Source organism: Eschrichtius robustus, chromosome 3, assembly GCF_028021215.1.
Source record: "Eschrichtius robustus isolate mEscRob2 chromosome 3, mEscRob2.pri, whole genome shotgun sequence".
Taxonomy (NCBI): Eukaryota; Metazoa; Chordata; class Mammalia; order Artiodactyla; family Eschrichtiidae; genus Eschrichtius; species Eschrichtius robustus.
In genome coordinates this window covers 145,900,367-145,972,455 of record NC_090826.1, presented here as the reverse complement: position 1 = coordinate 145,972,455, position 72,089 = coordinate 145,900,367, and the positions used below count along the sequence as shown (strand labels likewise).

Here is a 72,089-nt window from a genome sequence, read left to right as displayed (position 1 = left end):
GGAACTACAGAGATACATTAAGTAGAATTTCTGCTATTCAATAGCTTCCATCTAGTGGGAGAGATAACACGAGCATATGTTCCTCAGGTACAGTGACTTGTTTAGCTAATGAAGTAAAAAAGGGGATGGAAGAGCTAACTCTCCTTGGATGCTTCATTGTAGAGCACATATATTTTTCTTGTTGATTAATCGTGGTTCTAACGTAGCCTTCAATTTTGCAGGTTTAGAAAGTTGAGAGCATCCTAAGGATGGTTACATCTCTCAAGTCAGAAGTAGATGAATAGAAAGTTGGTTTTTAAGTCTGGTATAGAATTAGAATATAAATTTATTAATTCATAATTTTATTATTTATTACATATTATATTATTAGTATATTATTATAATTTCAACATATTAATTTATAATTATTTATGGGATATGGATTGTTTGTGCCCATTTGATCATTAAGAACTTTTTGGGCCAAATCTTCTTCTACCTCTACACCTTACTTCTATCAACCCTACCAATGTTTAACCTCTGAATATCCATTTTGTAATGTGGATAAATTCATCTGCTGATTGAATCTTTATTTAGAAGCACTGATCAGGTTGTAACTGAACCTTACAGTTATTGGAGCTCTTCTATCTTTTTAATGTGACTTTGCACATCTCTGCCAATTAATATGAGGTAATCTTACTGTTTAAGTGTCAGTCTGCAAATTTAATATCACTTATATTGTGAGAGAACATATTGAAATGAATAATTTATGTGCCTTAATTATCTGGTTAAGCCAGTAACTCCAAATAATGGACTTAATAGACTGGATAAGTGAAATGAATAATAATGACCCATGAATAAACCAGAAAACTATTTTCTTATCTATCAGATATGTCTTAAATATTGCATTTAAATTTGGGTTTCTCTAATGTTGCAGAGTTTCACAAAAATCAAAGGAATCAAGATAATTTAACCAAATTCAACATTTAGTTTAAAATGTTAAAAGCAATGGATTCTATGCCCATAATTACAACATTTAAGTCAAGGAAAGAAAGAATGAAATCACAAGGTAGTTGCAATTATCCCATGGGTACAAGGAATTAGGATAATAGGCTTACAGATTATTGACCCTCCAACCCAAAGTCCAACTAGTGGCCTAAAGCTACACAGCATGCCACTATAAAGCATCCTGTCAGGTCTGACCAGATGGACAATTTCCCATTGATACTACAAACAGCCAGTAATCTGACCTAATAATTTGGAGACAACACAGCATAAACTATTTTGACTTTGATTCAACTCAAGAACCCTTGCCTCTCAAGGGCACCAGTCATCAGCTACAGCCTGGCCAGAACTCTAGGAGAAGGAGCCTGGCTAACAAACAACACGCTTATAATTTTTTCTTATCTCTGCTTCTCCCCTATCCTTTAACTCTTTCTTTGACACCTCTCCATCTCTGTCTTGTCCAGTCTCAGTTTACTGTTTACCCTAGTGTGCTTCATTAATATCTAAGCACAAGGGGCAAGGTCACCCAGAACCATCATCTCCTGGAAGGTGGAGGCTGCACAGTTAGATTTTCTCTTGAAGCTTCTGAATAGTCAATCATGTTACAGTATAATATTCTATCCAATGTGACCATCAACGCAGATTAGTTCTCCATCTCATGATAGAGGTCAAAAATATCTGACTCACTTTGAATTCCGTGTATCCACTATTCCCTACTAAATATAGTGGAAAATTTATATTTATAATTTAGAGACACATTTAGCAGAGGAAACAGGATGCCCACATAGGTCAACTCAAATCACTGAATACTGACATCACAGTATGATTGTAACTACACTTAAAATTAATTGAAAGGACACAATAAGATAAAATAATTTATTACAGAATAAAATAAATCCACTTTGAATCATAATATATTATGTGCTAGATTAAATCTTAATTCAACCAGGTTTTCAGGTACCGAAAACTTTCAGCACTGCTTATTTGCAAATCCTTCTTTTCTTGACTATGTCTATTCACTGTCACAAAACTGTCATTGTTTCTATCATTTCAGTTTAAAATTCAATAAATAACTTAAGAAAATCTGTCAAACCAGTTTTATTCTGTGATATACACAATCAGAAAATGGATTAAATGATTTCATTTTTCTTAGGTGTTACATTTCCTTCCTCTGTCTTCTTCTTTTTTTCTTTCTTTAATGCCTGTTTTGAGATGTTGGGATACTTCAAGTTTTCATCTGTCATCCTCTTATATTCTCATTAAATTTTTTTTTCCACAGTGCTTAGCTCTTTCCAGACACAGCCTGTCGAATTAAAAATTTTTTTCTGTCTTTATGTCTTTTTTGTCCACCAGACCAAGGATCATTTGAAGGCAAGAAGGATGTCTTCTTTATGTTTATATCCCCAGAGTCTATCACGATATCTAGAATTTATCAGGGACTCATTTTTTCTAGGTACAGATTTTGAAGTATTGCAATTAATATGACAAATGTGAATATAGTTTCAATTTCATGACTATCTTCTTGCTTGGCCTGGAACATTAAACACCCAATGTCTGAAAAAGAGTTCCTCTGATTTCTCATACTTTGGTTTACATTAAACTACATTAACCTACAAAAGACATTCAAGATACATTAACCTACAAAAGACATTCAAGATAAGTCTTTTTATACATTACTATGAAAATTATCATAGATTTTTTTAAACTATATTATTTTAATCCATTACAGAGCAAGCATAGAAAATTTAATATTAGAAAGATATAAGCTTTAATTATAATAAACATATGTTACTGGTAATGTATAAAAAGAAAATTAGCCTAAAGATCAGCAGAGATGGTGTAAACAGTAATTGGTTACATACAAAAATGCTGTTTTACTAAAGAAGTTAGCCAATAAAAATTCTTTATGGAGAAATGTCTAATGTTATTAGCCTCAATTCCAATGCTGGCATATGGATATATATAGCATATAATTTTCCTTTGTCTTCATTTTAATAACATTGCTCCAGCTGCCTTCCATAAATTATATTAAATGTGAATATATTATTCATGAATATAATAAACCACAATCACATTTCTACATATTAGTATTAAGCTTACTCTATTGCGTTACAGATATGATGGCTAATTTTTAGAGCTCATTCTTACTCATGTTATAATTAGGATAAGCTTCTACTTATTTGTAGTGATATAGTCTTATTTATAGTTCACATATCATTAATCATCTAATTTTTATTGATCTCCCTTTAGTTTAATAAATTAACATTCTATGCTATTTTCAATACAGAGTAATTAAGAAAAGTAATTTTTTGATTAGAAGAACTCAATATGCAAGGTAAAGCATTTGCCATTTTTCATTTATTCAATTGCACATCTCAAAAATGATATTAAATTTCAATTACAAGAACAAGTCCATTTAATTTTCAACGAATATTAAATCAGACATACCTTTTAAATGTCTGGTGTTTAGACTGTTTTAATGATGAAATTATGTAGATATTTTCCTTTAACAGACATTAAATTTATGCTCAGAACTATCCTGTTGTAACTTCAGAGAGAAGTTACACCCATGTTCATTGCAGCATTATTCACAGTAGCTAAAATAAGAGGTGGAAGTAATATAAATATCTACTGATGGATGAATGGATAAAGAAAATGTGGTATGTACTTCCAATAACATATCATTCAACCTTAAAAATAAGGAAATCCTCTTGTATGCTACAACTTGGATGAAGCTAGAGGACACTGTGCTAACTGAAATAAGTCAATCACAAAGAGACCAACGATTCCATGATTCCACTTATATGAGGTACCTAAAGTAGTCAAACTGTTAGAAACAAAAATTAGAATAGTGGCTTCCAGGGAAAAGGAGCAGGAAAAGTGGAGTTGTTGCACAATGGGTATAGAGTTTCAGTTCTGCAAGATAAAAAAGTTCTAGAGATCTGCTGTAGAATATTGTGATTATAGTTAACACTGTTGAACTGGATATTTAAAAATGGTTAAGATGGTAAATTTTATGTTATGTGTTTATTTTATCACAATGTTTAAAAAAAACCCAAACTAAGAACCCTGATTAATACAATTTTTTAAAGTTAAAAAAAAAAAACCAAAAACTATCCTGTTGTAGACTCCTAGAACTTAAAGAATGTTCTTAACTAACTAGGGATAGATGAGCTCTCTTAGAGTGGGATATTTCTCCTTGGACATCCTGTAAACTTCAGTGCCTTTGTGTGGAAGAGGAGTCTTTCCTATAAGCTCGCTTAGTTTTCCCTCTGTAGGTTAGTGTCTCCCAGGCACCTGTCTTTTTAGAACCTAGTTGAGCTGCCTGAAGGAATCAGAACAGCGCCCCCAACTCTTCAGTATCAGAAGCCTCAATCTCAGAGATCTAGTTGCCTTCTGGGGCCGGTCTTAGATCAATTTTAAGCACTTCTCTTTGTTTCTTCTGTTGGTTACCTCCAGGTTTTTAATAAAATGCTTTCATTACTATTTCTTGTTTACTTAATTTCTGATTATCTCTTAACTCCCTATCTTAAAAGATAAGATTTAGGCTACTTAAAATCCTCCCCCATACATATGTCAGAATTATACACTTTATCCCTTAATTATTTTTTGCTCCATTAGTCATATCCCTTACAGAATCATAGCATTTTCCATAAGAAATTATTTTAGCCATTTTCTTATACAAGCCTTTCATTCAGTATACTGAGACTCAGAGTGATTCAAATTAATTGAGAATTACAATAGGGAAGAAGTTTGAAACTTAGAGTTTGTGTCAAGGCCTGTGTAACTGTAAAGAGGGAGTTGTGAAGAGTGAATCTTACTTCTTTCATCACTTGGGTAAGAAGACTTTGGTACATAGATATGCATGAGTTTTCTTCTTTCCATACCCTCTGTTAACCTCATAGTCTAGTCCATTAATATCTTTTACTGGGAAAACTACACAGAGTTGCTAGTGTTAATTACCCCCAAACACAAATCCGATTATATCATTTTCTTACCTAAATGTTTCAGTAAAACTTAGCATGGCTTACAAGCTATTGCATTTTTCATTTTACAGAGGAGAAAACTAAGAACAAGATGCTAATAACTTTCCTAAAAAGAAATGACTAATAAAAGGCCAGAACCAGATTCAAACTTAGCTTTGTCAGTATTGACATGTTGAGGGCTAGTGAAATGATCTGAGACAGCTGAAAGAAAAAACTGGAACTTTCAAGTTTTTATTTGGTACCTGCCACATGACAGGCACTTTGTTAATTTCTGATGCTACAAAAATAAATATTAGTCCCAGTGCAACATAAGGAAGGAGTAAAGGAAAGTATTAGCCTTTATGTCATTTAATTTTCTTTCCTGTTAATCAAGGAGACTATACCATGAGTAATTTATTAAGTTTCCTATGATATGACTGTGGACTCTAGCCCAGCTCCATATAGTGTGGTTGTGGAGAATAAAAGTGATAATTCATGCAAAATTATTAGTCCAGTCCTGGTAAATAATACGTTTTCAGTCCATAGCAGCTATCGTTAAATGAGTTTTTACTTATCTGTCTTCCTCCTGAACAGTAGGGTTCAGAAAGGGACTGTATCTTTAATATCAGAATTTTTAGTGTCTGACAATGCATAGACTATATATAGTACCAATTCAATAAATATTACTTGGACAAATGGCATGAATTATGGCACATAATTCTTTGCATGTACAAAAACAAAGGCTCCCGAGAGGGTAAAACTGTTTCAAGTAGGTTAGTATGGATGGAGGCAGTGGAAGAAGCATGGGCTATAAAGGTAGGCAGATATACCTTGAACAGCTTTATAAGCCACATAAAGTAGACTGAGCTTCATTCTGAACAGAGGAACATGTAAAGCATTTTATGCTTAAACAGCACAATGAAATTTCAAAATTTTAAGCACAAACACTTTGACTGCTAAATGAAGGCATTATTGGAGAGGAGGCTGATGGGAAGCATGGAGAACAGTTAAGAGGACACTGATGTAATTCAGGTAAGAATGTAAGGAAAGCCTTATGCAAGGCAGTGGCAATACCGGCATCCTTGTGAACTACTTGAAGGAAAAAATTCATAGAACTCTTTTGTGAATTAATGGGGTGCTAAAAAATAGGAAGAAGTCTATACAGTAATTCTTGAATACCAGTGTTTAGACTTGCAAAATCAAAATCACTCTGAGGAGCTTTTTAAGAAGGCAGTTTCCTGGGCTCATCCACAGAGACTTAATTCAGTATATCAAAGGTAGTCCTAAATTACAGCTTTTATGCATGGTTTAAACTTGAATTGCACAATGTTCTAGGTTTTATTTTATTGCCGAAATACATGAATGGCAAAATTATCAATTTCATGCAGCCACTGGCTAGCTCTGTTCTAGGTGAAGTGGTGCATACAAGAGAAATGAAGACAATTCTTAATTCAAGTACTTTGCAATTTGATTGAGAGGACAAAGATAACATACATTATACAACCAGAGAACAACTAACTGCTAAACCATAAACCACTGGTGATGGACGGTATAAATGTTTTAGAGATACGAGATCATCATGGGAATTGGAGCAGATGTAAATTGAATGGACCCATAACAGGGAGAGTATTAGAAAATTAAAGGAGGAAACATGACAGCCCAACTACAACATGACCAGCACAAATTGAGCCACTCGTGGAGAAGAATGAGAAGAAAGCCATGAATGGAGTGAAGGGAGAGTCAGGGAGTAAATGGAAATCAGTATGATTTGATAGGCTGGGTAAGATAATGGAAAACTTCAAGGAAATAATATTCTAGGAAAATTGAATGGAAGAATGGAGAAACTGGGAGGAGGCAGACTAGCCTGGGGTGGGGGTGGGTATGTTTCAATAACTTCAAGCATGAGGTGATGAAAGCTTAGGTCTAAGTTAAATATATAAATTGAAAGGAAAGTGTGATCATTAATTTTATGTGTTAACTTGGCAAACCTGTGGTATGCAATTGTTTGGTCAAACAGCAGTCTAGGTGTTGCATTAAGAAATTTTTAGATATGATTAACATTTAAAACATTAACATTGTCAGGCTTTGAGTAAAGCAGATCACTCTCCAGAACGTGGATAAGCCTCATCCAAACAGCTGAAGGCCTTAAGAGCAAAGACTGAGCTTTCTCAAAGAAGAAGGAATTCTCCTCAAGAATGCAACAAAGAAACCCTGCCTCAGTCTCAAGGCTGGTGCCCTGTGGAATTCAGACTCAAGACTATAACATCAACTCTGACTTGAATTTCCAGCCTGCTGGTCGGCCCTACAGACTTTGGAGTTGCCAGTCCCCACCATCGCATGAGCCAATTTCTTAAAATCTCTTTCTCTATGTATATATTCTATTAATTCTGTTTCTCTAGAGAACCCTACTAAACAGAAAGAATGAATACCAGAGATATTATGAAGGGAAAAAAACTGAGAATAAAAAGAACATTAAAAAAAATCAAAGGTAACTTCAAAGTTTCTAGAAGACTGAAAACAGCTGCAGCTTCAGGAGCTGCCTACAATCTATTGCCTTCATGTGCTTCCCTCAAAGGAGTTTTGCTCCCCTGAGTGTTTAATGATGCTGGTAGATGTGCTGTACTATATCACTGTGCTGTCAGCAATCCCATTAACCTTTTAATAATCTGGTTTCTTTTATTGTCAGTACTACACAATTTGGAATTTTCGTCTAAATTTTTGATGTTTTCTAATTTTAGCATGCTTCAAATATCCCGTTCAACTTAAATATAAGCTTAATTGCCTTGGAATTTAAGTTTTGAGTTCCCCTTTACAAATACTTAAAAGAACTAGCAGAAGCTATTCCCCCTGGATTACAGAACAGGGAAGTAGACCCAGAAGGCAATATAATATCTCTGCTTTGATGTCAATGAGAGGGTGAACACAAATGTAATGCTGGAGTAACCAATTATTCTTACTTGAAATTATGATTCAGTTCTTGTATAATACCATTCTGCCTCAGATCCATCAAGTATATTTTTCAATTCTCTCCTGTTCATACTGACCTCTGATGAATGTTTCCTATAATGGAAAGCCAAGGGGGAAAAAAATCTCAAAAGCCTTGTGTGGTGCTGTAATTTTCCTTACATATGGCACTATATGCCAATAAAGTACTCTGTTGAGTGCTTGTTTAATTTACCACTCCTGCCAATTGCAGCTAAACATCTAGTCTCATTATGCACCTTATAATTCCCAATTTGCTTAGAGAATTCAACAAAAGTTTTTGAATTAATCAACTATAATTTTTAATAATACCATCAACAAAATTATATCTTAGTCACCTGCGATAGATGTAATAACTGTGGTTCTTTTCAGCTTAGGAGATGAGTGCAGCAGAGTACTCTTTTTGTTAATCTACATGCAAACACATATTTCATAAATTGCTTACTGTGTAAGCACATGTAGCAGACACCACTTCCCTTGAAAACCAATCCACCCCTTTTTTGGAAACCCCAATTTTACTTAGGTATCTAGTCTCAGCTATTTGCTTCAGGGAAGGCTGGTAAGTCTAAAACACTTCTGCCCAATAGAACATTCTGTAATGATGAAAGTATTCTATATCCGTGCTGTCCAATATGGTACCCTCATGTCACATGTGACTATTGAGCATTTGAAATGTGGCTAATGCAACTGAAGAACTAAATAGCCACATGTGGAGGGTGGTTATCATATTGGACAGCATAAGAAAGCAATGATGGTATTCTTTTAATAATCTTGCAAGTGCTGGGTTTAAATACACATGGTTATAAGACAATGCTGACCAATAATGTGAAATGGAAAGTCTGAAGGGGAATTTATGAGAAAATTTTAGCATATATACTAGAAATACAAGTCAACTAATACTAACTGAGCAAGAATGTGGATCACCTAGAATTCTCATGTAGAATTTTCACAGGAGATTAAATAAATACAACCACTTTGGAGGAAATAAGTTAGTTTTATCTTGTAAAAGTTGTACTTCTTTATACCTAATGATCAAGCAATACTTTAGGTTTATACTTTAGAGAAATGTTTGTGCATATTCATGAGAAACAAAAAGAATAATCAAAGCAGCATTGTTTGCAATTGCAAAAATTAGAAACAGCCATATCAATTAAAGAATTAAAGAAAGGCATCGAAGAATACTATGTATCAGTGAAAATGAGTAAAGAACAACCGACTATGTCAACAGAGATAAACTTTAGAATCATAATTTTTTACCTGAGAAAAAAGATAGTTACAGATGACAATATAAATCATGACAGCATTTTTATAAAGTAAAAACAAAACAAAATTAAAAGGTATACATTTTATGGATGCATATATATATATGGCAAAACTAAAGAAAATCAAGGAAATCTTTTATTTAATTGAAGATACCTGAGGGGTTAGGGGTGAATAGGGTTAGAATCTGGGTGAAGTAAACATACAAGTTCTGCAGGGTTGTAAATATTCTGTTTAAGTTGTTACTGTGCTTCATAAATTCCATGTATATTACATACATTGTTTTGAATGTATGAAATCTTTCTTGCTTAAAAGAAAAAGGGAGACAAACAAGAGACCTACATTTTACTGCATCAAAAATCAACAAGGGAAAACATCCAGAATCAAGATGATACAATCAATACATTGCCTAAAATTTCTAAGTTTTAGTAAAAAATTTATGAGAGAAGCAAAGAAATGGGAAAGTGTGACCAATACTGAGGGGGAAAAGCAGTGAATAGAAATTTACTCCAAGTTGTTCCAGATCTTGGATGTAGCAAAGACATCAAAGCAGCTGTTATAAATTTATTCAAATAATTCAACTATATGAAGAATTAAAGGAAACTATGATGACAATAACTCATCTCATCTCATTACATTAAGGTAATCTCAGAAAAAGAAATACAAACTATTAAAAGTTGAAAATTACAATAACTGAGCTCAACAGTAGATTTGAACTGAAAAATGAATCAGCGAGCTTGAAGATAGATCATAAAAATTATCAATTAGAGGAACACAAAGAGAAAGATTGAAAAACAAAAAGAACTCAGTCTCAGATACTTATGGGACAATAATCAGGTGTATCACCATACATGTAATGGAAGTTTCAGAGCAGAGGAGATAGAGAAAATGGCATACACACAAAAAAATTAAAGAAATAATGGCCAAAAACTTCCTAAATGTTATGAAAAAACATTACATCTTGAACATTTAGATCCAAGGAAGTCAGTGACATCCAAGTAGGAGGAACACCAAGAGATTCACTCCTAAACACATCATGGTCAAACTTTTGAAAGTCAAAAACAAAGAGAAGATCTTGAAAACACAGAGAAAAGCAACTGACAACTACTTCGTATCAGAAATAACAGAAGTCAGAAGCAGTGGAATCATATATTCAAAGTGCTGAGACGACACACTTCTGGACACACTTCTAGTTTGTAGTTTCTCAAAAAGCTAAGCATAAAGTTATCATATGACCCAGCATTCCACTCCCAGGTATATACCCAGGAAAAATGAAAGCATAAGTCTACACAAAAACTTTTGTATGAATATTCATGCCAGCATTATTCATATTATTCAAAAGTCAGAAACAACCAAAATTTCCATCAGCTGATAGATAAACATGTGTTACACTCAAACAATGGAATATTATTCAGCTATGAGAAAGCAATGAAATTCTTATATATGCCACAAGATGAATAAAACTTGAAAACATTATGGTAAGTGAAAGAACCCAGTCACAAAAGGCCATACGTTGTACTTTTACATTTACTGAAATATCCAGAATAGGAAAACCTATAGAAAAAGAAAGAAGATTAGTGGTTTCTAGGTTCTAAATAGAACCAAACAGAACCTGGGTAACTTATGAAAACAAGTTCAAAGACTTTTTTTGGTATGATAGAATGTTATAAAATTGGATTGTGATGATGAATGCACAACTCTATAAATTTACTAAATGTCATTGAACTGTATACTTATACAATGGGTAATTTAGAGTTTGCAAATTATACTCCAAAAAAGCTGTTAAAACACATATGCAAAAATATTCATCCAAATTCAGTATTTCTTCCATTTCAGTTTTAACTGTAAATTATCAATTGAAAAGTTATCTGTTTCAGCAAACTGCTAAGGGAGTTCAATCATAAATAAATAAGCTGCCTGAAAAACCTAAAGTTAATTAACTAATTATTCATTTTTAACTCAGGTTTTGAATTGACAAAAATACTCTTTGAAAGCACTGAAATTGAAACTGTGATTAAAAATGTTCCAAAAAACAAAAGCCCAGGACCAGATGGCTTCACAGGCGAATTCTATCAAACATTTAGAGAAGAGCTAACGCCTATCCTTCTCAAACTCTTCCAAAATATAGCAGAGGGAGGATCACTCCCAAACTCATTCTACGAGGCCACCATCACCCTGATACCAAAACCAGAAAAAGATGTCACAAAGAAAGAAAACTACAGGCCAATATCACTGATGAACATAGACGTAAAAATCCTCAACAAAATACTAGCAAACAGAAGCCAACAGCACATTAAAAGGATCAAACACCATGATCAAGTGGGGTTTAACCCAGGAATGCAAGGATTCTTCAATATATGCAAATCAATCAATGTGATACACCGTATTAACAAATTGAAGGAGAAAAACCATATGATCATCTTAACACATGCAGAGAAAGCTTTCGACAAAATTCAACACCCATTTACGATAAAAACCCTCCAGAAAGTAGGCATAGAGGGAACTTTCCTCAACATAATAAAGGCCATATAAGACAAACCCACAGCCGACATAGTCCTCAATGGTGAAAAACTGAAACCATTTCCACTAAGATCAGGAAAAAGGCAAGGCTGCTCACTCTCACCACTATTATTCAACATAGTTTTGGAAGTTTTAGCCACAGCAATCAGAGAAGAAAAAGAAATAAAAGGAATCCAAATCGGAAAAGAAGAAGTAAAGCTGTCACTGTTTGCAGATGACATGATACTATACATACTATATATACGTACTATACATACTATACATAGAGAATCCTAAAGATGCTACCAGAAAACTACTAGAGCTAATCAATGAATTTGGTAAAGTAGCAGGATGCAAAATTAATGCACAGAAATCTCTAGCATTCCTGCTAATGATGGAAAATCTGAAAGTGAAATTAAGAAAACACTCCTATTTACCATTGCAACAAAAAGAATAAAATATCTAGGAATAGACCTACCTAAGGAGACAAAAGACCTGTATGCAGAAAATTATAAGACACTGACGAAAGAAATTAAAGATGATACAATCAGATGGAGAGATATACCATGTTCTTGGATTGGAAGAATCAACATTGTGAAAATGACTCTACTACCCAAAGCAATCTACAGATTCAATGCAATCCCTATCAAACTACCACTGGCATTTTTCACAGAACTAGAACAAAAAATTTCACAATTTGTATCAAAACACAAAAGACCCCAAATAGCCAAAGCAATCTTGAGAAAGCAAAACGGAGCTGGAGGAATCAGGCTCCCTGACTTCAGACTATACCACAAAGCTACAGTAATCAAGACAGTTTGGTACTGGCACAAAAACAGAAAGATAGATCAATGGAACAGGATAGAAAGCCCAGAGATAAACCCAGGCACATATGGTCACCTTATCTTTGATAAAGGAGGCAAGAATATACAGTGGAGAAAAGACAGCCTCTTCAATAAGTGGTTCTGGGAAAACTGGACAGGTACATGTAAAAGTATGAAATTAGAACATTCCCTAACACCATACACAAAAATAAACTCAAGATGGATTAAAGACCTAAATGTAAGGCCAGACACTATCAAACTCTTAGAGGAAAACATAGGCAGAACACTCTATGACATAAATCACAGCAAGATCCTTTTTGACCCACCTCCTAGAGAAATGGAAATAAAAACAAAAATAAACAAATGGGACCTAATGAAACTTAAAAGCTTTTGCACAGCAAAGGAAACCATAAACAAAATGAAAGACCTACAGAATGGGAGAAAATATTTGCAAATGAAGCAACTGACAAAGGATTAATCTCTAAAATTTACAAGCAGCTCATGCAACTCAATTTCAAAAAACAAACCCAATCCAAAAATGCGCAGAAGACCTAAATAGACATTTCTCCCAAGAAGACATACAGATTGCCAACAAACACATGAACGGATGCTCAACATCATTAATCATTAGAGAAATGCAAATCAAAACTACAATGAGATATCATCTCACACCAGTCAGAATGGCCATCATCAAAAAATCTACAAACAATAAATGCTGGAGAGGGTGTGGAGAAAAGGGAACCCTCTTGCACTGCTGGTGGGAATGTAAATTGATACAGCCACTGTGGAGAACAGTATGGAGGTTCCTTAAAAAACTAAATATAGAACTAACATATGACCCAGCAATCCCACTACTGGGCATATACCCTGAGAAACCCATAATTCAAAAACAGTCATGTACCACAATGTTCACTGCAGCTCTATTTACCATAGCCAGGACATGGAAGCAACCTAAGTGTTCATCAACAGATGAATGGATAAAGAAGATGTGGCACATATATACAATGGAATATTACTCAGCCATAAAAAGAAATGAAATTGAGTTATTTGTAGTGAGGTGGATGGACCTAGAGTCTTTCATACAGAGTGAAGTAAGTCAGAAAGAGAAAAACAAATACAGTATGCTAACACATATATATGGAATCTAAGAAAAAAAAAAAAAAAGGTCATGAAGAACCTAGGGGCAAGACGGGAATAAAGACACAGACCTACTAGAGAATGGACATGAGGACATGGGGAGGCGGAAGGGTAAGCTGTGACAAAGTGAGAGAGTGGCATGGACGTATATACACTACCAAACGTAAAATAGATAGCTAGTGGGAAATAGCCACATAGCACAGGGAGATCAGCTCCGTGCTTTGCGACCACCTAGAGGGGTGGGATAGGGAGGGTTGGAGGGAGGGAGACGCAAGAGGGAAGAGATATGGGAACATATGTATATGTATAACTGATTCACTTTGTTATAAAGCAGAAACTAACACACCATTGTAAAGCAATTATACTCCAATAAAGATGTTAAAAAAAAAAAAACTCTTTGAAAGATCCATCATTATTGACAAATTGATTTAATGTGAAATTGCCTAATTATGATTTCTTTCTGCATTGTACATGTACAATATATAGTTGTCCTAGGTATGTATTCAAATTCTATGCAAGAATAATAACACGAAATCACGTTGTAATTTACAAAATAAAATATAGTTAAAAATAGATATTATCTAGCTATCTTTTTGAATGGCTTCAATTAACTCCCTACTTTTATACAGCCTATCTGTGTTATCTGCAGGAAATTTAACCTTAAATCCTTTTCTAAAATGAACTTTCCACATTAATAAATTCTAATTGTTCATTGCTCCAACATCAGATCAGCATTACTGACTTTTAAAGATAATTATATGTTAATATAATCAGAAGTTTACTACTTAAATACCTTGATCCTATCTAGAATTTGGAACTGGAAAGGGTATATAAGGATATGTAGTGTGGAACGGCTTACTGGCAAATATTTAACAACTGGATCTTCAGAGAAAAAATTCTGATTTATAGGATTTCCCAATTTTCACAAATAATATCACCAAAGCCAATTTCAAGCTGGTGATGTCAACGAACTTGCGAAATTCCTGCAAAATTCCTGCACATTTAATAATTGTCTCTTACAAGCTAGTACAAATAAATTCCACCATTCCACTTCCAGAATGTCTCTTTTTGCTTTACTAAAATGGGAACTGTCTTGATTTGCACTTATTTTCAGAATCTTTGATTCATGATGCTGTATTATGCTTCCCCAGTAGAAGGGTAAGTCCATTGAGGGCAGGAATTCACATAGAACTCTTCACAGAGAGCATTTTTTTTTCTGACCATTTGCATTCCTGAAGGGTATATTTAAGGATGTAGAGATAGTTGATATGATCGTCAGAACCCTGATTGAATTCCCTCTGTTAGAATTCTTGTCCCAGCTCCCAGGTATGATTAGATTCTGAAGCTGGAAGCCTTCTATGAAGAGAGGTCTAAAGACCCTGATACATCTCCAAAGGAAAAGTTGAACCTCTTACCAAGGTCATACAAGAGACTGTTAACAGTGGCACCTCCACTTCTAGCCAATTCTTATACCTATATTGCCCAGAATCACCTCCCTTGAGTGGTTCAAGATTAACGTTTACCAATGACAGAAATTCGTGTAAGATTAAAATGTAGAAGGGAAGTGAAAGCCATTAGTATTAGGAGACTGTGGTGGTCTCTCATGATGACATCAGACAGGGAAGTACAGACTGATGTGGTAGCTTTATAGACCTCCCTACTGCCCACATCTCTAACGCCTACATTATGGTCCCACTTTGGTGACCAAATACTATGACTTCTCAGACCGCCCCCACATATTCCGGCTTTTACACCTGCTCCAGTACTTCAGGATGTAGCAATTAATGATTTGTATCATCCTCTAACACCCCCTTCCAAATCTTCAATTCCACAATTCCTCTCACATTTATGTTAAGTCCTAATTCTTTTTTTTTTTTTTTTTAAAGAAATTCACGTTCTTTTATTTATTTAATTATGACTGCGTTGGGTCTTCGTTTCGTGCGAGGGCTTTCTCTAGTTGTGGCAAGTGGGGACCACTCTTCATCGCGGCCTCTCTTGTTGCGGAGCACAGGCTCCAGACGCGCAGGCTCAGTAATTGTGGCTCACGGGCCCAGTTGCTCTGCGGCATGTGGGATCTTCTCAGACCAGGGCTCGAACCCGTGTCCCCTGCATTGGCAGGCGGATTCTCAACCACTGCACCACCAGGGAAGCCCTAAGTCCTAATTCTTAATTAAACCCCTCATTCTTGTAAGACGTGTGTTATTTTTGTTAATTATTGCTATTATTACTGTTCCTTGGCTGAATCTAGACTGATACTGTCTTTAGTGCCAGTAGCAGTCCTAGGAGAACAAAATTTAAAAGATGGGAATCTAGGGCTTCCCTGGTGGTGCAGTGGTTGAGAATCCGCCTGCCAATGCAGGGGACACGGGTTCGAGCCCTGGTCTGGGAAGATCCCACATGCCGCAGAGCAACTGGGCCCGTGAGCCACAATTACTGAGCCTGCGCATCTGGAGCCCGTGCTCCGCAACAAGAGAGGCCGCGATAGTGAGAGGTCCGCGCACCGCGATGAAGAGTGGCCCCCGCTCGCCGCAACTAGAGAAAGCCCTGGCACAGAAACGAAGACCCAACACAGCCAAAAATAAATAAATAAATTAAAAAAAAAAAAAAAGATGGGAATCTAGAATTAGTTATCTGCTATGATCAGATTTAAAGGCATCATCATTGGTAATGATAAATGGGACATGGATTGTTCATTAATTGAAGTGGCAAATCAGTTACTTAAATTATGACCCTTAATCACTTTAGAAAAAAGAATATAAAGTTGTGGGATGTGATAGCTATTAACTGTGATGGAGAGCTTAGAGAAAGAAAAGGATGAGCTCATGTTTTTTCAGGACTTCTATGTATGCCCAGAAACAGTCCCGTATATTTTGTATCTGCAGACTGAGATTTCTGAAAACCAAACCAAAGTCGAATCCTGCAATTGGTTGAATTATAATACAAGTTAAATTCAAATCCTTGAAGAGTCTCTTATGTTAAAGTTTTGGTATTGATTAAGAATGAGAGGGACCCTTAAAATTGAAACGGAGACGTTTGGGTAGATTCCAACTTTGTTGAAGACTTTTAGCCCCCAGATTCTACTGAGCCTCCCTTGCTAGTAGAAACAACTTTTCCCTTTCTAAGGATACCCATTTTCCTGGGGGGGGGGGGGAACAATTGTAATTACCTATCCTGAGAGAAATGCCTTATAGAGTGTCTACCTATACTATCTGCCATTGCTTCTAGGCCTATAACTAGATTCAAATCCCAGCAGCCCCAGAAGAATAGTTACAAAGTCTGACCTGGAAGGAAATGCAAAATTGCAAAATTTTACCAATTTCTATCAACAAAAACGGAGAGAATTTGTATGGCATTCAGTCAAGGTAGAATGAACATAATATTGGATGAAGCCAACTTTATTGACATGAATACTACTAGTAAAAGATTCTAGATTTAATGTATTGGTTCAAGCAGCTGGGAGTAGGTTTTAGAGGTTAGTTTTGTTGGTTGATTAAAACCTGCACTTAATGATGGCTTACATTAAATCAATTTTATATATCAGAACTTCTTGGTTGTACTGTAAAAGAACAGTATTCAGAATAATTTGACATCTGGCAGTGACTAACTGACAATAGTGCTCCCAAGACTGAAATGAATGGCCTATTCAAGTCTTACTTGATGTATATAAGCAAAAACAAACAAACAAATTCTATGAATGAAGAATCGAACTCCAAATAAAGAGAGGCATACTTCTCACCCAGCGCCCAGACTTGAGGTAGTTCACAGACCCAGAGACCACTGAAAAAAGGGAAGGAAGGATCCTATTGAAGAAGTACCCTGTTACATTGCCAAATATTTACACTATAAATATGGCATTCTACCTTCTCCAAAGAAACTTGCTGCCACTTACCAGGGTGACCGTGTTTTTGGGAAAAAAAAAACAAAAAATGGATATATCCAGAATTTCCAGGGATCCTTGGGCACTGGCTCTCAGCTGACTTAATCACTGAGGACCCCAAAGCACTGTGATATACAATCATAGGCCAGGTTATTAATGGAATTTAGGTTCATTTCCATCTCATAGTGGGCACAATGTGTCCTCAGCCAAACTTCTGATTATTTACTTAGTTCTAGAATGCATAGTTGCAACAGACTCACTCAGCAGTTGGCAGGATCCTCACATTGGTTCTGTTAGCTATGGAATGAGAGTTTTTACAGTAGAAAAGGTCACATGAAAAACCTTAAACTACTCTTTCTGTCAAAAGAGTAAACAAGCAATATTGCATCCTTTAAGGGCTTTCAGATATTAGTACCTCCAGCAGAAACTTGAGGAATGCAGAGGTTGTAGTCCCTATTATATGCCCGTTCAACTAACTAATGTATTTTGCCTGTGAGAACATAGAATTACTGTCACTGGAGAATGATAGTAAATTATCATAATCTTAATCTGTTGTGATTCGAATTACAGCTGCTGTTCCAAATGTGATTTCTGTACTCGAGCATGTTAACACAGGCCATGGTACCTGGTATATATCTATTGATCTAACAGATGACATTTTCCCTCTCTTTGTTATAAAGACCACTAGAAACAGTTTTCATTTACTTAGCAAGGCCAGCAATACACTTTCATTACCAGGCCTTAGGTCTAAATCAATTCTCTAGTTCTCTGCAATAATCTAGTGTGCCTTTGTCAGCATTTTGGGTCTTTGTTAGTATTGCCAAAACTTGGTGGCAGTTTAGTATCTCTCATTATTCTGTGGGGTGACTGGGCTCAACTGGGAAGTTCTCAGTTGTTGTCTTTCATATGGAAGCATCTTACGAAAAGCAAATAAAAGCTTTAAGATTTCTATTACCTAGCCTCAAAAGTCCTAAAATGTCATTTCTGTCAATCAAGATAGTCACTAATGCCAGCTTAGTTAGTGGAATTGAATTCACTACAATTGAAGTGGAATTCAATTCAACTGAAGTGGAATTGGTATCTACCTCTTGATGTGAAGAGCAGCATTTCATCAGGAGAGAAAGAACTGATGGTGCCATTTTGAAGACTATCTACCACACCGTTCATGGAACATTACGGTTATCCAATATACTGATAACATGCTGATAGGACCTGGTAAGCAGAATATGGATAGTATCTTTAAATGTTTAGTAAAATCCACCTGTGAAATCATATGGTCCTGGACTTTTATTTGGGGGGCTTTTGGTTACAGATTTAATCACCTTCCTCATTATTGATCTGCTCAGATTTTCTACTACTTCATGACTCAGCCTTGGCAAGTTCTGTGTTTCTAGGAATTTATTCATGTCTTTTATTTATTTATTTTTTATATTTATTGGAGTATAGTTGCTTTACAATGTTGTGTTAGTTTCTGCTACACGACGAAGTGAATCAGCGATAGGTAATATATTCTCATATCCCCTCCCACTTGAGCCTCCCTCCCACCCTTCCTATCCCACTTCTCTAGGTCGTCACACAGCATCGAGCTGATCTCCCTATGCTATGCAGCAGCTTCCCACTAGCCATCTTTCACATTTGGCCGTGTATATATGTCAATGCTACTCTCTCACTTCGTTCCAGCTTCCCCTTCCCCACTCAGTGTCCTCCAGTCCGTTCTCTACGTCTGCATCTTTATTCCTGCCTTGTCACTAGGTTCATCAGTACCATTTTGTTAGATTCCACATATGTGCGTTAGCATCCGGTATTTGTTTTTCTCTTTCTGACTTACTTCACTCTGTATGACAGACTCTAGGTCCATCCACCTCCACCTCACTACAAATAACTGAATTTTGTTCCTTTTTATGGCCGGGTAATACTCCATTGTATATATGTGCCACATCTTCTTTATCCATCCATCTGTTGATGGGCATTTAGGTTGCTTCCATGCCCTGGCTATTGTAAATAGAGCTGCAGTGAACACTGGAGTATATGTATCTTTTTGAATTATGGTTTTCTCAGGGTATATGCCCATAGTGGGACTGATGGGTCATATGGTAGTTCTATCTTTAGTGTTTTAAGGAACCTCCATACTGTTCTCCATAGTGGCTGTATCAATTTACATTCCCACAAACAGTGCAAGAGGGTCCCTTTTCTCCACACCCTCTCCAGCATTTATTGTTTGTAGATTTTTTGAGGATGGTCATTCTGACTGGTGTGAGGTGATACCTCATTGTGGTTTTGATTTGTGTTTCTCTAATGATTAGTGATGCTCAGCATCCGTTCATGTGTTTGTTGGCAATCTGTATGTCTTCTTGGGAGAAATGTCTATTTAGGTCTTCTGCCCATTTTTGGATTGGATTGTTTGTTTTTTTGATATTGAGCTGCATGAGCTGCTTGTGGATTTTGGAGATTAATCCTTTGCCAGTTGCTTCATTTGGAAATATTTTCTCCCATTCTGAGAGTTCTCTTTTCATCTTGTTTATGTCTTCCTTTGCTGTGCAAAAGCTTTTAAGTTTCATTAGGTCCCATTTGTTTATTTTTGTTTTTATTTCCATTACTCTAGGAGGTGGGTCAAAAAAGATCTTGCTGTGATTTATATCAAAGAGTTTTCTTCCTATGTTTTCCTCTAAGAGTTTGATAGTGTCCGGTTTCACATTTAGGTCTTTAATCCATTTTGAGTTTCTTTTTTTTTGTATGGTGTTAGGAAGTGTTCTAATTTCATTCTTTTACATGTAGCTGTCCAGTTTTCCCAGCTCCACTTACTGAAGAGGCTGTCTTTTCTCCTTTGTGTATTCTTGCCTCCTTTGTCAAAGATAAGGTGACCATATGTGCATGGGTTTATCTCTGGGCTTTCTATCCTGTTCCACTGATCTATATTTCTGTTTTTGTGCCAGTACCATACTGTCTTGATTACTGTAGCTTTGTAGTATAGTCTGAAGTCAGGGAGCCTGATTCCTCCAGCTCCGTTTTTCATTCTCAAGATTGCTTTGACTATTCATGGTCTTTTGTGTTTCCATACAAATTGTAAAATTTTTTGTTCTAGTTCTGTGGAAAACGTCAGTTGTAATTTGATAGGAATTGCATTGAATCTGTAGATTGCTTTGGGTAGTATAGTCATTTTCACAATGTTGATTCTTCCAATGCAAGAATATTCACTTCATTTAAAATGTCTAATTTGTTGGCATGTAATTGTTCATAATAGTCTCTTATGATCCTCTGTATTTCTGAGGTTTCAGGTGCAACGTCTTCTCTTTCATTTATAATTTTATTAATTTGAGTCATATCTCTCTTTTTTTTTAGTCTAGCAAAGGTTTTTCAATATTATTTATCTTTAAACAAATCTTAGTTTCATTGACCTTTTCTATTGCTTTCTAGTCTCTATTTCATTATTTTTGCTCTAATCTTTGTTATTTCCTTCCTTCTGCTAACTTTGGGTTTAGTTAGTTCTTCCTTTTCTAGTTCCCTGAGGTGTAAGTATGGCTTGTTTGAGATCTTTCTTTTTCCTTAATGTAGGTATTTATTGCTATAAAGTTCTCTCTCGGAAGTGCTTTTGCTGATTCCCATCAGTTTTGGAATGTTGTATTTCCATTTTCATTTGTCTCATGATATTTTTTGATTTTTTGATCTCTTCTTTGATCCATTTATTGTTCAAAAGTGTGGTGTTTAATTTCCACATATTTGTGAATTTCCCAACTTTCTTATTGTTACTTATTTTTAATTTTATACCATTGTGGTCAAAAAAGTTACTCAATATAATTTCAATCTTTTTGAATTTGTTAAGACCTGTTTTGTGACCCAACACATGATCTATCTTGGAGAATGTTCTGTGTGGACTTGATAAGAATGTGTATCCTTCTGCTGTTGGAGGGAATGTTCTATATATGTCTGTTAGGTCAATTTGGTCTAAAATGATTCAAGTCCAGCATTTCCTGGTTGATTTTCTCTCTGGATGATCTATCTATTGTTGAAAATGGGGTGTTGAAACCCCCTACTACTGTTGCATTGCTGTGTATTTTTGCCTTCAGATTCGTTCGTAATTCTTTAATATTTTTAGGTGCTCCTGTATTTGTTGTGTATATGTTTACAATTGTTACATCCTCTCAGTGAACTGACACCTACATTATCACAGAACGACTTGATCTCTTGTTTCAGTTTTCGATTGAAAATTTATTTTGTCTGATGTAAGTATGGCTACCCCTGCTCTCTTTTGGTTTCCACTTGCATGGAATATCTTTATTCATCCTGATACTTTCAGCTAACTGTGGTTGCTGTTGAAGCTCTCTATTGCATTTTTATTTCATTTGTTGTATTCTTCAGCTCCAGAATATCTGTTTGATTCTTTTAAATAATTTCTATCTATTTATTGAATTCTTTCCCAAGTAACTCAGAGATCTCTATTTCTTTGATGTCAGTTACTGGAAAATTACTTGGTAGTACCGTGTTTCCTTGCCTTTTCATGTTTTTCATGGCTTTGCATTTATGTCTGCACATTTGAGGGCACAGTCACCTCTTCCTGGGAAGGCACAGCAGTGTAGTCTCTGTGTATCTCCAGCAGCTGAGGTCACTTGGCACAGACTACAGGGGTCTTCTGTGGTCAAGAATGTGTTGGGTTGTGGATGGCAGTAGTGGCTAGCACTATTGGGATCTTCAAAGGTGCTGCTGGGATCTTCCTGTTCTCCTTTTTTTGCCCATGGGAGGAAGTTCTAGCCAAGGAGATTCCTCTTGGCACCTGGTCTGGTGTGCTGTCACTTGGACTAGTAGCAAAGCCAGGGGCCTGGGGTCAGGTACACATAAAATTAACACAGCACCTTGGTCCTGGAGCACAGGTGTACTTGCTGCAGCAGTGGCACTGGTGTCTAAGGTGTAAGCATGTGCAGATCATCAGTAGAACCAGGGTCTGAGTCTCTGCGGGTCAGAGATTCCAGCTGGGGTGGATGCAACTGCAGCGTGGGCCCTGGGATGACAAGGTGCACCAGTGACTTGGACCTAGTGGGGGGCAGGTGGCAGTATTCACACAGCGTGGGGGTGGTGGGTCAAAGTCCCAACTCTGACTCTAGGTGGCAGTCGCACGACAGAAGCATCATGTCCACAGTGGTGGCCTATTAAAGCCACATGTCAGGAACCAGGGAGTAGAGCTCAGAGTAGCAGCAGTATAGCTGAGTAATGACAGGTCAGAGCCATAACCTGGGATGGAGGGGGCAGAGCTCAGGGCGGTGGCAGTTCTGGTTTCATAGATGATAAGGTATTGCGGCTACCCAATCCCGGAGAGCAGGGCACAGCAGCCACTGGGACCCCTGGGAGCAGATTTGCCCACATTGATAGCTCCAGCCCCAGGGAGAGGAAGCAGTGAGAAGACTCTGGGTAGCTCCATCAGCTGGAATCAGGTTGGTGTAGACTGTGGGAGACCTCAGCAGCAGACTGTAAACTGTCACAGTGGTGAGGCTTGCTTGGGTTCTTGTGCTCTCTTTTTCTTCATGGGGTGAACATTCTCTGAGGGGATCCCTCCTGGCACCAAGTTGCTCTGGATTGTGGGGTCGGGGTGATACAGATAAAATGCTTCCTGTACTTTTTATGTACTTTTATGTACTTGTTATGTAGCCTCAGTTTTTGAGCTGTGCTGGATTTTTGCTGCTTCTTCGTTGTAGTCCAGAGCTCTCTCTGAGCTATTAACATGGGTGTGCAGTTGTTTATGTATTGTTTCTGTGGGGGAGACGAATGTTGGGACTTCCTAGCCCTCCACCTTGCTGACGTGACCTCTTAACCGCATTTTAAATCTTTTCTGTGACTTGTACGGTCATCATTTTTATACATTTTCAATTATTTTACTAACTTTTTATTGATTTTTAAGAACTCTAAGTCTTGAAGATATTAACAATTTTATTTGTTGCAAGTAATTTTTTCCCATGTCACTGAATATTAGCTATTGGTAATATTGCTCAAACCTTTCTTTTTTCCTTTGATGCAAATGGCTGGCTGCATAGAATACTTACCTTGAGATTAATCACTTACCTGAATCCTGGCATAGTTTTCACCATTTACATGCTGAGTAGGACAGTAAGCAAGCAAATTAACTTCTCTAATTTTCTTTCCTCATTTGTAAAATTAAATGTTTAATAGAGAACGCTAAGATACCTTCCAACTCTAAAATCCTAAGGCCTTTTATGAAATGTAGTGGATAGCTGCCATGCGTTGAATTTCCTAGGCACTTTGGAAAGCCCTCCCCATAACCTTCAAATAATTAATAATGAATTTTCTTCTCTCTATAAGAAGCTCTGATATGTTAATTGTATTCTAATAACCATAATTGCATTATACAACTCTCTGCACTTCTCTGAAGCACTTTAAAGCATCACAGCTTTTCAAAGCTGTAAGAATCTTAAAAATCATATCCCCTAACTATCTCATTTCACAAACAAGAGAATGTTGGCTCAAAAAGATTAAGCAGATTGCCTAGGGCTTCCCAGCTGTGATATCAGATTAGAACCTGCATTTTACGATTCTGAATCCAGTGTTGTTTTCACTATTTTTCATTGCCTCTGCTTTGGAGCTTTACCATTCTTTTGATTATTATAGTTGCCTTTAATATTTTAATCTTCATATCATTATATACAAAAATATTATTAAAAAATATTTCATGGCTATTTCTACATAAGGGTTTCTAAAGTACTGGGCAGTGTCAGTTTTACAGACCTGACACATATCTTCAAGGAGCTTATATTTTGAAAGGAACTTTCAAAATTTTCCATTCTTTGCTTACTTATTGACTTTTAAGCTTACTTTTCATGATTCTGACTTGATTTTTTGGGAAACCCCAAGTCAATCTTATCTGCCTTTTCCACACCTATGTGACTGGATGCTGCTCTTTCCAATTACCTTCAAACTTACTTCAATTCATACCCATTCTGTCTGTTACATTAGTACAAATATCTATCATCCTATCTAAAGTTCATCTTCCTATTCTCTGGACCCTAGCCTTACCTGCTTATTCAGGACAAATCACCATCAGTCATTTCTTTGCATTCCTTGGATTTCCTCACATTTCAATCTCTAGCTCTCTCCCTTTCTGTCAGAAAAAAACTTCTCAACTCCGTATTTTTTCTTGGATTTCCAAACTATATGTTTCTTCCCTAACAATTACACTTTTGAAAGAGTTTTTTATACTTTCTGTCTTCACTCCCTTATCTTCAATTCAGCCATTACAATCTGACTTGTCTTTACACCATTCTACAAAATCCAAACTCAACCAGTTCTCCTAGGAGAACCTCTTTATTGCTAAATTTAATGGACACATTTTATTATTTAATATCTCAGCATCTTTTTTTGTTGCTGTTCACTTGTCTGAAACACTTCCCCCCTGCTTACCTGCAGGATGTCACCACTGCATAATTTTCTATTTTATAAAAGCTTCCTATTAATTCCTCATTTGGGTCTCTCTACCTTTGCCTGCTCTTAAGAGCTTACCTCAATCCATCCCTCTTTCACTCTATGACTTTCTTTGAGTGGCTCATCTACACCCATGATTTCTGACAACTTACATGTGATGTTATCCACAATTCCTGATCTCTCCCCTCAGCTAGAACCACATGTCCAACTTTCCATTGGGTACCTCTACTTGGCAGTTTCATAGATGCTTCAAATTTCAACATGCTATATGTGAACACATCATGTTCTACCAGGATTTTCTGTTTCTGGTATCCTCTGTCCTCATAAATAGTACCACTATTAGTTGTACAGTTACCTATACAAGAAAGATTTTATGCCTCACTGCCTACATCCATCTCATTATCAAATCTAGTTAATTCTACATCCTAAATATTCTCAAATCCATTCACTGCCCCGTAACCATTTACACTACCATAACTCAAGTCATATTCTTGACTCTTCTGTATTACTCCAACAGGCTCATATCTGAACTTCTCATTCTAGTCTTGGACCCCTTCAATCCATTTTCCACATAGTAACAAGAGTACATTTCCCAAAAGTCAAAACTGATCATATCACTTATCTGCTTAAAACAATTCAATGGCTCCTGATTACCCTTTGGCTAAAATTTCAATTCTTAAATATACTGTTTAAGATTCTTCATACTATTTGACTACTGATTATCCTTACAGGATTATTCAAGTCACTATGCCTTATGATCAATACTTCAGCCAACAATAACTCTTTTTATTTTCTCAAATTCAACAACCTTTCTCTCATCTCCAAGTCATTGTACATGTTATTTTCTCAGCCAGGAAAACTCTCCCTCTTGCCTCTTCATCTGACTGTGTGAAAATCATTCTTTAGGTACCAGCTTAATGACACTTTTACAGAAAGCCTTTACGGATTCTATCAAAAGTGGCTTAGATGCTCTTCCTATGGCTTCAGGACACCTCACAAGTACATTTATCATATTTTTCTCACAAACGCATTTATCATAGTCTAATTGTTTGTTTATATATCCAGCATATTCCACTAGTTTCTAAGCTTCTTGAAACTAAAAAGATTGTGAATCTTGTTCACCACTATCCTAACAGCTAGTATAGCTGTTGGTACCTAGTAGTTGAGTAAACAGATGAACATATACATAAACTTTAAAAACTCTCCTATTACATTCTAGAATTGCAGAGGCCCATTGGGTGATAGCTGCACCTATGATAGCACCATTGTACTTCCTGTTTAGGTTGTAGTAATCAATGCTATAGAAGAAAGTCATAAATAATAAATGTCAGCAAGGACCAGGTAGGAAGCATACATGAATATAACCAGCTGGATGGGAATATAGTAAGCAAAAGAGTGGATTCTCTGAATAAAGGGAGAAGTCACTTATTAGCCATAGTTGATTGCCATGTGTAAATTAGAACTCAGTGTTGCTAGAGCTTCTGTTTTTTAAAATAATCAAGAAATCAAACTTATGTTAAATCCTCATTTTTGTGGCAGTGATTGGAAAATGTGCAGGTCAAATAAGACATGTCTGTAGTATAGATTCAATTCTTGAGACTCAGTTTATGACCATTCTAAAACAGTGTCATAAAAAGAGTGAGGTACTCACCAAACTAAGAAGCTCCTGTACAGCAAAATCCATCAACAAAATGAAAAGGCAATTATGGAATAGGAGAAAATACATGCAAAACATATATCTGATACGGGGTTAATATCCAAAATATATAAAGAACTCATACAACTCAATAGGAAAAAAACAAACAATCCAATTTAAAAATGGGCAAAAGATTTAAGTAGACATTTTTCCAAATGAGACAAATGGTCAACAGGTACATGAAAAAGTACTCAACATCATTAATGAACAGGGAAATGCATATCAAAACCACAATGAGATATCATCTCACACCTGTTAGAATGGTTATTATCAAAAAGACAAAGAATAATGAGTGTTGGTAAGGATATGGAGAAAAGGGAGCCCTTGTGCATTGTTGGTGGGAATGTAAATTGATGTAGCCACTATGGAAAACAGTATGGAGGTCCTTCAAAAAATTAAAAATAGAACTATCACATGTCCAGCAACTCTACTTCTGGGTATTTATCTGAAGAAAATAAAGTTAATATCTCAAAAAGATATCTGTACCTTCATATTCATTGCAGCCTAATTTACAATAGCTAAGAAATGGAAATAACCTAAGTGTCCACTGATGAATAAATACATACAGAAAATGATACACACACACACACACACACACACTGAAATATTACTCAGCCACAGAAAGAAGAAAATCTTGTTATTTGCGACAACATGGATGGATCTTGAGAACATTATGCTAAGTGAAATTAATTCAGACAGAGAATAACAAATACTGTATGATCTCACTTATATCTGGAATCTATAAAACAAAACAAAATTGTTTATAAAAACGTAACTCATAAATAGAGAACAAACTGGTGGTTGCCAGAGGTGGGGGTTTGGGGGTAGGTGAAATGAGTGATGGTGGTAAAACTACAAACTTCTGGTTATAAATAAGTCCTGGTGATGTAATGTACAGTACAGTTATTACAGTTTATTATTATTATACAGTACATTGTACAGTATTATACAGTATATTGTACAGTATTATCATTACAGATTATTACAGTTAACTGTTGTATGTTTGAAAACCGCTACAAGAGTAATCTTAAAAGTTCTTATCACAAAACAAAAAATTATAACTATGTATGGTGATGGATGTTTAAACTTATCGTGGTAATCATTTTGCAATATATACATATATCAAATCATTATGTTGTACGCCTAAAACTAATACAAAGTTATATGTCAATCATATCTCAATTATAAAAAAGAAAGAAGAAAGACACTAAAAATTTACCTTTTCTAGGTTTCTCTTTCATGTAGAGATGGATATCGAAGATGATAAGATGCAAACATGATTCAACATTTTTACTTTGCCTCAACTCTTTCACAATGGAATAAGGAATATGTTTTCATCTATGTGCACAGGTATACTCATTTGAATATTAATATATGACAGGGAAAATAATTATGAAGATACTGCTATGCACATACTGCTTTTGAAAACTTTCTCCTTCTGATTGTCTTTGCCTAGTCTGTTCCCTTCTATTATACGATATTGTTGATTCCTAAGGATTTTACTATCATCTCCCTATTTATAGTATTCATCTGTCCCTTTCTAACCTTCTTGCTAGTTCTCTTTGTATAACATGACAGCAAGCAGTTAAGAATTTTGGTAGAATTTGTGTGTGTGAGTGCACAAGGATGTGTACATGCATACATAGGCATGTAAACATGACTGGACAGACAAGCCAGAGAGCCTGTAATAGCAAGTAGAAGTGTTGCTGGAATCTTCTAAAATTGAGAAACACTCCACTATAGCACTATTTTTCTAGAGCACTACTTTTCTTTCACCCCACTACTCAGATGTCATTATACTAGAATACAATTCTGAATGAAAAACTCTCCTCATTTTGGATGTCAGACCTGATCTCATTTTCTCTCTCTGACTTCTTTATAAATTAAGTTCACCTGGGCTTCCAGAATAACATTTGGTCCAGTTATTTCTGATATGTCCAGACTTGCGCTACTATAAGGCATAAAATGATAGGTAATTTAAGCAAAGTAATTTATATCATTTTTAAAGGATCTGTAGAATATTTTTGAAAAATGGAAAGAAAAGCAACCTCAGAGCCATAGAGAATTGACATAAATTAAGTTTTTACACAGTTGGGCAAAAAATGCTCAGTGCTAAATTTTTACACTTAATTGGCTCACACAGGGCTGAGAATAGTTCATATTCCCACCAGTCAGAAAGGAAAAACCGAATAATACATGGGTCATCAGTATGACCCATGACTTTCTGAGTCATCAGTATGACTCAGAAAGTATCTCTTTAGAAGTGGGCATTAAATCATCCCTGGATTAAATGAGGGTCTGGACCCAACTAATAAAGTTTAAAAGTCTCAGCAAACTAGGATTAAAGGTGAATTTTTTCAACCTGATACAGGGGATCTATGTAAAACCTAGTTATCATCATACTTATGGTGAAAGACTAAATGCTATCTCATTCAGGTTGGAAACAAAGTGAAGATATTCTCTGTCACCACTCCTATTAAAAATTGTACTAGCCAGTGCTATAACACAAGAAAAAGAAATAATATGCATAAGATTAGGAAAGAACAAATAAATTGTCTTTATTCACAGGATGACATGATCATTTATGCAAAAAAAAAGTAAGAAATCGTCCAAAAAAAAAGGCTAGAACTAATAAGTGAAAGTAGTAAATCTGCAAGATGCAGGATCAATATACAAAAATCTATTTTATTTCTATATGCAAACAATGAGCAGTTGGAAATTGAAATTAAAGTACCATTTACAATAGCATCAAATTATGAAATTGAAATAAATTTGCCAAAATAAGAAAAAGACCAATACAAAAACTTTACTACTATGATAAATTAAAGAAGAGTGAACTAAAAGGAGAGTTATATTATGTTTATGGATTAGAAATTCAATATTGATAAAAATCAATTCTTCCTAAACTGATCTATAGATTTAATGCCATCTCAATTAAAATCTCACAGGCATTTTTGTAGAAACTGACAAAGCTGATTGCTTAAAATAAAATTTAAAAAAACACACTTGTTGACTTTTATTTCAGTTGAAATTTGAAGACTTTTAGAAATCATTTTATTTTATTCCTGAGATATGGCATCATTGAGTAGAAAGACCAGAAGATGAAGCCAAAAAATATTCTCTATTGTTGACTAATTATTTGACCTTAGATAGTTTAATTAACCCCTTGGTCTTCAATTTCCTTATCTATTGAAAACCAATACTTTATACCTCATACGTATTTGTAGTGATAAAATGAGAACAAACTTTGATCTTGAAAATCAAATATTTTGAACTCAAATTCTTGCAGGTGCTGAGAAAATATCATAAATGGAAAAGGCAGGCAGAATATAAAGTGTAGAGAACTGACATACTATCTAAGTGGGGGAAAAGATGGCAGTTATTGCTCAGCTTTGACCAATCATTGTCATGAAACCATCCCCATAGTGAAAACGAGATCCCTCCTTTGCCAGATCATCCAAATTCTCAAGAAAAGTAGAAATATGGATTTTAATATAACACACCCCATTCAAAAATGTTGGCAATCAATTAAAATGATTATACGTAGTATGGGCCAACAAAACATGTCTGTAGGCTGTGTTCAGTGAGTGAGAACCAATTTGTTTCTGCAATCATGAACTGTTGTACAAATGTTAGGTATTATTAATATAATGATAACAATATTCATAATGAAAGCTGTGCCAAACACATAAGTGGCTCTAAGCAATAGCAGAATATAACTGATAAAACATATGAATATTCACGGGGCGATCAATATCAAATGAGAGATTCACATTTGAGCCTGGAACAATGGATAATATTTTAAAGAAAATTAGACTGATTTTTAATTGCCAGGACATTTCCTGGTTGGACCTACAAGTTGTTGACTCTGATTTTCAATTAGTAAAGCAAATTCTAAAGAAAGCAACTATCATGGGACAGAAGGTGAGGGTGGTCTACCCTTGCTTAAGTAAACTACTCTACCAAAATAATCACATGTACATCCAGGCAGCTAACTTACATTGTCGAGGATTCAGAAAATCACTGACATCACCCAATTTCAACTCTTCTCTTTTTGTTTAAGTCCAGATAGCTCAGTATATAGTATCTCAATCACTGCATGAATATAATTTCTTTTCCATTAATTTTCAGTGCTCTTTCTATAATGGTGTCTAATTGATGGTTATATGTAAATTTTCTTCTCTCTCTTATGTTATTATAATCATTCAGTGGGATGATTCCCTCCTCATATTCTAGCCGCCAGAATTTTTTTGCATAATTCTTTTTTATAAGTGCAATGTGAGTACTGAATATATAAATTTGATCAATCTAGAATCCATCACTAAATTGAAGAAAATTAGTTAAATAAGTAAAATCTATTAATCCATTAATTCAGATAACCATTTAATAAGTAAAAAATGAGACTTTGCTTGTATAAAATAGTTGATTAACCCTTTTCTTCCTACAACTTCCTCATGAAGTAAAAAGAGGAGGAGAGTGAGAGAAAGGAGGGATAGGCAGAATGAAATTCAAATTTTTTCCAGCTTTCAAAAAATGAAACTGAAAAATAGCTCTTCAGTGAGCTGTATTTTACAGCAAGTAACTGGAATAGTTGAGGCTAGAACATAACCAAGCATACAGATTCAAAACGGAAGCTATAATCTCTTCCCGTATTTATCAGACTTATTACTGCATTGAAATGAAAATAGAATCACCAAAAGAAGATCATTGAACACAGTAAGAAACAACAGCTTTCTACTTCCACCAACTTGCAGGAAAGAGTCCTAGATTAAATCTGAACAACTTCAGGACTGAATTTCGACTCAAGAGCAGTAAGTAATCAGATAGCTACTGTTTTCTTACAAGAAAAAAAATCTGTCAAAAGATCCTTTTTACTGTAGTTGAGTATCATGTGCTAAGTCTCACCCATAAAGGAACATAGCACTAGCACTACTTGGGATCTCTCCTGGGAGACTGGATTGTGAATCCAAAAAGTTACAGAGAGAGAGAAAAAAAGATTATACTACTTGGAATTTCTACATGTGCCATTTCCCTAAGCCTCCCATCTGTAGATACGCAGTAAGCACCCTTACTCCTTGTTGTGTTTCCCTCTTCCCTTTGACCACTGGGGATTTATGAAGGCCAAAGTGGGGGGAATATAAATGAAAGAAATAAAGCAGAAGATGCCAAGAAATTTTGCTATCAAAGTTAAAATGAAAACTCTTCGGATATCAGAGGACCAAGAAGCAAGAGCAAGAGACTGGAAAAAAATAAAAGAGAACTCCAAAGATGCCCTGGTCATTGTACTCCAGTCAGTATGTATTGAGTGTTTGTTGATTATAGGATCTAATTCCATGAAAGAAGTGTCTTATCACTCAAATCCTTAAAAATATGTATAAAGCAGTGCAGACACAAAATAAGGAACCATTGTAATTGGTCTAGAAATGTTAAACTTTGGAAAGAATCATTTGAAGTCACATTATCTGGGCTCCTCATTTTTCAGGTGTGAAAACTGAGACTGCCTTGAAATAAAATGAATTACCTAAGGTAACACAGGTAATTAGCAGCTGAGCCAGGACTAAAAGCCTCATCTTCCGATGCCTGGACATATGTTCTGCTCCAGTGCTACTGCAACTGCAATGATTAGTGACTGTTTAGTAGCTGGGAGATAATACCAATAAAAATTTTAAAAATCAGATAAAGTAAAAATTAGCTTGAAGAAGAATATTGTTACTGAGGAATCAATTAACTAATGTTCTTGCTTCTTTAAAAACATTATATTTCAAATTCCAATAAAATCATGTATTTAGAAATACATGTGCCACAATTCTAATTAACGATAGGGCCTCTTAACATTTTGCTGCTTTCAGAGAAACACATTTTCCTCTGCTTCTCACAATGCAGAAGCTGCCTAGTCATTGTTTATATTTCTGGAGATAAAAAAGGAACCCAGTTGGCTAAGGTTGCCTTCTTTATTCTGCCTCTAGCTTTTCATCATTAACTTTCCCTCACATTGATCAATAACCCTTGAGTAATAAACAATCAAAAGTGTATCTTCTGGGGCTTCCCTGGTGGCGTAGTGGTTGAGAATCTGCCTGCCAATGCAGGGGACACGGGTTCGAGCCCTGGTATGGGAAGATCCCACATGCCGCGGAGCAACTAGGCCCGTGAGCCACAACTACTGAGCTTGCGCGTCTGGAGCCTGTGCTCCGCAACAAGAGAGGCCGCGATAGTGAGAGGCCCGCGCACCGCCATGAAGAGTGGCCCCCGCTCGCCTGGAGAAAGCCCTCGTACAGAAACGAAAACCCAACACAGCCAAAATAAAAATAAATAAATAAACAAATGTGCGGTTAAAAAAAAAAAAGAAAAAAACCCAAAGCCAAAAAAACTATATTAAGATGTATTAAAAAAAAAAAAAGTGTATCTTCTGTAAATGAGTTACTCAAGAAAGCTAAGGTTTTGATTAAATGGTTTTACATATAATACTTCATGAGGACTTGGCTCCAACTAGTCTTTATTGAGGGTGTAACAGATGCCAGGCACTGTGTTAGCTGCTTTTATATCTATTAGCTCATTTTCCTTTCTGAGCTTCTGAGCACACTCTGCACATATATTTTGGTGGACTATAAACCATAATTATGAGTTCTTCCTCTTAATATACTTTACTGGTCTCTTTCAATCCCTTTCTATCTCAAGTTCCCCAGTATAATGGATCTGTAGTTCCCTTAATTCTTCATTTTGTTTGGCAAATAGTTTGTTTGAAAAGGTATAAAATGCAGAGAGGCATATATAAACAAATGGTATAAACAGAAAAAGATAGAAGTTTGAGACTCAGCCTTATGTTTTACCAGTTATGGGGCCTTGGGAGAACCACTTCACATCTTTAGGGCTTAGTTTTCTTATCTATAAAATTGACCTAACAACTTCTCTTCCTGTATTATAGGCAGATTGTGAAGCACTAATGTGATGATGATAATGACCCATTATTCAAAGGCAAAATATAAAATTTTCTCACTAAGAAGAAGACATGAATTTAATTACCATCAAGAGTTTTTTTTTAAGTTCAGAAAACTCAATATACGTTTTATATCAGACATCATGATTTGATCAATTTTGGGCCCTTACTGTTGAAATTGAATCTTATCACTAAATTTCACTTCTTTGTCATGAACAATCCTGAAACTTAATTCTGTTGTGCAAAACAGTTTTGCAATGACCTAATTTTTAAAGTAAATACTGTTCAGAATTACCAGGAAAGCATGCTGTCCTACAAAACACTTTATGGGGCAAAGAAGCACACTCAGAGCTGGACCATCACCTTCCACTTTTTTCCATGACCTTAAAAAAATTACACACTTGAAAACTAATAATCACATTCTTCTTGCTCATAGGAGAACGTGTCCAGCTGAATACAAGCTCAGGCATGTTGAATTGGGTTCTTTGAGAACACATTACAACATTCTCATACTTAAATGTAAATTCTGTATTTTATATATATAGACTATTTAACCATCATTTTACCATCATTGACCTGTACTATACCTCAAAAAAAGTGTGATAAAACCTGAGGAAAGACTTCAACAGGGAATCAATAAAGATAAATTATTTTTCCTGGTTGCAATGATTTCTTCTCATAGACTAAGTCATAGCCTTTAGCTTTTCCTTATATGAAATATTCACTTCTACTCTGTATTAATTAGGGTAGCCTATTTGCTATAATAAATAGACTCCAAAATGTGTAATGACTCAAATACAATAGAGGTTTTTAAAAAACTTATGCTCACATAAAAGAACCTGCCTGGTAAACACCTCGGTGGGATTGTCCTTTTTCACACAGCTATTGGGTTAACCAGACTGACAAGCCTCTGCTATCATCAACACATGGTTTTCAAGGCCATGCTGGGATCATCTCCATATCAGCTAGGTGGAGAGAGGAAAGAATATGAGTGAACACATATAGAAGGTTTTTACGGACCAAGCCTGGGAGTTGAACCTATCACTTCTACTTACATTTTATTGACTAGAACTCAGTCATATAGCCACATATAATTGCAAGGGAGCCTAGGAAATACATGCTAGCTGTGTTCCCAGGAAGAAGAAAACATGAATTTAATGAGCATACAGCACACAGTCACATCTCCTGAATACTTAAATGGACGTTATCTTGATTTTTGATAAATAGGTTAAAGCCATTTTACACTCCAGTGCTATATGTCATTCAATAAATATTTATTAAACATCCACTGTATATCTTTTCTATATAGGTAATGATTTTGTGTGTAGATGCGTACTCTAGACTCAATGGAGAAGAATCAAGCCCAACAAGCCAAACTTAGAGAACTCAGAGCAACAAAAATTGATGTTTCCACACTGATTTTATGTTTTTTGACCAAAAGTACTTCTCAAAACTCCAGGCTATAAATAATGAGAATGTTTTCTATGGGGTGTTTATTCTATCAAAACTTGCATGATCTCTTATAATGAAATCTTCATATTCTTGATTATGAGCTCAGCCAGGACAGTTTGAAGGAGCAAAGTGCTTTCATGTGATGGAGAAGAGAGAGAAAATGAGGTCATCATACTTGGTTGATGCAGGAATTCTTTCTTCAGTTTGGAATAAAGCAGCATATTTCAAATGAACACAGTAAGGGTTATATGTGTTCCAAAGAAGTAAAAGTTTCAAGAAATATCCTTATCATTTGTGAATCACTGATACTTTCTATTCTACTCATTAAATTAAAAAAACAAAAACAAAAAAAAAAAACACCAGCCACAATTTTACAACCAATGAGTCACAACTAAAGATTAAAAAAACCATGGTGGAAAGAATAGAGCAAGGGCTTTGGATCTGTATGGAGTTAAACTCTTATCCCTGGGGCAAGTTAATGCGTTTTTAGCTTTAGATTTTTTTCATTTATATGATGATCCTACTCTTTATTGGGTGATATTATGAATTAAATGACCACTAATTTGTAATGTGATTGGCACATGTAACATATTCATTAAGTGTTTGTCTCCCAATAAATTTTAGACTCTTCTTATTCTCCCCCTCTTCAAATTTTCCCTCTGTTTCCATACTTTCTTACTGTGTTAATAACATGGTAAACTAGAATTGGAAAAAAAGGGTTATCACTGAGATCTAAAAACTAGATACTACAATTGGGCTTGTCAGGATAATTGTGGCAATTCCTATCTCAACTGTCTTGGTAGTTTTTTTCCTTTGAACTTCAAGTGTTTTTTTTGTTTTTTTTTTTACTGAGCACTGAAAATCTTAAGTGAAATAGAGAATATGTTCAGTATCATAGTAGTCATTGGTACTGTTCACTTATATTTCAGGTTGTCTTCCATCCAGGTATACGGTAGGGGTTACACTCCCTCCCCACCCTCCTTGAAGCGGAATATGAGTAGAGGCGACATGTGCTACTTCCCAGTGGAAGTCTTTGAAACCAAAAACAATTTTCCCTTTCCTTCACATTATCACAGTGATCAGCAGTGTTCCACATGTGGAGACTCCAGCTCCTCTCTGAGAACAACTAGGAGGAGAGCCCCCTACTGACTGTAAATGGGCATACAACATGAGCTAGAAACAAATTTTTTCTAAGACACTGAGAATTGGAGGTTATTACCAAAGCATAGCCTCGTGTATTTTGACTGATTAAAACAATTTTCCCTTATTTATATAAGTAATTATATTAATTTTCTTGGGTTGCCATAAGAAAGTACCATAGGCTGGGTGGCACAAACAACAGAATTTTATTTTCTCACAGACCTGGAGACTAGAAGTCCAAGATCAAGGTGTTGGCAAGGTTGGTTTCTTCTGAGATCTCTCTCCTTGGCTTGTAAAGGGCCATCTTTTCCCTGTGTCTTCACATGGTCTTCCCTTTGTACTTGTATGCCTTCTAATCTCTTATAAGGACACCAGTCATTTTGGATAGGGATTGACCTATCCTATTGACCTCATTTTAATTAAATTGCCTTATATCTAAATACAGTTACATTCTGAGGTACTAGGGGTTAGGATTTCAACATATGAATTTTGAGGGAAACATCAATGACCATAACGGTAATATTTATTCACCTAGCCTAAGGTGCATTATTTTATATCACTTACCTTAAGGCTAAGCAGAAATGTAAACTTTCATTGTAACCTCGATTTTGACCAGAGGCTAGAAATTAACTTGAGATGATACCCCATGAATATCTAAACCAATTTAACTTACTATCAGTTTTGGGTCACAAAGACATAAGCATTTATTTCTACTTTTCATAGACCATCAATATCTAATAGTTGCATTCATATAGATCCAAAACAACCATAAAAATATGAATAATTGATCAAATAAAGAATTTTTTTTCATTTCATTTAATAGAATGTAACCTCTAGGAAAGTAAGGACTTCATATGTTATTTTAAATTTATAATTAAATAATAATATAATTAATAATTATAATAATTATTATAATAATTATCAATTATCAATTGAATAATATCAATTGATAATTGAATTATAATTATTATTAATTATTCCTATTCAATCATATGTTTCATCTCATTAGCAAAGCAAACCTAAAATTTAACGTCCTTGACGGAATGGCATTTTGACTGGGCACTCTTTATTTTAGTAGCTTATGATTTTTCACTTTTAGTAGCAGAGGAAAGAATCAATTTGTCAAGGATAAAATGTTAAAACTGAAAACACTACAGTTGTTACAGAGGAGCAAGCCAGCAGCTGATTTAGCCATCATCTAAAAAGCAGCAACATCCTGGCCATGGAATTCAGATCATCTAGTGAGAAAGTCCTGACTTGTCCTGGAAATCAGTGGTGAGTGTGATGAATGTTGTGACTTTGCCTAAATAGGAAACCCTGTGAAGAGGGAAGGATAGAGTAGGCCTGGGGGACACTGTGGATTTAGAGTCACAAATAAATTGACAACAGTACTTTGATCTTTTTATTCCTTGGCCAGTACAGAGAAAGGTCTAGGTAAAAGGTCAAAGCTAGGTAAATCAGGAACAGATACTTCTCTTCTTAAATTTGAAATCCCGTGGATAGGGGGAAAGCAGCTAACTGGAGTGAAATGCACACTAGAGCATCAGAATATGAATTTGACAATGTGACTTCACTAAGCCTTATACCATTTTTAAACTTTCTTATTAAAAAAGAATATTTTAATTCATGCAAATGGCTTCAACTGTATCTTATATCTGTGTCTTTTATATTGGTGATAAAGAGGGCCTGGTCTTTTATTAAGGGTTGAACATGGAGTATCTCATTTAACTCTCATAACTACTTTCTGGTGTAAAACTATTATTAGCCCCACTGTGTCAATAAGGCACAGAGATGATAAGTAATTTATCCAATTTTACTTTGGATAAATTTTTTAGAGTAAATTTATATTATAAGTAAAATTTATTTGGAGTAAATAAATTAGACTCCAAAGTCAACACTTTGCTGCTTTCATAGGAAAAATGGGATACAGACCGTGTATGAATTTTTATGGAACCCATGAAATAAATATTAGAACAAATGCATTTTATTAGTGCTCTGAGCATCTTCAAAGAGGCAACAACATAATTGGTTATAACCACCAAGGAATTTGAAATTTACCCTTCTGATGTCTTTTAAATATGTTGAGGAGACCCAAACCCTGAAAATGATGGTATTTGTCTTAGAACATCATAAAATAGTGACGTAAACAAAGGATGTCACTTGAAGTAAGAAAAATTTTACTCTCAGAAAATATATTTGCATTCTGTGTGTAGATCTGTTCCTGTCAGTAGGACTGACAGTAGATATATGTTATGGGTTGGATGTTTGTGTGCCTTCAAAATTCATATGTTGAAGGTCTAACCCCCAGTGTGGCTGCATTTGAAGGCGAGGCCTCTGAGGAAGTAATTAAGGTTACATGGGGTCATAAGTGTGGAGTCCTGATCCGATGGGGTTAGTGTCCTCTGAAGAAGAGGTATCAGAGAGTTCAAAGGAACGGCCATGTGAGGACAAAGCAGCCATCCTCAAGACAGAAAGACAGCTCTTATCATAAACTGAACCCTGCTGGAACCTTGATTTTGGATTTTTCAGCCTCCATCATTGAGAGAAAATGAATTTCTGTTGTTTAAGCCACGCAGTTTGTGGTATTTTATTATGATAGCCTGAGCAGACTAACACAATAAAATGTTTGGAGAAATCACATTTTCAAGCTTTTACTTTAATATTTTTGTGTTAGTCATTCCTTTTGCCCTCTGCTAGCAGCAGACAAGTAGTAGCAGGTCTCAAAGATTTAAGAAAATCAGATACCAAATAAACAATACTCTGTATTGATTCATTTTTCTATAATTCTGGGAAAGAACATCATGTTTTATTTCAAGTCAATAAGCTTGTTCAGTTCCTGGAATACCACTATCTTTCAGGGGATAACCAGGAGCCACTGGACAGATGAGAAATGTCCTAAGCTTTGTCAGTTTGAGAATATCTTTTTGTATGAAAGCTTTTGTGTTTTTATATTGTTGTTTATTTTGAAAACAATTTTATAACTAATGAATATTTACTGGAAATTTCCAAGGAATAAAGGCACCCATAGTACCACTACCCAGACATTCTGGTAACACTGGAGGAATTATAGTCTAAAGATACACATCCTGCTTATATTATCCTCCTTTATAGAGATACTTCAGAGCATGGGTTTAGAGGATCGAACCTGTGTCAGGCTTTGTCACAAACTCCTCGTGAACTCAAGGAAAGTCTGTTCTTCCTGGTCTCAGAGAAATACCAGTAATCTATGTTAACTATCAATTTCCAGGACTTTTCATATGAATGTATTTTTACATGATATTAGAGCCTGATCCTTCTCAAAGAGGGAATAACATAAACATCAATGTAATCATCAGTGACAGGCAGCCCCTAGGGTAGGTGGAACAGTATGATTTGTGCAGAACGCAACTTCTTAGTAGGTCCAAAAAAAAAAAAAAACAAACCAGAAATACTGGAAATTTTACAGAGCTGGACTTCTAACTCACAGTCAGTAAGTTATTCAGCATATATTTAGCACCAACTGTGTAAACATAGCAACCATAATCTTACTTGGTGCTATTAATGGAAGTGGGAGAAAAGGAAAAACAGAGAATCTAGTTTACTGTCTAACCCACTATTCCTTATATATTTTCTTATATTTACTCCTATATTAAATATCTTAGGAGTTGAAGATCAGCTCTAATTCTCTCCATTCCTCAGAGTCTTGGAATCACACACACAAAATAAATAAAGTATGAGATGGAAGGAGGCTGCTCTTCACTATACACACAAGTCTAGAAGTCTAGGGCTAATGCTATAACATATGGCAAACTCAAGGGCATAATTCTTCAGGTTTACTTATGGGCATTACTAAATAATAAAACCTAGTTTTTTCTTTGTAAGGCTACATTTAAGGTATTTTTTAAAGGAGGGTTAACAAAGCCTTAAGGAGTGCACTGTACCTGGCATGCTATGACAGAAAAACTGTTGTAACGCTACCAGCAGCTCCTATTCTCCAGGTATTACAGACCACAAAGAACATGCTACATTATGGTTTCAAACTCAATATAAAATCATAAAAGAACCAGCTTCAGACTACTGTTTCATCATTATTCTCTCACTAGGCTCTAGTGAGAGAATAATGGGCAAGTTGCTTAATATCTCTTAAGTGTCTGTTTCCTTATTGTAAAATGAGCATAATAATGTCTTTCTCCATATTGCTATAAGAATGAGATGAAAGAACATTTGTGGGTATATCGTTCAATGTCCATCAGGAAAACAGAAACCATTCTAGAGATATCAAACAGAGAGGGCTTTAATGCAGGGAGTTGATTACAATGACTTAAAAAGGGTTGTAAATGTAAAAGGGACAGAGGTCGACTGTGCTGCGATAGGAAAGCTGCTATCACCACTGCTGCCACCTTCTGCCACTGTTATAACTGAACAGGAACCCAGGAGTCCACACTCCATTAAGGAGCCCACACACAATCTCACTGCTGCTGCAAAAATCACCGCTACTTCTGCTGTCAGAACTGCTCTGCCACCACTTAGTGAGAATCCAGGTACTTAGATCACCACTGAGGATCTGGCTCTCCCATTGCTCCTCCTGTCCAAAATGCCTCCAAAAGCAGTGGGGGGGGGGGGGGGGAATGGCTTCCTCCTTCCTTTTGCCTTACCAATCTTCTACCAAGACATCATGCAGAACCATCTGTAAACCAGGTCTCAGTTTTTCTTCTTCTACCAATTGACCAGAGGAAGCAAGTCAGGAGCTGTTTCTCAAAGGGACAGCACTTGCTTGCAGAAGAGGCCATGGCTTTGCTCCAAACTCCATGAAATGTTAGGTGTGGATTGAGGGAAGATAGCAATAAAGCAGAAATAGGAGTTATACAAGTCTGAGCCACTGGTCATGCAATTTACTTGTATTTTTAGGATCTTGTCAAGGCTAATCTCATATACCCTGCTTCTAATTAATGGCAGAAGAGTGCTGCCTTATATACCCCTGTCTAGAGCCTGGTGAATCAGATAATACCCAGTTTATAGTGGGCAGTTCAGATACTCAAGGATCAAGCATTGGTTTTTACCCGGGCTCAAAAGAAAATCGGGAACCGTTTTTAGAGATGGTGGTTGTTTGTAGAAGGTGGCATAGCTTTCCCCATAAACCCTCAGGATCTGCCCTAGAAGTCCCTACTGGAGCATGTCAGAACCTCCATAGAGCATCCCAATCTGTGATAGACATTTGGACAGCCATTGAATCTTCTGTCATAAAACCCAAGTGGAAGAGCCTTGAGCGCCACTATTTTGGTAGCCTTGCAAAGTTACTCAGTAAATACTCAAAACAGCACACTGCAATGTGGTATTATTTACCTCAACAATGCAAAGATGAACACAAAGCATTGCACCTCTTTCATAGTGGTGAATAGTGCAAGATGCAGCAACTTGTCTTTTTTATTATGTAAAAGATGCCCCAGAAGATTAGACTCCTCAACTCCACCAAGGTGCCAGACTCTTGAGTTTTTATGTGGCTTATCCCCTACCTTCTCACACACATGTGATCTTCAAAGGCTGTGATTCTCAAACTTTAGCACTCATCAGAACTACCCTCAGGGCTTGTTAAAACACAGATTGATCCACCTACTGATTCAGTATGTTTGGGGTGGGTCTGAGGCTGAAGAATTTTTATAACATCCCCAGGTGGTGTTGATACTGCTGGCCCAAGGTCACACTTTGTGAACCACTTTCTTAAGTCACTGCTTCCTGATCACCAGGATGGATCAGCTTGTTATGATCTATTCAATGGATCTTCACTATGTTCCAAAGAATGTTGAGATAATCAAGGTCTCTGTAGACTAGATTACGATCAAGAGAACGAACAATTAACAAAGTCCTAAGTGAAGATGTATTTTTGTTCTTGCCAGATAGAAGCAAAATGTTCTTTGTAAATTGTATAGAAAAGAAAAAAAATTGCCAGATCAATAACTATATACCATGTGCAAAAAGTTATATTGTTTTGCTCCACAACTTATATTTATAATTTATAATTATTTATAACCTAATTACTAAACAAAACCCTACATTCTCCAAGATCCACCTATATTTTTCACAAAAGACAATATTAATTAGGTCGGTGACAAGGATGAATACTTATGAATTTTAAAAATTTTTGATAGTGACATTAATCTCTGTGATTCCTCCCATGAATGAGATATTGCTTTCAGTTTGTATTTTTGTAGGGATGAGAAGTTTCAAGGGCTTCCACTTGGTCCTGCCTACAATAATAGCCCTCAATCCACAGTTCATGAGTCCATGGTGGGGATTCTATCTATTGCCAAAAATGTCATTTCAACTTGTATTTGAGAGCTGTGAAATCACAACAACATGGGTCCACGGACCTATTAAACCCACTGTGACATGTAGTAAAACCAAAACTCCATACACTTTTAGTTGGATTAAAATGATATTTGACATCATCAGAGAATAGCAATTCAGAAATATTGATTTATGATGTTCTAAATAGAGTCTAATTAGAGTCTAATACCCAGACTCTAATAAAAGTCTGGGTATTCCCCTTTCCTCAAGTACATAGCCATCCTGGTAGATAGATTCAGATCCCTCTGGGAAAGGATTTGAAGAGGATTACAGTATTTACTTATTACAGTGTCCTAGGGGCCTTCTTCAAAGATACATAACTGTCCCTTCATTTAGGTGGGCCTGGGTCTTTGAACTGCCTCATGTCTGGAAACTGGATGAGAGAATACGACTGTCTTTTGTGCAGATTTGAACCAGCCTTTTCTCCCTAGTCTTAGGGTTTCACTAATTATAAGATAAGCTTCCAATATATTTTACACTCAAAGACTTTGTAAAAAATTAGCTATTGCTAAGAAACTTTGCAAGCTGAAACTGATTGTCACTGTAGCCCCAACTGAAAATATATCTAAAACTAAACACTGCTATATGGCCTCTGCCTTGGCCTTTTGGGATCTCATCGATACTACTGAACAAGAGGGTCCATTATATTCAGTCCTTCTTGGGGTACCCATTGAAAAGCCATTTCTCTACATATTCTCTAGTTCTTTTTTTTTCCAATATAAGCTGGCAAAATGTTATCATTCTTTTAATGTGAATCCCTTGGAACATTCTGGAACTTCTTCTAATTATGAGTCTAGAGGCAGATGGGTGTGAAAGAGAAAGAGAAAGCCCGTGCACAGCAATGAAGACCCAACACAGCCAAAAATTTTTTTAAAAATTAAAAAAATATTTTAAGCAAATGAAAATTAAAAAACAACCTATCAAAATTGTAGGATGCAGTGGAAACAGTGCTTAGACGCAAACTGATAATACTGGATACATGCATTAGGAAAGATGAAAGATTTAAAATGAATAATCTAAGTTTTCACCTTCAGAAACTAGAAAAAGAAGAAAATTTAATCTTAGAGAAGCAGAAGAAAAGAAATCATAAAAATAAGAATAGAAATCAATGAAATTCAAAACAGGAAAGCAACAGAAAATCAATAAAACCAAAAGCTGTTTTTTGAAAAACAATCAATAAAAATGATAAACCTGTAGACAGGTTAACCAAGAAAAAGAGAACACAGAATGCAAATGCCAATATCAGAAATTAGAGTGGGGTCATCACTACTAATTTCATGGACATTCATGGATAATATGCACTTTAAATAAACATGATTATATTTGTCAATTATTCCACAATAAAGTTTTTTTTAAAAGATAGTAAAGGAATACTGTGAACAACTCTATGATACAAATTTGATAACAAGTGAAATGGACCAGTTCCTCGAAAGACACAAATTACCAAATTCACACAGGGAGAAATAGACTATCTGATTAGGCCTATATCTGTTAAAGGAATTGAATCAATAATTAATAAAATTCCAGAAAAAGAAAACATCAGACCCAGATGGTCTCACTGACAAATTCTACCAAAATTTTAAGGAAGAAATAGCATTAATTCTCCACAATCTCTTCCAGAAAGCAGAAGAAAAGAAAATATTTCCTAACCTATTCTATGAGGCCATCATTATTCTAATGTGAAACTAAACTGTTAGTGACTAAATTTGCCACTCCTCCAAGGAGATTTTTAATTTAAAAATAAAGATTAGACCTCTACTAGTATGACTATCACTCTTTGTAGTATCTAGATGCCTTTGGACCTTCTTAATGTCACAAAGGTGACTCTGGGCAAAAAACTGACCTTTGAGCTATGGAAACTATGAAGAATCTTAAGTCATACAGGACAGAGCTGATGAAATTCATTTCTTGAGTTTTCATTTGTTTACAAGTTTGAAAACCCTTGGCAAATTCTTGATAACATTAGAGGTATCTAGCCTTCATGTCAACAAAGCCAAAATCTAACAATAGCCTGAACACACTGGTCTTGCTCTGACTTCAGCCCTGTCATATGCCCTTGACCTCCACATCCTGGGAACTTCCTGTGTGTGGTCTGGCCTGCACCCTCTCCCCTGTTCCTCCTTCCCTGGTTTCCCCTCAGATCTCAGTAGTCCTGGTTCTTCTCTTTCTCCCTACTTCTCCTGCCACCCATGGTCCTGGCACAGAGCACATCATCCAGATGTGTTGTCTTCCCCATTTCAAACATCCAGATATCTGGATACCATACAATGAACTGAATTTTTCATTTTCCTTCCAAGGGGTGGTAGCCTGTGATCCAGACAGAGTCTCTGTTTTGTCTGATTCAGCTCTGGAATTGTCAAACTATCTATAAAGAAGAATAAAACAGACATGAGGGTGAGGGAATCCAGTGGGTTTAAAGAGATCATCCTAATCTTGACCTTTGCAGTCAATGTTACTGTGGTAAGAAACATGTGCAAAATCTGTATCTCCATACTAACATGTCTTTTGTTTAGAAACTCAGCTTTGAGGGGGTGAGGTCAGGGAACAGTCAGGGAATTGTTTCTCCTTGTAATATGCTAAGAACTTCTATCCCAGAGAGGGGTAGGAAGATAAACTTCCTCTTTAAAAGCTATTAAACATATCCCTGGAAAAAGCAGAAACTTGGACTGAATGAGACAATGCAATGGAATTCCATATTCTTTGATGACTGGGAAAATACCAATTCTGAATATAGGCAGTGGGTCACGTTGTTTCCATTTGACTCTTCCAAAGATGCCACCACCATACTCGGGAATTGGGAACTGGAAATGAGAATTTAGAAAAATATGATCTGGAAATTACAAATAAGAAATTATTCACAAATTGAAAATAAATAATCCTAAGAAATATATGCAAGCTTTATGAACATTAGCTTAATTCAATTCCTTGATATTTATTAAATATCAACAATACAATGACCAAAATTTCTTATCTCAGTTCTTCCTCCAAAAATCAATTAATACATAACCCTACAAACAACAAACCCACAAAGCACTAAAACAATTCTTGATATGAAATTTACAGAGATTTTTGGTTTTTCCAACCAGAGCTTCCAGGGAAAGGCTTCTAATTTAATTCTAGAGCAATTATTTATTGTTTTTAACTATGAGATAATCAAATATTGTCTTATGTATGTAGATATTGCTTCTAGGTGATTTTATCCTTAACATTACAAAGCAATGACTACAAGCTAAATCCAAAACCTTTGACATTTGTGTTTAAGGTAAGGACAGCCGACATGCACCATTTCAAGTATGATTCACTATAAATAAAGATCATGATGCCCAGAAATTGGAGGCAACTACGAAGTCCCTGAACTACATAGTTTTTCTGTTTTTTTTAAATTTTGTTATTTTTTTATTATGCTAAAAAACACACAACAAAAATTTACTCTCCAAACAATTTTTAAGTGTACGTTACTGTCTTAACTATGCACATTGTGGTATAGCAGATCTCTAGAACTTTTTCACCTTGCATGACTGAAACTATCCCATTGAACAACTTCCTGTTTCCCCCTCCCCCCAGGCCCTGGCAACCACCATTCTTCTTTCTGCTTCCATGAGTTTGATTACTTTAGATCCATCATACAAGTGGACATAGGTCTCTTTTTGTAATTTCTTACTATGTCATGATGACCAATATTTAACACATACTCATTATGGTATAGTTTTATCATACAGTTGTAGTGGGCATGATGGACTGTTTTGCTCAACTTTATTTCTTGTTAGTTGTGTCTTCTTGGACTATAGACAGTGGAAAACTAAAATTAAGATTTCCCACACCCACAGCTGAGTTCTAGTTGTGATATTGCTTCTGCCGCTTAGATCCATTCATGTAAGATTTGGAAGCAGAAGTGAGACAGGGACTGTGTTTCCAGCAAGCAAAGACACTGCAGACTTAGATTTTTCTGCAATGGCAAAGCAGGGTCCAGTCATTTTCTTTGTGGGTGTTGAAAGGCAGTGTGGTAGTACCGGTGGCAACTGGAATCCATGTTCCAGCATCCAGTTACCAACTTTGTTGTGGTCAAGAGGCAGTTGGAGCTTCCTGATCCTGATTGCGACTACAGCAGACTGTTCTTGAATTCACCAGTTCTAGTGGTCCCTCCTGACCCTCCAAATTCCTGACTCCACGGTCAGGACAGCTGTTTCACTGGCAGTTTAGTTTAGCTATTTTATTCTAGGAGTCTTTCACAGAGACGCAGCCTCATGTACATTCCTTCAACTTTTGCCATAATTTTTAAAGCATCTAATTCTTTGTAGCAAACCACTTTTCACTTCAAATTACCAAAGTGTTCCTCATTCCTCCAACTGGCCCTTGGCCGATTCACCAACTAGAGGGTGATAGCATGTTTTAACTAGATTCCAGCTTTAAAGCCCCTCCCTCTGCCCTCAGTTTATTAGATACTTTTGGCTTTAATTAAAGCCAAGTAGAGACGGAAACTCAAGACCAGTCATTTTAATGCTAGTCTTTCCAATTGCTCTGATTACATTACTGCAACAAGATGATCAACTAGCATTTCAATATTTCTTCATTATAATTTTGAAATAATATACCAATACCAGCATTTTATTTTAAAAGTATTTAGAATTTATAATATTTTTAAACCAATGAAACTTAAAAATGTAATAGATTTTAAATAAAAAGCTGTCTAAAATTTAACTTTGTGTGTAAATATTAAGCACATATTCTAATTCTGATTTAACTATTAGATTATTAAATTAATGCAAAAAGTATTATCAAAAGTTAGCAAGCTAAATACTAATGTAAGATAAAGATAACATAATAAATAGTACAAACTTTAAAACAAAACATTATTTCAGCTATTTTTAAAAAATTTAGCCTTTTTGTGATTTGTAAGAAATATACGTATTTGATACAAACAGCTCATGTAACTCAACAACAAAAAAACAAACAACCCAATTGAAAAATGGGAAGAAGACCTAAATAGACATTTATCCAAAGACATACAGATGGCCAATAGATACATGAAAAGATGCTCAACATCGTTAATTATTAGAGAAATGCAAATCAAAAGTACAATGAGGTACCACCTCACACCAGTCAGGATGGCCATCATTAAAAAGTCTACAAATAACAAATGCTGGAGAGGGTGTAGAAAAAAGGGAACCCTCCTACACCATTGGTGGGAATGTAAGTTGGTATAGTCACTGTGGAAAACAGTATGGAGGTTCCTCAGAAAACTAAAAATAGAATTACCATGATCCAGCAATCCCACTCCTGGGCATATATCCGGACAAAACTCTAATTCAAAAAGATACATGCACCCATTGTTCATAGCAGCGCTATTTACAATAGTCAAGACATGGAAATAACCTAATCATCCATCGACAGATGAATGGATAAAGAAGATATGGTGCATATATACAATGGAATACTATTCAGCCATAGAAAAGAATGCAATAATGCCATTTACAGCAACATGGATGGACCTAGAGATTATCATACTAAGTAAAGTCAGTCAGAAAAAGACAAATACCATATGATATCACGTATATGTGGAATCTAACCTATGACACAAATGAACATATCTAGGAAATAGAAACAGACTCACAGATACAAAGAATGGACTCGTGGTTGCCAAGTGGGAGGGAAGGTGGGGGAGGGATGGATTGGGAGTTTGGGGTTAGTAGATGCAAACTATTAAATATAGAATGGATATACATTCTTTTTGATATTCTTTTCCGTTATGTTTTATCACAGGATATTGGATATAGTTCCCTGTGCTATACAGTAGGTCCTACTGTAGGTCCAATATCCTGTGATAAAACATAACAGAAAGGAATATCAAAAAGAATGTATATATGTGTAACTGAATCACTTTGCTGTACACCAGAAACTAACACAACATTATAAATCAACTATATTTCAATTAAAACAAAAAAAGAAATATATATATTTGGTCATTCTCAGATGTATTTGGTCTTCTTCCACAGTTCCTGGCTCACAGTTCCCCAGACCCTTGGAATTTTCTGATCAGTAAGAGCAATGGGAGCATCTTTTGTTATATTTGGTCTCTTGTCCTCAGCTCCATGAAACACTTCAGGGCCAAAAAGGTGAAATGGGTGTCTTGTTTTTCATAACAAGCCCTTTCCATCACAACTGGGTTTTATGTTAATGAAGGTGACTTTGGATCCCACCCCAGGGTATGGGGCCGGTTGCCAGGAGAACCAACCTCATGATCAGAGGGTTGGAACTTTGAGTCCTGCCCCCTGATTTCTGGGGAAAGGAAAGGAGCTTGAGGTTGAATCAATTGCCATTGGCCAATGATTTAGTCAATCATGACTATGTAATGAAGCCTCCATAAAAGCCCCAAAGGACAGCTTTTTGGCCCTTTTTCAGAGAGCTTCCACATCGGGGAACCAGAACACTTCTGCATGCCACATTTCAGGGCCCCAAGTTCCACGAGGACATAAGATCTCTTGTACAGGACCTCGCCCTATGTATCTCTTCATCTGGTTGTTGATTTGTATCCTTTAGTATCCTTTTATAATAAATCAGTAATCTAGTGAGTAAATGGGTTTTCCTCAGTCTGTCAGCTGCTCTGGCAAATTAAACCCAAAGAGGGGGGTCATAGGAACCTCGATTTATAGCCAGTTAGTCAGAAGCACAGGTATCAACCTGGACTTATGATTGGCATCTGAAGTGGAGGGTGCTCGTGGGACGGAGCCCTTTACCTCTAGAATGTGATTCTGTCTCTGGGTAGATAGTGTCAGAATTGAGGGAAATTGTATGACACCCAGCTAGTGTCCAAGAATTGGATCCAAGAATCCTTTTTCAGTATATGTGTGAGGCAGAGGGTGCCTGCACGACCAGCCCCAATAGAAACCCTGTGCCCTGAGTCTCTAAGGAGCTTCCCTGATAGAGGGCATTTCCTGTTGTCAGAGAATCAAGCACGTGGTATGTGACTCCACTGAGAGAAGGCTCCAGGAGCTTGTGCCTGGTTCCCTCCAGGGGCTTCTCCCCAAGCCTTTTTCCTTTGCTGATCCTGCTAAGTATCCTTTTGTTGTAATAAATTTAGCTGTGAGTATGACCACACACCCAGTACCCCTTGCCAATCATGGAACCTGGGGGCGGTCTTTGGAACCTCGACACAAATGCGTTTCATAAAATATACTATTAAAATCAATTTCACCTGTTTCTTTTTGCTCAACACGACTGCTGGAAAATTCATCATGATGGATGTGCTCACGTTATGTTTCCATTGACGTTACTGCTCCAGCACCTTGGAGTGGCAAATGCTGAAGCAGTGAGGCCAGAGCTTCCATTTTATAGGAGAAACTGAGGCCCAGAAGGGGTGGTGGGTGTGGCTGAGACCACAGATCAAGGAGAGAACAGGAGGACGTGAGCAGGGAACCTGCTGCAGGACTCCAGCCCCCAGGTACTTACCGGATGGACCTCGAGTGGTCGTCTTGAGGACTGAGGACTTTCTGGACAGGGGTGTCTGACTTCCTTTGTCACTGGACTCACTCCGGGCGCTGAGTGGCCACCTGGCCCGGTCCCCACTGGCCAGCCCCTTGATTTTGGCAGCAGTCACTGGAGTGGCTTTGGGGGTGTCAGTGCCAGGGTTTGGGTGGGTGGGTGGCTTCCGGGCACGGCCGAGGCGCTCTCTCAGCCAGGAGGCAGCGTCTAAGGGTCCACCATGCAGATACTAGGCTGCGTGGGCAGAGATGGGGCGATCTTGAGGGGTCAGGAGTGTGTCCTCATCTGAGTCCGAGGTGCTGGGAGCGGCAGGCAAGGGGTCTGAGTTAAGACAGGGTGGGCAGGGACTTGCTGACAGACGTGGGTGATGTCTCCTGGACTCCTGGAGCGCCCGCCAGCTCCTGGGACCGAGCGCTGCTGTCGTTGGCGCTGCCAGGGGACACGTGTGCCAGAGCCATGGGCACGGCCTCCCGCTGCTCAAACTCACAGGGTGACGCCAGGCGCAGGGCCACTTCGTGTGGGGAGGCCCTGGGCCGCGCTCGAGGGCCGCAGAGTGCGAGGTTCAGCCCGGCTTCACTCATGGTGGCAGGCGGTAGTGGTAGCACCTGCTCACGGGAGACGGACAGGGGCTCGTCCACCTCTGTGGAGCGTGGGGAGCCCACCTCGGTGGGCAGCGAGAGCGCGGTCACTGAGGGGGAGGCATCCGGCCTGGCCGCCCCACGCCGCAGCGGGCTCAGTGATAGTGGCCCGCAGTTCTCAGCTGGGCCCTGGTGGGCTCCGACGGGCGAGGGTGTGCATGGCTGGGGCGTGCTGGCGGCCAACAGCAGCTGCAGGGTTTTCTCCTCCGAGCTGCCACCCTCCTCCCAGCCGGGCTCAGCCCCAGCTCCGGGCTGCTCTCCTGACTGGGCGTGGCCACCAGCTGCGGGTCCCGGAAGCTGCCGGCCACGGTGGGTGGTCTGGCGTCTCCGCACCGGAAGCAGGGGGGCGGGGGGCTTCGGGGCCCATTCTCTACTGTCGGGACACCTGGGCGGGGTGTGTTGGGTGCTCTGCGGGGCTTGGGAGCCACGTGGGCATCTGCCTTCTTGCTGCCGACCACAGTGGAGGCAGCCGGGCACCTCCTGTGGTCGGGGTCCTTCTTCACCTCCCTGGAGGTGGGCAGGAGTGAGGGGCGGCTTCGAAAAATGCAGGCTTAAAAGACAAAGTGCAACAAGCACGCACGCATTGAGGTGGCAACTATTTTGTGCAAAATATTTTAAGCTTCAGTTAAGAATTCTGATTTTTTACCTATAAGTAGAATGTCGAGGAGACAGTGTTATGTCAATCCAAACATTTTCTTCTATTTCATCTTCAGATGATGCTATCTCTTGTGATTATATAATTATATATACATATATAGTAATTTTTTGAAGACTTTTACTTGGGGGGAAGGGATCAGAGACTGAAATCTTTACATGAGATGTTCTTGTTTAAAGAAAGCTTTTCTAATCTGTCTTCCTCTTCCTTAGTTTCACTGTGTATAGATGGAGATTCTGATTTAGAATTACCTGTGTCAATTTTGATACTCTCATATTTTCCATGTTCGAAAGTCTTCTAACTAAAATAAAATTTATTATTCCAGTAGAAGCTTTCTGGTACCCTAATATGGCCGCTTATTAAGCTCATGCAAGCTGGGATGTGTCTAAACCTGTGGACTGCATATCGGCTTGGTCTTCGTGCGCACAAAAACTCAGTCATTTAACTTAATCTCAAGATATTAAATTACTTGAATTTCAGATTTTTTTAAATAACAATTTATACCCACAAAAATACAGTTCTCCAACACATCTCCCACAAGGACTTCATTTCTCCCTGTGCCCCAAATGCATTTCTCTGCTCTACCTCTCTGTCACCCTCAATCCCACCCTCTACCCTTCCCGTCTGTCAAAGGATTGCACTCTCCTTCCTTATTGTAAAATTAGAAGCCTTCTGAGAAAAACCCTTGCATGATGATTTCTCATCACTCCAAACCCTTTTGTCTTCATGAGTTTCTTTTCTCCCTGTCCCGTTCCAGGGGAAGAGGTGCTTTTCTTCTCACCTGCTTCTAATTCTTTTTCTTCCTGTTTCCTGGGAACCTTATTCTGTTAATTCTCCATCCCCCTTCCCAATTTTCCATCATTTCTAACTTCTTTCTCTCTGTTTCCAAATATGTCAGTTGTCTTCATATTTTTAAAATCACCGTTGATCGGTTATCTCCTATCCATCTCTTGTTTCTTTTACACAAGCAGTAGAGTAAGTGGGTCCTGACTAGATAGTCTGCTGCCCATCTTCCTGGGTTTGCAGCCCAGCTCCACCACCTGTTAGCTGTGTGACCACCAGCAAGTTACTTAATCTCTGAGTGTAAAATGCAGATGACCATACTGCTTTTATTAGCTCATTATTATTTTTTTATTTTCAAAAAAATTAACCATATTTCCCCCCTATCTTTTCTTCTGTGGCCTCTCTTCCCTACCAAGTATAGAAGGTTGGAAATTTAAAGTCAAAACATAGATATGCAAAAATGCAACTTCATTTTCTCACAGGTGAATTTAACTTACTCATAAGCCCGGTTTCTACTCCATGAAATTAGCCCTTGGAGGAAAATGAGGAGCTGCTGATTTTAAAGGTTGTCTGGTGCATCAAAGCTCAATTTAAGCTTCTTCCATTGTATGTGCCTAATTACATCTAAGGGAAGAGAAGGAAGCTCAGGGCAGTCCTATCAATAGCCTTCTAGGTGAAAAAGAATATGTAGCAGGTTTAGCCTTAGAATCAGAGACAGAAATTTTTATCCCTACAGCTCAATGTCAATTTAATTGACAAAGACAATGAGGTGTAGCCTGTGAGGGGATGCTTTTGATCACAGCATTATATCTGAGAAAATAATTTTCCTGTGCAACTGCTGGGTGTACCTTTCCGAAGGATGGACAAGAATAGGAACAACACTGTAAACAGTATTTCATTATTCTGAATTTTTTAGCTGACTCTTCTGCAATATTCTCCATTATGTGTTAACACTCATCTAGCAAAATACATACATATTTACTAAAACAAAAAGCTTAGAATTTTAAAATAAATATACTTTAATACATTGTGGGATAAGGAAGTCTTAGCATCAAGTGCATTCTAAACAGTAGCTGCTAAATTGACCCACACCAAAAGAACAGCAAAACATAATCTTGGAGAGTTAATCTCTGACTGCTCAACCTTTTCTTACGGTGGGGTGCGAAAGGATTAAAGACTGCATTCCTCTGACCCTGCTTTTTCTCATGCGTTGAATCTTGTCTCTCTTAGGATACTGGAGCAATGCCTACAATAACCTGAATTGCAGGAGGTAAGGCAGCTTAAATCAGAGAGACCATTCTGATTAGATGAGACTTGTTGCAAAATTCACCAAGTTTAAATTAGACTGAGGTTCTAGAATGAAGGGGGGAGGTGATTAAGCAGCTTGTGGATGGAAGATTATTTCTACTCCAAGGAAAAATGTGCTTTTTTCTTCCCTCCTAAAGTCAGCCAAAACTCAGCTCCCCTCCCTCTTCACTTTTTCCTATTTACTTCCTAAAGGAAACAGTATTCACAAAGACCAATTACATAATTATTTAATTATTTGGATGGCCACCTTCCCTGAACAAAATGATAGTTATCAGGTGCTCATCCAGAGTGCAACTTATGCAAGAGTGAAGACATCTGGTCCTTTGGGTCACTGTGACACAGAGCTCAGATGTGGGGATGGGTGTGTACTGTGACACCAAGCCTAATTGATGGTCAGCCATTAAACCACAGCTGATAAAAAAACATCATTTTATAGTTGAGTCATGATTATTGCATTTTCCTGTAGGCATTTGAAAAGAAATAAATGTGAAGTAATCTGTTCAGAACTACGGGAAATAAGTGAGCAATTCATGTACTAAAAATAATTGTCCCCTTTATTATTGAAAAAAATGTGCATTTCACTAAATATGTCTGCTAATTTCTCTGATAAATATTTTAATAAAATAGATTTAGTAGAATCTTAATATATGACACAAATTCTCAAACCATCCATTAACCAAACTCATTTGTTTATTTATAGAAATACTAAAACATTTTCCATTACTAACAGAAGTTGGTAGGTCAAGACTATCCCTGCAGGCATGGCTAACACAAGATATCAGGAAGTATAGCCTACATTTTTTTTTTTTAAGTTTTAAGTTTTAAGTCAAGAAAATGCACAAATCATAAGTATACTGCTCAAAGAATTTTTACAGAAGGAAACATACCCATCCAACTACCTCACAGATCATGACACAGAACATTACCAGAATCCCAGGAACTTCCTTTGGGTCACATCTCCGTAACTACCACTTAGAAGGGAATTGCTCATCTAACTTCTATCACCACACTTTAGTTTTCACTGTTTTTGAACTTTAAGTGGAATCATACAAAGTGCATATACATGTGCTCTTATGTGTCTAATTTCTTTTACTCGATAGTTTGTGAGATTTATCTATGGTATCACAGTAGTTTTCATTGTTGCATAGCTCCCTTGTGGAAATATACCCAAATTTATTCATCCATTGGTGGCATTTGAGTTGCTTGGGGCTGTTACAAACAATGATGCTCTGAACATTCTGGTACATGTCTTCTGGTATACATGCATAAGCATTTATCTTGGGAATAAACCTAGGAGAGAAATTGCTGAGTCATAGATTATGTGTACGGTTTTCCAAAGTGGTCTTGCAAATTTAAACTCCCACCATTAGAATACAGAAGTTCCAGTTGTTCTACATTCTCACCAACTCTTGGCATTGTCAGATTTTTAATTTTTGCCATTCTGGTAGATGTGTAGTAGTATCTCATCATGTTTTAATTTATATTTCCCTGATGACTAAAAATTTGAGTGTCTTTCTTTAATGCTTATTGGTCATTTGGATATATTCCTTTGGGAAGTTCTGGTTCAAGACTTTTCCTGTGTATTAATTAGATTGTCCTGTCTTTTATTGATTTGTCATACTTAATTAAATAATCTGGATGAGTCATCTATTGTATATAATATATAGCAAATTTCTTCCTCCACTCTGTGGATTGTCTTTCATTCTCGTCATGATAATTTTTAAAAAGAGGAGCTCTTAATTTTAATTAAATTAAATTTAGTAAACTTTTCTTTTATGATTATTGCTGCTTGCTCTCTGCTTGTGAAATCTTTGTTTAACAAATCTTTGCCTACCACAAGGTCATAAAGATATTTTCTCTCCTATATTATCTTCTAGAAGTTTTATTGTTTTTTTTTTTTCCTATTTCACCTGCATTTGATTTTTGAGGCTTGTATGAGGTGGGGATCAATGTCCATTTTTTCCCACATGGGTAGCTACTTGATTGAGCACTATTTGGACCTGAAACCATCTATTGCAATAATATTTTGTTTTTAATCAGTTGACCAAATATGTGTGGATCTAAATTACTCATCCTACTTTATTGGCCTAGTTCTCTATCCTTGGGCCAGTATCCTACTCTTGATTATTATTACTTTTAGCAAGACTTGATATCTAGTAGTCTAAGTCCTCCAACTTTGTTCACCAAGGTTCCCATATCTATTCTCAATTCTTTGCTTTTTGATATGAATTTTAGGATCAGCTTTAAATTTCCTAAAAAAAAGCCTACTGGAGTCTATAGATCAATATAGGGACAAATTATATCACTGTAATATTTAATAATTTTATCCATAAACACAAGTTATTATTCCATGTATTTAGGTCTTTAATTTCTCTCATTAATGTTTTAAGCTTTTGTATTCTTTTTTTTTTAAAGTATCATTAGACTTTAATACTTTTTTTTCATAAAAGAATCAGCAATTGATTTTGGGTTTTTTTTGGCCCCAATCTCATTGCAGAGTTTGTTGGAACCATTTTCAAAACTGCTTGGCTTTGTAATTCAGAATGCTGTCTTCACTTTGGCCTACCTGGTGGAGGTGTGTGGCTTATGTTACTGAGCTTTCACTAAGGTAATGTTGCATGTGTGTATGTGTCCCTGGGAAACAAAAAACTTGAAGAAACATATTCTTTCTAATCAGTATCAAATCCCTCTTACGTTAATTGCCTCAATATAGTTAAAAGTGAGTAATTCTACTGAGGTCTGATAAGAATCATTAGAAGGAAATACCTTGCACACACAAATATGTAAACTATATGTTAAATATGCAAATTTGGAGAACTGAGGGTCATGTTGTTTAGAAGAGAAAAGGTATTTTGAATGAAATGAGATAATGGTCTAAATGACCTCTAATGTCCTTTTCAAGTTCACCATCCTATGATTAGTGGGCAAGCCATCAGTACATATCAATTTTATACCCAGAGTAGAAAAATATCAGCTTGTCATTTGAAAAAGCCTGTGGAGAGCTCCTTAATTCTCATCATTTGTCTTTCTCCCCAGTTCTGGGTTCTTGGCCTCTGAGATTGTAATCTCATCTTTTGTCATCTTGTTTTGATAATGGTTTCTCTATTGCATAATATTTAGTATCCCCTGCTCCACTACTGAGGAAGTGGAAAAGCACTGCTTGCCCAGTGCATATAGCAGCCTTGTTGGTGCTGGTAGACGCTGTCCTAATGGAAAAGCAGAAGGCAGGGCAAATTGAGAACATTTCTGTCCTTAAGAACAATGCGCAAATGTTACTTTTGCAATTTCCAAATTTTCCAAGTTTATTTTCAACGGGGTTTCTGTTTCTGTTGTTCCTTTTTTTTTTTTGCTTTTTATTTTTTTAATTTTTATTTGTTTTTTTAAATTTATTTATTTTTGGCTGCGTTGGGTCTTTTGTTGTTGCACACGGGCTTTCTCTAGTTGCTGCGAGCTGGGGCTACTCTTCATTGCAGTGCACAGGCTTCTTATTGTGGTAAGCCTTTGTATTCTTATATGTCTTCAATAGATTTATTCCTAGGTCTTTGATATTTAAAATTTTCATTTAAAAACTAAACTTACAATTTTAAAGATGTTAAACTTTATTTTAAATAGTTCATTACTAATATATAGAAATACCACTGGAGAAATTTGTACAAGGTTAGTGCTATTTCTGTCTTAAACATTTGGGGTAATATATGAACAAAGCTTTCTGGGCTGAAAAATTTCTTTATGGAAGGCTTTAAATTATGGATTCAACTTCATTAATGGATATAAAATTCAGGATTTAAATTTCTTCTTATGTTAATTTTATTTGTTGTGTTTTGCAAGAAATGTGTCCATTTTATCTAAATTGTCAAATTTATTGGCAAGATGTTGTTCAAATATCTTTAATTTCTAAAGTTTCTATAGGATCCATAGTGAGTTAACCTTTTTCCATTCCTGATATTGGTAATCTATACTTTTTCTCTTTTTTTTAAACAATTTTTCTAGGATTTATAATTTCAACTCTTTGAATTTTGTTGAAATTTGTTTTACGGACACTTGAAAAATGATGCGTATCCTGCAGTTTTCAGTACAGTGTTCCATGTATGTCACTTAAGGCAAGTTTTAAAATTTAGTTATTTAAATCTTAAGTTTCCTATATTCATCTGACCTTTTCTTTTCTTTTTTTGGGGGGGGGGTCTATACATTTGTTACTGAAAAAAAGTGTGTTAAATCTCCAAATCTAATAGATTTTTGTATTTCTATTTTTCTTCTTAGCTCTATGTCAGAGAGAGAGAGACAGGAAGACAGAGGGAGACAGAGAGAAAAGCAGAGTAATAGAGAGAGAGAGAGAGGGAGAGAAGGAGGAGAGGGAGAACATTCTTTGACATAAATCATAACAATAATTTTTTAGATCTGTTACCAAAGACAAAGGAAACAAAAGCAAAAATAAACAAATGTGACCTAATTAAATGTAAAAGCTTTAGTGCAACAAAGGAAACCATTGACAAAACAAAAAGACAACCTACTTAATGGGAGAACATATCTGCAAATGATATAACCGATAAGGGGTTACTACCCAAAATATATAAACAGCTCATACAACTCAATATCAAACAAATAAACAACTCAGTTCAAAAATTGGCAGAAGATCTGAATAGACATTTTTTTCTAAAGAAAGACATACAGATGGCCAACAGGTACATGAAAAAATGCTCATATCACTAATCATCAGAGAAATGCAAATCAAAACCACAATGAGATATCACTTCACACCTGTCACAATGGCCATCAACAAAAAGGCCACAAATATAAATGTTGGTGAGGATATGAAGGAAAGGGAACCCTTGTACACTGCTGGTGGTAATGTAAACTGGTGCAGTCACTGTGGAAAACAGTATGGAGGTTCCTCAAAAAAGTAAAAATAAAACTATCATATGATCCAGCAATTCCACTCCTGGGTAAATATCTATAAAAAATGAAAACACTAATTTTGAAAGTTACAAGCACCCCAAAGTTCATAGCAGCATTATTTACAATAGCCAAGATATGGAAGCAACCTAAATGTCCATTAACAGAGGAAAGGATAAAGAAGATGTGGTGCACACACACACACACACACACACACACACACACATATACAGAGAAATATAAGCCATAAAAAGAAGGAAATTTTACCATTGGCAACAACATGGATGGACCAGGAGGGTATTATGCTTAGTGAAATAAGTCAGAAAGAGAAAGACAAATACTGTATATTTTCACTTATATGTGGAGTCTAAAATCATAAAACAAATGAATGAATATAACAAAACAGAAACTGACTCACCAATATAGAGAACAAACTAGTTACCAGTGGGGAGAAGGAAGAGGGTAGGGGAAAGAGAGAAGTAGTGAATTAAGAGGTACAAAATACTATATATAAGATAAAAAAGCTACAAGAATATATCGTACAGCATAGAGAATATAGTCAATGTTTTATAATTACTTTAAATGGAATATAACCTATAAAAATATTGAATCACTATGCCACACACCTGAAACTACTATAATATTGTAAATCAACTATACGTCAATAAAAATAAATACATAAATAAATAAATTCCATACTTTTAAAAGAATGCACTTATTACTACACATGAAAACCTCAATATTGGAGGTTGGTTCAAGATGGCGGGGTAGAAGGACGTGCTCTCACTCCCTCTTGTGAGAGCACCAAAATCACAACTAACTGCTGAACAATCATCAACAGGAAGACACTGGAACTCACCAAAAATGATACCCCACATCCAAAGACAAAGGAGAAGCCACAGTGAGATGGTAGGAGGGGCACAATCACAATAAAATCAAATCCCATAACTGCTGGGTGGGTGACTCACAAACTGGACAACACTTATACCACAGAAGTCCACCCACCGGCGTGAAGGTTCTGAGCCCCACATCAGGCTTCCCAACCTAGGGGTCCGGCAATGGGAGGAGGAATTCCGAGAGAATCAGACTTTGAAGGCTAGCAGGATTTGATTGCAGGACTTCAACAGGACTGAGGGAAACAGAGTTCACTCTTGGAGGGCACACACAAAGTAGTGGGTGCATCAGGACTCAGGGGAAGGTGCAGTGACCCCATAGGAGACTGAAACAGACCTACCTGCTAGTGTTGGAGGGTCTCCTGTACAGGCGGGGGGTGGCTGTGGCTCACCGTGAGGACAAGGACACTGGCAGCAGAAGTTCTGGGAAGTACTCCTTGGTGTGAGCCTTCCCAGAGTCGCCATTAGCCCCACCAAAGAGCCCAGGTAGGCTCCAGTGTTGGATCGCCTCAGGCCAGACAACCAACAGGGAACGGACCCAGCCCCACCCATCAGCAGACAAGTGGATCAAAGTTTTACTGAGCTCTGCCCACCAGAGCAACAGCCAGCTCTACCCACCACCAGTCCCTCCCATCAGGAAACTTGCACAAGCCTCTTAGATAGCCTCATCCACCAGAGAGCAGACAGCAGAAGCAAGAAGAATTACAGTCCTGCAGCCTGTGGAACAAAAACCACATTCACAGAAAGATAGACAAGATGAAAAGGCAGAGGGCTATGTACCAGATGAAGGAACAAGATAAAACCCCAGAAAAACAACTAAATGAAGTGGAGATAGGCAACCTTCCAGAAAAAGAATTCAGAATAATGATAGTGAAGATGATTCAGGACCTCAGAAAAAGAATGGAGGCAAAGATCAAGAAGATGCAAGAAATGTTTAACAAAGACCTAGAAGAATTAAAGAACAAACAAACAGAGTTGAACAAGACAATAACTGAAATGAAAAATACATTAGAAGGAATCAATAGCAGAATAACTGAGGCAGAAGAACAGAGAAGTGACCTGGAAGACAGAACGGTGCAATTCACTGCTGCGGAACAGAATAAAGAAAAAAGAATGAAAAGAAATGAAGACAGCCTAAGAGACCTCTGGGACAACATTAAATGCAACAACATTCGCATTATAGGGGTCCCAGAAGGAGAAGAAAGAGAGAAAGGACCCGAGAAAATATTTAAAGAGATTATAGTCGAAAATTTCCCTAACATTGGACAGGAAATAGCCACCCAAGTCGAGGAAGCACAGAGAGTTCCAGGCAGGATAACCCAAGGAGAAACACACCGAGAAACATAGTTATCTAATTGCCAATAATTAAAGACAAAGAAAAATTATTAAAAGCAACAAGGGAAAAAAAACAAATAACATACAAGGGAACTCCCATAAGGTTAACAGCTGATTTCTCAGCAGAAACTCTACAAGCCAGAACGGAGTGGCGTGATATACGTAAAGTGATGAAAGGGAAGAACCTACAAACAAGATTACCCAGCAAGGATCTCATTCAGATTCGTCTGGAAATCAAAAGCTTTACAGACAAGCAAAACTAAGAGAATTCAGCACCACCAAACCAGCTCTACAACAAATGCTAAAGGAAATTCTCCAAGTGGGAAACACAAAAGAAGAAAAGGACCTACTAAAACAAACCCAAAAGAATTAATAAAATGGTAATAGGAACATACATATTGATAATCATCTTAAATGTGAATGGATTAAATGCTCCAACCAAAAGACACAGGCTTGCTGAATGGATACAAAACCAAGAACCATAGATATGCTGTCTACAAGAAAGTGAGGGAGATCATAAAGATATTCCATGCAAATGGAAATCAAAAGAAAGCTGGAGTAGCAATACCCATATCAGATAAAATAGACTTTAAAATAAAGAATGTTACAAGAGACAAGGAAGGACACTACATAATGATCAAGGGATCAATCCAAGAAGATATAACAATTATAAATATATATGCACCCAACATAGGAGCACCTCCATACATAAGGCAACTGTTAACAGCTATGAAAGAGGAAGTCGACAGTAACACAATAATAGTGGGGGTCGTTAACACCTCACTCACACCAATGGACAGATCATCCAAACAGAAAATTAATAAGGAAACACAAGCTTTAAATGACACAATAGACCAGATAGATTTAATTGATATTTATAGGACATTCCATCCAAAAACAGCAGATTACACTTTCTTCTCAAGTGCACATGAAACATCCTCCAGGGTAGATCACATCTTGGGTCACAAATCAAGCCTCAGTAAATTTAAGAAAATTGAAATCATATCAAGCATCTTTTCTGACCACAACACTATGAGATTAGAAATTAATTACAGGGAAAAAAACGTAAAAAACACAAACACATGGAGGCTAAACAATGCGTTACTAAATAACTAAGAGATCACTGAAGAAGTCAAAGAGGAAATCAAAAAATACCTAGAGACAAATGACAATGAAAACACGATGATCCAAAACCTATGGGATGCAACAAAAGCAGTTCTAAGAGGGAAGTTTATAACAATACAATCCTACCTCAAGAAACAACAAACATCTCAAATAAACAATCTAACCTTACACCTGAAGGAACTAGAGAAAGAAGAACAAACAAAACCCAAAGTTAGCGGAAGGAAAGAAATCATAAATATCAGAGCAGAAATAAATGAAATAGAAACCAAGAAAACAATAGCAAAGATCAAAAAAACTAAAAGCTGGTTCTTTGAGAAGATAAACAAAATTGATAAACCATTAGTCAGACTCATCAAGAAAAAGAGAGGACTCAAATCAATGAAATTAGAAATGAAAAAGGAGAAGTTAAAACAGGCACTGCAGAAATCAATAAAATTAGAAATGAAAAAGGAGAAGTTAAAACAGACTGCAGAAAGCATCCTAAGAGACTACTACAAGCAACTCTATGCCAATAAAATGGACAACCTGGAAGAAATGGACAAATTCTTAGAAAGGTATAACCTTCCAGGACTGAACCAGGAAGAAATAGAAAATATGAACAGACCAATCACAAGTAATGAAATTGAAACTGGGATTAAAAATCTTCCAACAAACAAAAGCCCAGGACCAAATGGCTTCACAGGTGAATTCTATCAAACATTTAGAGAAGAGCTAACACCCATCCTTCTCAAACTGTTCCAAAAAATTGCAGAGAAAGGAACACTCCCAAACTCATTCTATGAGGCCACCATCACCCTGATACCAAAACCAGAAAAAGATACTAGAAATAAAGAAAATTACCAACCAATATCACTGGTGAATATTGATGTAAAAATCCTCAACAAAATACTAGCAAACAGAATCCAACTACACATTTAAAGGATCATACACCATGATCAAATGGGATTTATCCCAGGGATTCAAGGATTTTTTAACATACACAAATCAATCAATGTGTTACACCACATTAACAAATTGAAGAAGAAAAACCATATGATCATCTCAATAGATGCAGAAAAAGCTTTTGACAAAATTCAACACCCATTTATGATAAAAACTCTCCAGAAAGTGGGCATAGAGGGAAGCTACCTCAACATAATAAAGGCCATATACAACAAACCCACAGCAAACATCATTCTCAATGGTGAAAAAAGCATTTCCTCTAAGATTAAGAACAAGACAAGGATGTCCACTCTCACCACCCTTATTCAACATGGTTTCGGAAGTCATAGGCATGGAAATCAGAGAAGAAAAAGAAATAAAAGGAATACAAATTGGAACAGAAGAAGTAAAACTGTCACTGTTTGCAGATGACATGATATTATACATAGAGAATCCTAAAGATGCCACCAGAAAACTACTAGAGCTAATCAATGAATTTGGTAAAGTTGCAGGACACAAAATTAATGCACAGAAATCCCTTGCATTCCTATACACTAATGATAAAAAATCTGAAAGAGAAATTAAGGAAACACTCCCATTTACCATTGCAACAAAAAGAATAAAATATCTAGGAATAAACCTACCTAAGGAGACAAAAGACCTGTATGCAGAAAACTATAAGACACTGATGAAAGAAGTTAAAGATGATACAATCAGATGGAGAGATATACCATGTTCTTGGATTGGAAGAATCAACATTGTGAAAATGAGTATACTACCCAAAGCAATCTACAGATTCAGTGCAATCCCTATCAAATTACCAATAACATTTTTTACAGAACTAGAATAAAACATCTTAAAATTTGTATGGAGACACAAAAGACCTTGAAAAGCGTTCCTGAGGGAAAAAAATGGAGCTGGAGGAATCAGGCTCCCTGACTTCAGACTATACTACAAAGCCACAGTAATCAAGACAATATGGTACTGGCACAAAAACAGAAATACAGATCAATAGAACAGGATAGAAAGCCCAGAGGTAAACCCACGCACCTATGGTCAACTAATCTATGACAAAGGAGGCAAAGATATACAATGGAGAAAAGACAGTCTCTTCAATAAGTGCTGCTGGGAAAACTGGACAGCTACATGTAAAAGAATGAAATTAGAACACTCCCTAACACCATACACAAAAATAAACTCAAAATGGATTCGAGACCTAGATGTAAGCCCGGACACTATAAAACTCTTAGAGGAAAACATAGGAAGAGCACTCTTTGACATAAATCACAGCAAGATCTTTTTTGATCCACCTCCTAGAGTAATGGAAATAAAAACAAAAATAAACAAATGGGACCTAATGAAACTTAAAAGCTTTTGCACAGCAAAGGAAACTACAAACAAGACCAAAAGCAGCCTTCTGAATGGGAGAAAATATTTGCAAATGAATCAACAGACAAAGGATTAATCTCCAAACTACATAAACAGCTCATGCAGCTCAATATTGAAAAACAATCAACCCAATCCAAAAATGAGCAGAAGACCTAAATAGACATTTCTCCAAAGAAGACATACAGATGGCCAAGAAGCACATGAAAAGCTGCTCAACATCACTAAAATGGAAATCAAAACTACAATGAGGTATCACCTCACACCAGTTAGAATGGGCATCCTCAGAAAATGTACAAACAACAAATGCTGGAGAGGGTGTGGAGAAAAGGGAACCCTCTTGCTCTGTTGGTGGGAATGTAATTGATACAGCCACTATGGAGAACAGTATGGAGGTTCCTTAAAAAACTAAAAATAGAACTACCACATGACCCAGCAATCCCACTACTGGGCATATACCCAGAGAAAACCATAATTCAAAAAGACACATGCACCCCAATGTTCATTGCAACACTATTTACAGTAGCCAGGTCATGGAAGCAACCTAAATGCCCATCGACAGACAAATGGTTAAAGAAGATGCGGGACATATATACAATGGAATATTACTCAACCATAAAAAGGATCAAAATTGGGTCATTTGTAGAGACGTGGATGGATCTAGAGACTGTCATACAGAGTGAAGTAAGTCAGAAAGAGAAAAACAAATATCGTATATTAACACATATATGTGGAACCTAGAAAAATGGTACAGATGAACTGGTTTGCAGGGCAGAAATTAAGACACAGATGTAGAGAAAAAACATATGGACACCAAAGGGGGAAAGTGGCGGGGGGGTGATGGTGTGATGAATTGGGAGATTGGGATTGACATATATACACTAATATGTATAAAATGGATAACTAATAAGAACCTGCTGTATAAAAAAATAAATAAAATAAAATTCAAAAAAACCCACTTCAATATTGTTAAAATCAAGTAATCTATATACTTGGTTTTTTATTGTATCACACATAGCAGTTATGAAATATCAATGGTTGTGGAATCAGAGTATCTAATTTTTATATAAATGTAAGTATAAATAACTTTGTTTGTTTATGGTATTAACTTGTTAAATAGAAATATATAATTTCTTAAATACACTGATACATGTTAGTTGAATATTTTCTAATATGAAAATCATAAAAGCAAACCAAGTGATAGGTCACAAAATCTCCACCTTAAATTTTCCATAACTTTTTTAGGGTGACAAGCACTGCTACAAAATTTTAAAAAATAAGTGAAATCTTCTATCGCTTATAATTTTCTTGGGGAAGGAAAAAAACATTTGCATATGAAAGTATCTCAAGCAAGACTTAAAAGTAACTTAAAATACAGTAGAAATTAACATATTGCAGTTGAAATAGAAACACAATTAAGAAGATTGAGTAATAATTAACATTTTTATAGATTATGAAGCACTTTCACCTGTACTATCTCATCTGATCCTGGCAACAACCCTCAGAGCAAGGTATTATCTTCAACACTATCATTGACAGAGTCAACCAGTAGAGAGACCTGGGCTGAAACATAGGCCTTCTCATACATTCATCCTATCTCCCAAATGTAATGACAACTTACCAATGGTGGGCTTTAGCTGTGACAGGAGACACATTACAAAGAATAAGACTCAAGTGGACACTGCTCTCCTGGAGCTTATGAATCATGAGGGAGGCAGAAAATAAATCAATGGTCACAGTACATAGTGATAAAATCTGTGATGGTGGCAGTGTGAGGTCATATGAGAAATGAAGGGGACCTAAATCAGATCTGGAAGATGGGTGATCAGGGAAGTCTATTCTATAAAAAGAAGCCTCTAAGAAAGATGAAATAAAACCCAGAGGTGGGAAAGCATAGCCTGTCTGACGGGCTGAAAGGAGATCATCGTGGCTGGAATATAGATGTAGGGCCCCCCGGCCATGATGAGGCTGGACATTTCGAAGTCTGTATTGTTACTTTATACTATAGAGTTAATAAAAGAATACTACCAATTATTGTAAGTATTTAAGAGATTTATAAGAATACTAGTAAGTATATTAGATTGTATTAATGGATTGTAGTTCTCAAAGCAGATTTACTTAATTTCTGATTATAAGCTTATTGATAAAAATTCTAAAAGGACTGTTCTACTCAGATATTTTGGGGGCACTGCAGAGATTAGCAGAGACCTAGTGGGTTCTTGATACATATTTGTGAGGTCGAATTATCAGAAATTATAAATGAGTGCCAGAAGTATAAGATGAAACATATCATGCACCCTAGGAGGACCAGGTGAAGCTCAGAATTAGAACTGTAGGCAAAATTGGAGCATGTACCACATTTCTAGAATGCTGTCTCAATCAATCAAAAGAAAGTTAACCAAGAAAGCATCAGAACTCTAATTCCAGGAAGCAAGACTGCAGTTGTAAAAATTAAGAACAGACTAGTACACTTGGACCACACAGGAAGGCTGATGTTGAAACAAGGAAGGCTTTCAGATCCTATGCCTCTTTAAAGTGAAACTGCAAGATCTCCAAAACACCTGGGTAAATCCTTTTGAGAGATCCCTTCGGATTCCAAGAGGAATCTGGCTTCTTCCAGTCAAGGGCTTGCACTTGCAATGCAGATCTTGTCTCTAAGCCACAAAATGTGCAAGGGCATTTTTGGCCATTTTCAGTCACGTAGCCAGCCCAGAGAACCCTTCTGGGAAAAGTGCGTTCCTGGGAGCAAAATGGTCCCTTAATTGGGCAGCTGTGAGAATGCACTGGACTAGTGGACCACTTTAACTAGGATCCCATCAAGGTTGAAAACTTGGAGTGAGCAAGCAGTGCCTTGTGGAAGGAGATAACTCTTCCTAAGACAGGGAAAGGATGGCATCAGCCAAGCCCATGTTAGGAATCCTGTTCATTTACTTTACCTCATATTCTATTATCCCTTTCCATTGCTGAATAGTGCTCATTGTGATGCTCCAGGTACATTCCAGGAAATCTGTACCAAGCCTCTTCTATCATCATCCTTGTAGCTCCTAGCCTGGGTGCAGATGTCACTGTCAATATTCATTTCATGCCATTCTAACGGCTTACTTTAAACGTTACTTCTGGAATTTATGAGTGAATTAATGTATTTCTTAGGTTTAGAAAGCCCAACTATTTGAACAAATACAATTTTGCATCTATAATTTCAGATCCTGAAGATTATTTTAATAAGTCAAGATAATAAATGTTTTCCAAAGTTTTAATTCAACCTCGCACTCATGACTTGATAAAATCTTTCTCATTCATAGTCATGCAATATGTGCCTATATCTTCAAAGGAAGCAGGATCGTCCTAAAAAGGATAATAAGCTAAGGCAACTGCAGAGATATCGAAGGTTTGGTATCATCTTTTAATTCCCTCTGTATTGGCTTTCACACTGGGGAGGTTGTAAACAAACCATCATTCAAGTTGCTTGATATCATGAACCCAGATTGGTAAAAAACTGGTGAGTTGGGCTTCCCTGGTGGCGCAGTGGTTGAGAGTCTGCCTGCTAATGCAGGGGACACGGGTTCGAGCCCTGGTCTGGGAGGATCCCACATGCCGCGGAGCAACTAGGCCTGTGAGCCACAACTACTGAGCCTGCGTGTCTGGAGCCTGTGCTCCGCAACAGGAGAGGCCGCGATAGTGAGAGGCCCGCGCACCATGATGAAGAGTGGCCCCCACTTGCCACAACTAGAGAAAGCCCTCGCACAGAAACGAAGACCCAACACAGCCAAAAATAAATAATAGATAAATAATAAATTAAAAAAAAGCACAAAAAACTGGTGAGTTGACTCCTCTATAACAACCTGTTGATTGACTTAATTGTTCCATTTTCAAATCCTGTTAAAACTCTGTTGGTGTCTACGTGAAGGTACTCAATGCGTCTCCATTGGCAGATTACTATTCCTGGACATAGGCTATGTGACATGAAGAGCACCTTAGTCTAAATTCTCCAAGGGTGCTACATAATTTCATTCCTTAGACTTCCTCTATCTGATCATTCTAGTGCAGAAACAGCATGGAGTCAGATGGGTCAGATCTAAGCCCTGGCTCTGCCACTTTTCAGCAGATATTACTTCACCTCTATGAGTTTCAGTTACTTCATCTATGAAATAATAGTGATATCAAAGTACCTTGGAGAATACTGAGTGGATTAAATGAGATGTTTATGAATCCTCCGAAAACCTGTTTGGTACAAAATAGCGAGACAGTACATACTATTTTTTTCTGTCAATGGCTGGAATCTACAACCTAATATCTTCTCTTAATGCGTTCACCTCCCTTGCCTTAAATAAAACAAACTCTCCCCAGAGCCATCACTCAAGTGCTTATTCTTCCTTGTTTCCATATGGTCAGGTAAGAAGAGGCTATTTTTTTAAGAAGAGGCTATTTTCCCACCTGCTTACTAGCTCTTCCAGACCTTATTCTTCTACCCTCCCTTGAAGACCTTTCTTTCCATAACTTCATCCTCTTCCCCTCCGTTGATTTATTTCCTTCACCTATAGTCATATTCAAACATTTCTTATCTTAAAAAAATAACTAAATAAAAAGTGTTACCCTTGACTCTGTGCCCCTAATTACCATAACAATCTCTTCCTTGGCATAAAAGGTAAGTATATTCCTCTTCCAGATCCTGTGCTAAGAGCTGAAAGTGAAATGAGTAAGTCAGAATTCTTGCCCTGAATTTGTTCATGGTACTGGAAATAATGTATCTCTATTATCATATTTAGTACATTGTATTTCCGTTCTGTTTCCTCACTTGTAAACAGGAGATAATAAAAGTTTATGTTTTGCTCATGCAAATCTGATATGGATCTGGCAGTCTTCCACAGATTGCATGGCTGGGGAAGAGAAAGCTTCAGAGTCCTATGGGATGTTCTGAAGGACCTGGTCTGCCACACGCTTACATCACTTATGCCCACATCCAACTGACCAGAACTAAGTCACAGGTCCCCAACCTAATGGAAAGTACAAGGAAGCCTGAAAATGCAGTTGTTATGTGTTCCCTGGAAGAGAAAACTGTGGTAAACATACACCGTTATCTCTGCTTAACATTAATATCATCTTTTAAATTACTGTTTCTTTCAGGAGTATGTAATCTCTTAAGGGAAACATATTCATCTTTACTAATTTTTTTTTTTTTTTGCTTCTCTACAGTACATGGCAAGCACTCAGTGAATGTTTGTTAAATGACTGACAGACTCATTGACTGAATGAATGAGTGACTTGAGAATGAATGAATGGTTGATTGTCTGAAGTCATTTGCTGATGGTTAAAACTAGAACACAATATCACAAATACTCCTATTGGGAGACATTTCCGCATGGGTCTTTCACGTTTCTATACATCTTGCAAGTGAGTCACTGGCTGCCCTTTGTTCTAGACTATCTCAAGGATATTCACCTAACAATCAGCCTTATAAGATAGAGATAATGTCTTCCTCCAGTGCTCAGAGAAGTTTTGTTCACAGCCTTTTAAGATAGAGATGATGCTCGGAAACAAAGGGCAGGCATGACTACTCTTCAATAAAATAAAGTAATGCCTAACTCCAGAGCAAAAGGGAAGCATGCTTACTGCCCTTTATAAAAGATTCAGGTGCCCAAGTGCCCAAAGCTCAGAATTCCTCTCCTATAATGGAACCCACTGTATGTGCAGGTGTCATTTGGCCCTATTCACATCACCATATGGGAATAGGGCCTCAGGAAAGCACCAAAATGCAGTAACTCTGGCTACTGCTATTGCTGTGAGTAATAAATAAGCCTTCATCTTTGACCCAGGAGTCTCTTTTCTTCTGCCAGCATCCATGAAACTGTCAGACTAACTTGTTAGCTTACTGTAAGCAAAGGAAAATCTCAGACGCCTTCACAGTTCTAGACAACTCCTTCCACTAGAAATTTGCATTGTTTTGTTTTATGTCCATTTTGCTTTTAGCTTGCCTTGTTTTGCATGACTTTTGTACATAAAGTTAAAAATCCAGCTCCCCCCCAAAAATGTTTTGCATATCTTTGCTTCTTTTGTCCTTGTTTTGCAGATAAATATAAAAGCAGTTTCCTGTGTTTATTTACCAAAAAATATCCATTTTGTTACAAATGTAAAAAAAATTGTCACGCTGCGGACAATTATATATTTTTGAGGTCCAATAGAACTGTTGATGTCATTACTCCCCCTTGCTAAAGTTACAAAGGTTCCTGTTCACAAAAGGCATTAGCAGACATTGTGATGAGAATGATCTAACACACAAGAGGGTCTGTTAATGCATGGGATGTTCCAAGCAGCTTGGAATGTTTCAGAATGCCTTTCCGCCTCCCCTTTGTTCCGGTGAACACAATCTTTGCTAGAGTGCAGGTGTGTTCCTGAGATGGTTGTCCTTGAAGGGAGCAAGCACTGTGCCAGAACCCAGCAGAAGCATTTTTCCAATTTCCCATAGGAAAAAGCGAATGGAATGGTAAATCGTTTGTGAAGCCAGATGAAAGCAATGCATTAGTTCATGGATTTGTACCATTCCTTGTTCTCTTAGACACCCACTAGTTTGTCTTGCTGCAAATGGCCCACTGGAGCCAAAAGAGAATAAATACAAATTTCTTAAGAATCAAATGAGTTTTCCATTGGCTGACATTGATGAATCCTCAGTCTCTAAAGAGTTCTTCAAACTCAGTTCTTCAACATTGATTCTCTCAGAATCTTGTAGAGTAAAATCTTTGTCTGTGGTCTTAATAAGAGTGGAAAGATTCAAGCTGCTACCTGAGAGAGTGGAAGAGGGATGGTGTTGTCCTCTCTAAACCATTGGTGAGCAAGGCTAAAAGCACCGTGATTTATGCTTTAGTAATTTGTTTGTAATAGAAAAACAATTTCCCTTTGATTAATGGAAGATTCTTAATGGATTCAGCTATTTATTAATTTCCAGCAAGGACAATGTTGTTTTCCTAAAAGAAATTAAATCAAAGCAGCTGTAAAAGCTAGGATTTGGGGAGTTGTGGAAAAAATTTTTCTCTTTTAATTTAAAATAAGAATTACACATCTATAATGTCCCAAAAGAGTCTCAGAGAGAAATAACTGCTGTAAGTCCCCTACATACGAATGAGTTCCGTGCCAAGAATGCGTTCGTAAATCCAATTTGTTCATAAATCCAACTAAGTTAGCCTAGGTACCCAACTAACACAATCGGCTATATAGTACTGTACTGTAATACGTTTATAATATGTTTCACACAAATAATACATAAAAAAACAAACACAAAAATCATTTTTAATCTTACAGTACAGTACCTTAAAAAGTACAGTAGTACAGTACAACAGCTGCCATACAGGGGCTGGCAACGAGTGAACAGACTAGAAGAGTTACTGACTGGAGGAGGGGGAGGAGGTGGGAGATGGTAGAGCTGAAGGATTGTCAGCAATGGGAGATGGAGGGCAAGCTGCAATTTCACTCACGCCTGACGTTGATGGCACAGGTTCTGGTTCCTTGATGGAATCAATTCTATCTACCCACTTGAAAAAATGATCCAGTGACGTCTGGGTAGTAGCTCTTTTTTCTTGTCATAGATGACACGATAGCACTGGATTGCATTCTGAATGGCTGCTGCAACCTTCATGTAAAGTTTAACGTTTGGGTCCTGTGCCTCAAAAACTAACAGTGCCTCCTCAAATAAAGAAAATCCCCTGGCTATTTCCTGCGTTGTGAATCTCTTCGGTTCTTCAGTTACTTCTTCTTCCTCTTGTCTCTCGTTGTCCTTTCTCTGGGCCTCCGATTCCATCAGGTCTTCATTAGTAAGCTCCTCCTTGTGTTGCACGGCAAGTTTCTTCGTTATCGCTTGGCTCTTCTTAGCAGTACCATCTACATCACCGCTGATTTTACGCTTGGTTCTAAACATCCTGGGCTTGAAATAAAGATACTGTACTACTGTACTCTGTACAGGACTGTAAAGTACACATAAGCACAACCACTTGTAGAGGATGCATGCACATGACAATGCACGCCAGACACGTGAACTAACTTATGTGATTGGACATGCGAATGTACGTTTGCATCTTTGAAAGTCCTCAACTTGAAAGTTCGTATGTAGGGGACTTAAGATAGTTTAATTTTTCATGGATTAGGTTTCTTAAGACGGTATAAAAAATCATGTTTTTATCAACAGCTTTTGA

General features: G+C 36.8%; 1 pseudogene; it reads right to left on the bottom strand.

Annotated features, from left to right (window-relative positions):
- Positions 1-48,459: 48,459 nt before the first annotated feature.
- LOC137760727 (microtubule-associated protein 1S-like) lies at positions 48,460-71,815 on the bottom strand (annotated as a pseudogene).
- Between the last annotated feature and the right edge of the window lie 274 nt (positions 71,816-72,089).